This window comes from Aethalodelphis obliquidens, unplaced genomic scaffold (assembly GCF_003676395.1).
Source record: "Aethalodelphis obliquidens isolate GAN/ISIS:26980383/991018 unplaced genomic scaffold, ASM367639v1 scaffold64, whole genome shotgun sequence".
Lineage (NCBI taxonomy): Eukaryota > Metazoa > Chordata > Mammalia > Artiodactyla > Delphinidae > Aethalodelphis > Aethalodelphis obliquidens.
Genome location: NW_020838008.1, coordinates 312,591 through 382,449, shown reverse-complemented (window position 1 = coordinate 382,449; position 69,859 = coordinate 312,591). Strand labels below are relative to the sequence as shown.

General features: G+C 56.0%; 2 protein-coding genes across 5 annotated transcripts; both read right to left on the bottom strand.

Annotated features, from left to right (window-relative positions):
- Positions 1 to 11,472: 11,472 nt before the first annotated feature.
- On the bottom strand, positions 11,473 to 49,507 carry CNTFR (ciliary neurotrophic factor receptor). Of its 3 annotated transcripts, none has more exons than XM_027088917.1 (10): positions 49,339 to 49,507; positions 41,533 to 41,643; positions 29,527 to 29,611; positions 25,158 to 25,391; positions 17,773 to 17,890; positions 17,433 to 17,599; positions 16,221 to 16,384; positions 12,695 to 12,875; positions 12,202 to 12,370; positions 11,473 to 12,110 (listed from the first exon to the last, which is right to left on the bottom strand). In XM_027088917.1, coding segments are annotated over exons 3-10 (1,119 nt in total). In that variant the 5' UTR covers positions 41,533 to 41,643; positions 49,339 to 49,507; the 3' UTR covers positions 11,473 to 12,109. The 3 variants fall into 3 exon arrangements, with proteins under 3 accessions (XP_026944718.1, XP_026944719.1, XP_026944720.1); XM_027088918.1 differs by lacking the exons at positions 41,533 to 41,643; positions 49,339 to 49,507 and adding exons at positions 37,780 to 37,885; positions 38,535 to 38,643; XM_027088919.1 differs by lacking the exons at positions 41,533 to 41,643; positions 49,339 to 49,507 and adding an exon at positions 38,535 to 38,602.
- Positions 49,508 to 67,286: 17,779 nt separating this feature from the next.
- Positions 67,287 to 69,543, bottom strand: RPP25L (ribonuclease P/MRP subunit p25 like). 2 transcript variants are annotated; one of them, XM_027088900.1, is made up of 2 exons: positions 69,441 to 69,543; positions 67,287 to 68,634 (listed from the first exon to the last, which is right to left on the bottom strand). In XM_027088900.1, exon 2 carries the CDS (start codon positions 68,599 to 68,601, stop codon positions 68,110 to 68,112), a length of 492 nt encoding a protein of 163 aa, XP_026944701.1. In that variant the 5' UTR covers positions 68,602 to 68,634; positions 69,441 to 69,543; the 3' UTR covers positions 67,287 to 68,109. The 2 variants fall into 2 exon arrangements, with proteins under 2 accessions (XP_026944701.1, XP_026944702.1); XM_027088901.1 differs by lacking the exon at positions 69,441 to 69,543 and adding an exon at positions 69,013 to 69,391.
- Between the last annotated feature and the right edge of the window lie 316 nt (positions 69,544 to 69,859).

Sequence of the window (69,859 nt, the reverse complement as noted above, 5' to 3'; positions counted from 1 at the left end):
TGCTCTCAGCATCCCTGAAGCTGGCTCACCAAGGTCACTTTCATCTCCTTGTCACAGCCAATGAATACTTTTCTGCCTTTATCTTTGTTGACTTCTTGGCAGCAGTGAGGCTGTTGAGCAGTGAGGCCCTTCTTGAAACCCTACCTTTCCTTGACTTCCACGAAGCCACTCTCTCTGGGAACGTTTATTCCTCCTCCTAAAATGACAACTATTGTTTATGAAGCACCCAGAGCTGTACATGCATCACAGATATCCCTCACCTTCATACAGACCAGGTCCATGGAGCAGATGAGGGAACCGGGGCTCAAGGCAATCAGGGGGCTTTCCTAAGGCTCTACAGCAGCAGTGATAGCCTGGATTATAACCCGAATTTGCTGCATTGCCCCCAGCTCCGGCATGCTGCTTGGCTGCCTCACCTCTCCGGTCCCTCCTCAGCCTCCTTGGTGGGCTGTGCTCTCTGCACCCACTCCCCCCCCCTCCCCTCCCCTCCCCTCCCCTCCCCTCCCCTCCCCTGCTGCTGCTGTTGTTACAATATTAAGAGCTAAGATTTATGGAGTGTTTACAACATAGTAGGCACTGTGCTAAGTTCTTTATACACATCATCTCATAAAATCCTTACAGCCCTATGAGGTAGGTGCTGTTTTCCCATTTTCCACTTAAGAAAACTGAGCCTTAGAGAGATTAATCACCAGGTCAAAAGGAGCCCGGGATTGTCTGACCCCAGAGCGCATTCTTGTAACAACTGGCCAGATGGTTTCGTGCCTTACACTTGACATGTCTACATCTGACCTCGGCTACCCCTTACAACCGCAGGCAAGTGATTGAATGTCTGAGCCATGGTTATTATCAACTTCCCCAGAGTCTGTACTCCTTCTGTGCTCACCAGTTCAATAAACAGTCCTACCATCTTCCAAATCAACAGGGGTTGCAAGTGACTCTTCCCTCTCCACCCCACATTCATCAAGACGTGGGGTGGAGAGGGAAGGGAGAGGGCAGACTGTGTGCTCTTCAAAGCACAGTTCTCCAAACTGGTGGTTACCAGTGGGGAAAGGGAAGTGGGGAGGGAAAACAGAGAGGTAGGGGAGTAAGAGGTACAAACTATAAGGTATAAAATAAGCTACAAGGATATACTGTACAACACATAGAATATAGCCAATATTTTATAAAAATTATAAATGGAGCACAACCTTTAAAAATTGGGCTTCCCTGGTGGCGCAGTGGTTGAGAGTCCGCCTGCCGATGCAGGGGACGCAGGTTCGTGCCCCGGTCCGGGAAGATCCCACATGCCGCGGAGTGGCTGGGCCCGTGAGCCGTGGCCACTGAGCCTGCGCGTCCGGAGCCTGTGCTCCACAATGGGAGAGGCCACAACAGTGAGAGGCCCGCGTACCGCCATAAAAAAAAAAAAAAAAAAATTGTGAATCACTATATTGTATGCCTATAACATATAATATTGTACAGCAACTATACTTCAATTTTTTTAAGAATGAAAAAAAGGCCAGGAAAAGCTCAGTAGTCACTGCCCCAGCCCTAGTCCTTCGACCTGCTCTCAGGCCTCACACATCATTCACTCAAAGCGCCTCACTCAGGCCTGCTGCTGTTCTCATCACCATGGGTTCCACATTCTCTTCCTCCTTCCCATCCTCTGCATGGCCCCCAGAGCAATCTTTCCCAAACACAAACCTGGCCAGGCCTCCCCAGCCCCCAGGGCCCCCTGACTCTCAGCAGAAGCCCCTGAACCTCAGCCTGGCTTTCAAAGCCCAGCCTGCCCAGCCCCACCTCCTCTGCTACCCCAGCTCCCGCAGGAGGGGCCTCACATTCCTGCCCTTACCACCCCCCCCCCCGGGGCCATGTCCCCTCCCTCTCCACAGTCCTCCCCACAACTGGTATGTGTTCCTTCTGGTGACACTGAGCCCAGAGGTGGGTGTGCTCAGGTGTGCAAAACTGGTGATGTTTCTCTATTTTAGAAACTAAATAATTATATACACGAAATATATATTTATATATAAATTATATACATTTACATAAATATATAACTATATTTTATAAACTAAATATATGGTTGCACAACAATGCGAATATACTTAATAGCACAGAACTATACACTAAAATGGTTAAAGTGGTAAAACCAAACCAAACCAAACTAAATGTAACTCCTCTCCAAGGTCCCAGTCCCTGGAGCAGTAGGAAGGTCATTTTGGGGGCCCCTCCTCACCCCATCCTCTCTAACTGTGCAGAGGTCCTGGGTATTTGATGCTGTGATTCACATGGTCTCTGCTGAGATTCCCAGGCTGGAGCTCAATGTCCAGGAGCCTCCCTTCCCAAGCCCACCCTGACCCCTCTCCTAGGGCATCTTTAGGGAGTGTTTATGGGTCCCATCTGCCCATGCAAACGCAGACCCCCTCTTCATTTGGAGGGACTCTCTGGATGGCTTTGCCCCCTCTCCCCTCTCCTTAGCAAAATCCCCGCAAGAAGCTTAGGCCTTCAGAAGGCAGAGTCAGGAAGATGTCTGTGGCTGGCTCAGCCTCGGGCCTGAGATCCTCACCCCACGAGACAGGGAGAAAAAAAGGCCCAGCCTTCTGCCTGAGACAGGAAATAGAAGACAGGCGGCAACTCAGCGAGCTAAGCCGGCACACCAACACCTGCCTCAGGCGGTCAGATCTCTAGGGGGCAGCAATCAAAAGGTATCTTTTCCTGCTTGTACAGACACACCCTAACACACAGACACATAACCCATAATCAGAGACACACAGCATACAAGCAGAGACCTATATGCAGAAACAAGCTTAGCCACAGACACGGGCATGTGCATGAAAACACACATCCACATGGGACACATGTGTCTAACACTCACTACACACATATTACATATCCAGGAAAACACACTTAAAGAGGTTCACAGGTCTCCATAATGCACACACACACACACACACACACACACACACACACACAGACGTGCCCGCCCAAAGGTAAACCTACCAACAGACTCAACAGTTGTCAGCAAATGTGTTTTGGACCAATGACCGAGGAAAGAAGTCAGAGAGAAAGACCCAGATCAGTTTTCTAGAGATTGGAAGAGTGTGTGTTATGTGGAGGAGAGGCTGGTGGGAGAGAGCCAGGTAGAAACAGGGAAGGAAGAGATCCTGACACCAAGGAACGAGTGTAATGATTACTTATATGGTTCCACCTACTCACCTAGCCCTCATTTACCCATCTGTTCATTTAATAGTTACTGAGCTGGGTTCTCTGCTGGGCTTGGTAGGCAGAGAGCCTGGTCCCCAGCCCTGTCCTCGCAGGCATGAGCTGTGAGGGAGAGAGGCCTATCCGTGAGCAGCTGTAACAGAGATGGCAAGTGCTGTGATGGGGGATACACACTCTGGGCAGCAGTGGAAGGTAGGCAATGTCAGGGAAACTTGAATTGAATAGTGAACAAGTAGGAGTTGGGGGGATGAAAGAGATGGGTGAGGAGGTCAACTTAGGCTAAAGGAACAGCATATAGGAATGTCTGACATTAGTTTTCTGTTGCTGTTTTAATAAATTATCATACATTTAGTGGCTTCAAACAACACAGATTATTCTCTTACAGTCTGAAGGTCAGAGGTCTGAAATCAGTTTCACTGGGCTAACGTCAAGGTGTGGGCAGACTGGGTTCCTTTTGGAGGCTCTGAGAGGACAAGCAATTTCCTTGCCCTTTCAGCTTCTAGTGGCTGCATGTGTTCTTTGGCTTGCGGACCCTTCCTACACCTTCCAGCCTCTGCTTCCATCATCCCATCACCTTCCCCTCTGACTCCCACGACTCCTGCCTCGTTTCTATTTGGATGGCTGTGATTACATCCACAGCACCTGATAATCCAGGATAATCTTCCCATTTTAAGAGCCTTAACTTAATCACAGTGGTAAAATCCTTTTACCATGTAAATTAACATTCCCAGGTTTGGGGAATTAGGATGTGACTTTATTTGGGGGCCGTTATTCAGCCTACCACGGGGTGGGGCTGGGGTATATGATCTCACAATTTTCAAAACATCCTCTAATGTAAATCTTGTTATCTGCAGATTGAAGAGGAATCTGAGGCTCGAGATTAGGTGATTTGCCTTAAACCAAAAGAGATAGATAGATTGATAGATAGAGGATAGTCTTTTAAAACTGAAACAAGTTACATGCTTATTATTTTTAAATGATTTATAAGCCATATAAAAGAATACAGAGAAAAATGCAAGAAGTCACTCAAAAATCTCACCACCCAGAAATGGTCAGTATTAACATTTGTGTGCAAAAAGCATTGACAGATTGAGAGAGAGAGGTAGAAGTAGAGCCAGACAGATAGAAAAATGAATGAGACATACTACAGAAGCTATTTTCTTAACCAAAGTACAAAGTGTACTGTTACTTGAATTTAATAGAGGTGAAAGGAACTAAAGTGAAAATGAAGGAATAGCTGAACTTCAGCTAATATTCCTTCACCTCAAAAAAATATTCATTCTTAAAAGACCCCTCTCAAGAAAAACGATTTCAGTTAAGAGATTGGAGTAGGATTTTTACAATTATGTTTCAGTTTTATACGCATATGAGTCGCTCTGAACTGTGAAAGAAAATGTGATTAGTACTTCTGCCCTCCTTCGCACTCCTTTTCTCCATTCCAGATTATATTGCCAGTGTTGTTTCTACTTTATCAGGCTTTATAATATTTACATTCTGTTCTGCAACTAAAATTCCTAAGGTTGAATCTTAATCTAAATGGAGTTAAGTCCTTTTCCCATGAATTGCCCTTTCTCGGCCCCTTGTTTTGATTCATCTCTTGGCCGATTGGATTTTGTCATTGAGTAGTTTTTCCAGAAGGGCTCACGAGTTCTGTATCCCCAAATTCATGATTGAGATCAACCCCTTGGTTGGTTAGGTTTTGGGGTGATACTTTCTACCCTCAGAACTTTGTAGATTTTGATTCATTATCTTCCTTTGATGAATGTTATCTTGGAGAAATCTGAGATCAGACTGAATTTTCCCCCTGAGATGACTTGCCTTTTCTGCCTAGATTCCTAAAGTATTCTTATTTTATCCTCTAAGTTTGGTTACTAAATCAGTGTGTCTTAATGTCAGTGCTATTCCGTATCAATTCTTCTAGCATATGGTGTGCACTTCCAATCTGAATATTCAGTTCTTCCTTCATTTCAGGGAAAGCTTTCCTGTGTTTCATACCTTAATAACTTTTTCTGTTCCATTTTTGGAACCTCAACTTTAGGGCTGCTAACAGTTATGCTTATGGTAGCTCGTCTTCGTCCTATCTATTAACTTCACTCTAATTGCTTTAATATCTTTACCTTTTCCCATCACATTTACTCGATCTCTCAAGCCTTTCCTACACATTACTTTGGTGTCCAGTCGTATCCATTCTGTGTTTTGCTGTTCCTGGTTTATCTATTACATCTGTAATGGTATTGTTTTGGTCCTTTATTATTTTCCCTTAGTTCCGTGATCTCCCTTTTCATCTCGTTCTGTTGTTTTTATCTTGTCTTTGAGTTCTTGTTCTATTGATTTCATGCTATTATTAAGGCCTTTTATAACAGGAAGAACTTGCCAGGAATCTGCTTTTATTCCTTTGGTTGTGTTTTCTTCTAGATTGGGCTCTTTATCTATTTTTGCATTCTGTCCTCCCTGTTCCTTTCCTTCCCTCCCTCCCTCCCTTCCTTCTTTCCTTCCTTCCCACCTGCATCGTGGCTGCGGTCTCTGTGCCTAGAGGCCATGCCCTTTCCTTCCCTCTTACATCTGCCACGGCTCACATTTAGCACACCTCTCCTTGCTCCGGAGTTGAGCCCCTTCCCATCTTGTCTGGACCAGTTTATCTTCCCCTGGGAGCTACGGTTTAAAAGTGGACTGTTGCTTTCACACCCACCCGCCCCGTTTCTGCAGCCTGAGGGTGGCTTGGCTGGGGCTGCCTGCTGACCTTGATGGGGCCTGAGCGCTGCCTCTCCTCTGAGGCCCTGTTAGACATGCTGCTCCAGCTGGCGGGTGGGGCACATCCCATCCTGTGGGCTTTGGCTTGCCGCCCTAACCTCAGCCCAGCACCCTGGAAGATGCAGAGCCAAGGCAGCTCTTCCTGCCTCTCCCGAGGTCTCGTGGAGGAACATAGGGGCTTCAATTTACAAAGGGTTTTTTCCCCCAGATTTTTCCTAAGGCTACCTACTTACTCAACAGTCCACATCTCTCAGATTACAGTATATTAGTGAGAATTCTTGGTGTTCTGTTGACTTGCCTGTTCTCAATGCTACTTTGGGGCATGGGGTTAGGAGACACGCCACTCACTCATTGCACCAGAATCTTCTGTTATTTTCCTTGGCTATCACATTTTAAGGTTTATAAAAGGAATTTCCAGGCTTCCCTGGTGGCGCAGTGGTTGGGAGTCCGCTGCCAATGCAGGCAGCACAGGTTTGAATCCTGGTCCGGGAAGATCCCACGCGCCGTGGAGAAACTAAGCCCGTGCGCCACAACTACTGAGCCCGTGCACCACAACTACTGAAGCCCGCGCGCCTAGAGCCCGTGTTCCGCGGCGGGAGAAGCCACCGCAGTGAGGGGCAGGCGCACCGCAGCGAAGAGTGGCCCCCGCTCGCTGCAACTAGAGAAGGCCTGCGTGCAGCAACGAAGACCTAACGCAGTCAAAAATAAATAAATGAAATAAATACATTAAAAAAAAGAAGAATTATTTCCTTGTTTGGTTGGACTTGAGCTGGTAACAGCATTTTTGTTTTGGTTTGTTTTGGCTTTTGTTCAGTTGTTAGTGGGTGGGTAGGATGGAGTGGAGTGATTCTGTGACTGTGGCGTCACTTTGCCGTCCTGTCTCCGAGATTCCCAGACTTGCTCTGTCCATACCTCCCCCCTCAGAGCCCTCCTCTGGGCAAGATCCTAGCAGCACCGCCCCCATCACTTTCAGGTCCCAGAGGTGAGACAGGGGCCCGCCGGACTAGGCCTCAGCACACAGTGGGTGCCCAGCCCACGGTAAAGCGGAATGAGCAGGGAGTGTCTCATGCGGGCAGCATCAGAGGGACCTCAAATGCTTCACAGGAGCGCATCGGGCAGGGAACAGCATGAACCAGGGCATGGTGATAGGAGACGTAGAAACAATGATCGGGGATTGGGGTAGGGTGGGGTGAGGGTGAGGTGTCCAGCTGAAGGAGTGCCAGCTGAAGGGAGCAGGAGGAGAGAAGCTGGAGAGGAGGGCAGGCAGGGCCTAGGCGTGCAGACCGGCCTGGGGGCTGCCGCTGTGTGTGACCAAAGCCCTTAGTGTCTGGACTCTCGGGGATACTCTAGTGGGCAGGGGCGGGCACAGGTAGGGGAAGCCTGGTCCTACCTCTTCTCCCCATCTCAGCCCCTGCCCGGGAAACTTCTCTGACTGAGCCACTCCCATGGCCTCCCTGTCCTGGTGTCCCAAGAGGCTCCTGCTCTCTCCACCACAGCCACAGGCAAGGCCTCCGCCCAGCCACACTGGGCACACACTGACACATCACAGACATGCCCCCTGCTCACCCAGTCACACAAAAGCGTAACTGCACAGCCGTGCACCATCACACAAACTTGCCCGTGATGGCGCAGTGACACACGCTATTGCCAGCACACTTTGCACACAGCCCCGCACTGTCTGGCTCCCTCTGGGGCCTTTGGCTCTGATTCTCCTGAGAGCTTGCCCTGCCCCCTGGTGGCCACTCCCCAAGCCACTGACCTTCTGGAAGGACCCAAACGGTCCACCCCCTCCAGGGCCTGGTTCCTGTGCAGAGAAGCTTCTAGCCTTAACAACCTCTCCCCTCAGACTGGTGCCGTCTGACAAGCCGTCTCGGACCCACTTGCTCCCAGGTAGGCCTCTCCTATCAGGCCAGCGCTGTTAGGTGAGGCCTTCTCAAACAGGCTGACCAACTCTCTCAGTCTCCTGGGGCTGAGGGGTATTCGGTGCTGAAACTGGGCAAGTCCCAGGCAAACTACGACGAGTTGGTGAGCCTATTCTGGGACCTGTCTGCCTCCAGAGTAGCTTCTCCTGAGACTGGACCCTTCAGATGCTCTCTGGATCAGCCTATCCCCTCAGACTGGCCCTCCCAAACACGATCTCTTCAGCAGTGTGTCCCGCACCAGTCTCCCCTAAAACTAACCCTGTCACGCAGGCCCTCTCAGACCCGCTCAACTTCAGGTTAGCCTTCCCCATCATAGTGGCTGTGTCAGATAAAGCCCCTTCCAGCCTCTCTCCTCAGACTGGCTCCATCCGACTCCTCTCCTCAGACCTCCTTCCCCTCCACCCTCCTCTGAGGAGAGGAGAGGGATGTGAGGACTACACTCCAGCCCTTCTTGCCCCCAGGTCTTTAGCCTTACATCCACAGGCAGGTGCTACCACCTGAAGGTCCTTTCTCTACCTGTCCACATCCAGTAGCTCTGGCCTGTGGAAACAGTGAACACGTGGGCCCCAAGACACACAGGTGCAGGACACGGGGCTGGGTTTGCAGCCAAGCATTCCGTTCTCACCATGTGACAATGAACTTTCTCAGAGTCCCAGCCTAGGGAGTTGAGTGAGCTCACCGGCTCTGGGGGGTTCTCAAAGCCAGAGGCTGCACGGAGGTATTCCTGCCTGCTGTCTCCCGACCACCTTCCCTCTCCTGGCTGGCTGCTGGGAGGCAGACGTGGGATGCATGTGCTGACAGCTGCCTGCCCGGGAGACTGAAGGGCAGGCAGGCGGCCGAGAGGGGGCAGCAGAAGCCAGGACAGCCCCCGGCTCAGGCCAGAGAGGCACAGCAGTCACAGGCTGGGGTCTGGACCAGGGCAGGAACACACAGAGGGAGGCAGAGAGGGAAGCACTGCCAGACTCAGGGAAGAGGAACAGAGACACAGAGCTGGTGATGGAGATAGACACACAGAGAGAGACAGAGAGACTCTGAGATGGAGATAGACCCGGAGAGACCGAGGGAGGAAGGCAGAAAAAGAGAAGACTGAGAAATAGGAAGGAGGGACAGAGGCAAAGACAGGGATGGCGACAGAGAAAGAGACGGCTAGAGAGACAAAGAGGGCAGCAGAGACAGGAGACGTAGAGAGAGAGAGATGGGAGAGGGACATGCAGAGAGAAACACAAGGACAGGGACCAGGACAAAGACATGTTCAGCGATAGGCATGGGACAGAGACAGAGACAGGAATGGGTTCAGAGAGGAGAGGATGGGGCAGAGACAAGTTAGTGTTATAGGAATGGGGCACAGAGGAGGGTTCCCATCCCCAGTGCCCCTTGAAGGAGGAAGGAGAACTGTAGTGAGCTGAAAGGCTGGGCTGCTGTGCACCTTGGGCCTGGGATCCAAGTCTCCCCCTGCAGTGCCCCCAACCCCCAACAGCAGTGTTTTCATTCTCCACGTTCTGATCTAGCTCCAAGAACTGATGCCTATAGTTGTCCCCAGCTCCCCAGCACCGCGATGAGCTACAACGGATGTGGAAGGGACAGCAGGCAGAGGCGGCAGCAGACAGACGGCAGCCAAGACCCTCCAAGGCGAGCAGCCCCTGTGAGCTCGAGGGCCAGGACCCCCAAGGAGGGATGACCACCTCCGGGCTGAGGTCCAGTCTGGTCAGAGGCAATGACACTGCCCCTCCGGCCACCTCAGGGCTTAGGATGGGGCTGGGTCTCTCCCTTGGGGTTGGGGGCAGGGAGACGGCCCAGTCCTCCTCTCCATCGGCCTCTGAGGCTCCAGCAGTCCCCCTCCCCTCCATCTCCTCCCCAGGCCCCACGTAATTGCTTTCCCATGTTGCTAATGATGCCCAAGCCCTGGGTGGGCGGCGGGTGGGTCAGGGCTGACCAGGGCTCTCAAGGCAGGAAGGCAGCACAGGCCAGAGACTCCTTAATTCAGCCCTCCTACCGCAAGGACGGGGAAGGGGGAGGTTCAGACCCACCCCGGGAATACAATGTCCTTCGTGAGAGTTGGGGACCCGCTACTCCCTCCACCCCTGCTGGACCTGGAGTGCAGGTTTCAGGCCCGAGCCACACCTCAGAGACCAGACAGACAGAACTGGGGGTCCAGGACACAGAGACAGGTCCACAGCCACTGCTCAGGATGTCCTTCCTGGGAGCCTCTTCCTGTGGATGAGCCGTGTGCTCCCACAGCTGGGGCTAAGCTATTCGGCTTGAAACGCCACAGGCCTCTCTCCCCTGACACCGGCCTTCGCTTTCCATGCCATCTCCCGCCCGGAACACCCGTCTCGTCCTCCAGTGCCCAGCCTGGAGGAGAGCCAGCCACCTTCGCTCTCAGCCCCTCACCCGCCCGGAGTCCTGTCCAGGCCTGACTCATCAGTACTCCTGGAACTGTGAACCCCTCCTCCCAGGGCATCATCCCAGGCTGGCAGCGAGACCAGCAAAGGAATGCTCATTTCCTGACCCTGGTCTGAGGAGGAGGGTTTGAACTGGGGTGCACGTGTGACTCGGGGGCAGCAGCTCAGTGGCGGTGCGCGGCTCCGTGCCTGCCTGGGCGGTGGGGGCTTGGCTGTGCGTGGACCAGCGTGTTCTGGCTTCGACTCCACTTCTCTTTTTGCTCCAGCCGCCTGGAGCGTGGCCAAGCCCGGCTCCCGGGTTGGGGCTGTGGCCTAACCCTTTGCCCCCACCCCCAGGCCAGAGGTGCCGACCAACTTGGCCCCAGCCCCGGGGATTCTCAGCCAAGGAGCTGCAGGGAGGCGGCTCCGACGAGGGGGGCTGGACCTGAGGCAGCCGGGGGCCTCTCCTCCTGAGGGGAAATCAAAGGGATCTTGGAGTCCCGGTTTGGGGACCGGAAGGGCGTGGCGCTGGCCCAGAGCCTGAGTACCCTGTAAAGCCGAAGCCCGCTCCCCTCCCACTCACACTGAGTCCTCACTGCAGTCTAACCCTGGGGTAAACCTCGCACTCCACGTTTCCCGTCCTGAAGCACCAGGCCAATGCCTGGTCACGTGCCAAGTGGCCTCCTTCGGGCAACCTCCCTGCCTGCCCAGGCTACTCTGCGCTCTGTACGCTCAGCCCTGGTTGAGCTCCAGGCCTGACCTGCTGGAACCCCGGCCTGTGTCTCCTGAATGGCAGGGATGACAACCCCTCCACCCCGAGGATGAAACCCGGCCTCCTCCCCTTCTTGCACCTCTGCCCCGTGGGTAAAGCCAGGCCTGGGCACCCGTGGAAGGCAGCTCCGGAGATGACCCCTGACAGACCTTGGCCCTGCCAGGATTCAGTAGCCCCCGGCGATGACTGGATGCCCCCGGCGTGGGACCTGCCTCACTGGGGCCCCTTGTTCCCCAAAACTCTGCCCATGGCCTCCAAGGAGCTCTACCCTCCAAAGAGGCGGGAAGCCCTGTCCACGGACACACCTGCCTGAGAGCTGAGCTGCCTCTCCCCACCTGTCTGGAGAGGGCTGTCTCTCTCCAACTCTAACTGCTTCCCTCCTCCAGGCCTGGAAGGGGAGAGGTCCTTGGACAAGGGCTACCCTCCCAAAGTGGGTCCGGTCCAAGGACTCATGAAATGGTGACGTTTAATGAGAACCCCCCACCCCCGTATATACATCTGTAAAAAATTCAAATACAGCAAGTTACCACTGAGTCAGACTACAGGGGACTGACAGGGCATTAAATACTGCGGGGCAGGAGCAGGAAAAGGGGAGGGTCGTACAAAACAGGGGCGGAGGCGGGGCACTGAAAAGTGTGGGTGCCGGGGGAAGGGGATGGCCGGGCCCCCCCAGCGCCAGGAGCTTATAATCTGATGGTGGCAACAGAGACCCTGGAACAGACAGGAGGCTGGGACAGGAGGCGAGACTGTGATGTGAGGGGCTCCCCTCAGGCCCCCCAAGGGCTCCTGGGAGTCGCTGGCGTTGGAGGGCCCAGCCCCAGGGCTTAGGACGGAGGTGTGGGTGCTCTTTGGTGGGTGGGTTAGCTGCATGGCCCCCTGCCCTGAGCAGGGAGGGGGGCCGGCGTGGTGTGGCGGGGCTGGGGGGCGGCAGGCCCGGGCCTGCCGGGGTCTCTACAAATTGTGTCTCGAGAGAATGCCGAAGGTCCTCCTGCCCGTGTGCAAAATAGAAACCAGGGTGTTCAGGCTCAGCTCCGGCCTCCTGCTCCTCTGCAGGTGCGCTGGCATGTCCTCACGGGATGCCGGGCTCTGGGGGGACAGGGCAGGAGGATGTGAGGGAAGAGGGTGGGGTCGGGGTCCCCTCGGGCTCCCCTCCACCACCCAGCCTCATTCCACTTACCAGATCAGGAGACTGCCGGCAGCGGCGGCAGCGGCAGCCAGGGTCAGGGTGACAAGGACACTGATGAAGAAGGGCGCCGAGGGTCCTCCGCCGCTGCCCAGCTCCCCGGGGTCACAGATCTTCGTGGTAGGCGGGGGTGCCAGGGAGCTGGTGGTGCTGGCCGTGGTCTCTGGGGAACACGGGGGAAACTCAGAGCCGGGCCGGGCCGGGGCTGGAGTCCCACCTCCATCTGGGGTCCACAGGCACATTGCTCCTGCTTCTCCTGTCAGACAGCCCCTGCCTCACCCATCAGGCAGGTCTTTGCTTCCCCAAGGCACCCAGAGGCCCCCTCCATCAGAGGCCCCTACCGAGAATGTGCAGACAGCAAGGACGAGTGACAGCGGGGGCTGGACAGACCGACGGGAGTGTGCCAGCCGCACAGACTGTGGAGACCCCTGGGGCAGATGCTCCAAGTCCCGGGAGGAGGAGGAAGGAGGCCAGGGGGCGGGCTCACCGGGGGCCTGGGCCTCGGTGGTGAGGGGTCGCGGCTCCTCAGTCCAGGGTGTGGCGTGGGCGGCCACACTCCAGTCGCTCCACGTCCCAATCTCATTGTCCTTGGCGGCCACCTGGATGATGTACTCCTTTCCAGCGTAGGCGTCCGTGATGGTGTGCGCCGTGCCATCCGACAGCTCCACCTGCAGCCAAATCACGGGGTGGGAGTGTATAGGGACGGCGGACCCTGGGGGGAGGACACTGAGCATATCCCTGGGAGAGTGAAGACTTCTCCGGGAGGAGACCGCACCCCCCCCACCCCGCCCACCAACAGGGAGCAAAGACAGTCCTGGGGGAGGAGATCTTTAAGGAGATGAGAAATGCCCCGAGGGGAGAGTGAGGAGGACTTTAATCAGTGTCTTCACTCTGCTGTCACCCCAGCTCTCTCACTAGCCCCAGCCCAGCCCCGACTTCAGTTCCAGCTGGAGGCGACAAGAGGAATGGGGTGAGACAGGCGTAATGTTGTGCTGCCCTCTCCCACTCCATCAAGGAGCTGTTTAAAGGAAAGGTTACAAACGCAGGCATGGAGCTAGGCTGCCCGAGTCCAAATTTTAGCTCCATCCCCTACTAACTAGGTGACTAAGTTACCTAACTTCCACATGCCCTGCGGTCCTCATCTGTAAAATGGCGTTAATGATCGCTCTCACAGGGTTGTAACGAGGACTCAGGCACATGGTGAGCACCGGAGAGACTTCAGCCAGCTCTGTCGTTACCACGGGTTCCAGCTCAGAGCCTGGGCTCCCAGATGCCCGGTGCACCCACCAGCCTGGCCCCGGCGGGGTTTCCCCCTCAGGGTGGCCTCACTTACAGTCATCACCCTGCCTGAGGTGGAAAAGGGGTGGGGGGGGGGCAGCTCCTGGCGCGGCAGGACAGCAGGACAGCTGCTCCATTTCCTCCTGGAGGCATGGCCACCCCACCCCTGCCCTGGCCGGCCCCATCCTGAGGGTCTCCCCGCACCCTCCAGGCTGGCCTGCCTGTCCGGCGCCCCTCCCAGGCCCAGGCTGGGCTCTGGTTCATCTCAGCGGCACCCGCCGCCTCATTAAGGCGCCTCGTAAACGGGGGCAGCCGGCAGGGGCGGAGGAGGGCCCCCCCCCGCCCCTGCTCTGGGCCACGTCTGGCTTCAGGGCATTTTTGGTCCCTGTTACACTCTTCCCCCAAGAAAACCAGGGTCTGGGCTACCTGACCTGACAGTCTGTGAGCCCATGTGCGTGTGTGTATGTGGATTCGTGCGTGGGCAGCTGGGTCCAAGTGGGGCAGGAAAGCCTCCCAGTTCCTCCAGGGGTTGTGAGCCTGAGATAGGAGGTACTGGTAAAGGCCAGAGTCGGTATGAGAGCCATTTTGGGCCCAGATCTGGGCTCAGTTAAGTTCTACTCCCAGCCCTGGAAGATCGGTGGGCCCCAGAGACCCCCCTCTCCTGGAGTTGGGGCCCAGTTCCACCTCTGGTCCCCCAGGCCCCTTCTGCTCTGCAAAAACCCCCTCTGGCTAAGTAGCCCTAGCTCATTCCGCTCCTTCTCCCTCTTCCCAGGATTTGACCCTCGGGCCTCCTCCTTTGATTCTGTCCCCCGGATCTCCACATCTGTCTTTCCCCAAAGGGAGAGGGCCATGGGGAGCAGATCAAATTACCACCTCATTGGTGGGCTTACGGTGGGCAACCAACCATACCTCTAGGAATGTAGCCTAGAAGCACAGTGCCCTCCTGGAAGCCACATCTCCTAGGCCTGGGCCCTTCTTGTTAGGTTGTCACTGATCCCTTAATCCACCCCCTTAAGAGAATGGCTCCACAACTGTCAGGAATTCCCTAGTTGCTGGCATCCGCCTTTCCTAGGAGTCCTCCATCCAGTCTGTGGCAGCAGACATCAAACATGCCCTCCCAGCCTTCCTGCTGAGTTAGGCCCAGAGCAGAAGATGCAGGGAACCCATGCTGGGTCCCAGTACTCACCTCCCCCTTGTCCATGCTGAGACAGCCCCTGCCAGACCTCACGGTGCCCATTCTTGTGTAATTCCTGACCTGTATCTCTCACATCCTCCTGAAAATCCAAGTGATGTTTTTCTCTGCTCTCCCCTCCACTGCCCCTCCCAATCATACACCTGCCTCTCTCCAAGCTTAAGGACTGGGGAGAGTCCATTCTGTTCAGAGCAAAACTCAAGTTCAAAAGAGCCATAAATCCAGCCAACCACAATACCAATGTGACATGGAGCAGGGATACCTTGTGCCACAGGCCACTCATGTTCTTGCCACAGAGCCCACATATTTTGCTCTGCCCGCCTCAGCGTTGGGGTCAGCTCTGCCCACGGTGCAGGCCAGTGGGTGGCCTTGGCATGTTAGTCACACGCACGTAGGGAGCATGGTTCCTGCTGGGGGCCACGTGTGTGCGTGCATGTTCCCGTGTGTGTGTGGTAGGCAGTGTGCCAGGTCCACTGCAAGGCGTGTGCACTGCAACGCGCAGGGCTGCTGCCTGTAGCTAGTTAGCAGGAGGGGGGGGGGGGCTTGTGAAACTAGACCCTGGTTATTAGCGATGCATTAGTCGCGGGCAGCTGGCCAGGCGGGAGGGACTCCGGACTCTGTCAGGGAACATATGAGCATGTAAGCAGCCTTTGTGGGAGCCAGGCCTGCAACCAGGACAGGCGCCCTGGAATCGAATTACGCGCTTTAAAGGCCAGCTGGGAGAGGCGCAGGAGATGAGGTTGGAACCAGGTGGATGCAGTGGGGGCACAGGTTGACCCTGGGTGCCAGCCTGGGTTGCCCCAGGGCGCACCTTCCCAGCCCCAGACCTAGCCCACAGACCTCATGGGCCACATAGCGCCCAGGGCCCTCAAGGAGAGAGAAACTCAAGGCTGCCCCAAACCCCTGGCTGCTCCCCAGAGCTCGCTCTCGTAGCTTGATCAACATCCCAGACCACAGCCCCCCGTCCGCTGCTTCGTTCCCGGTCCAGACCACCTTCTGACCCATAACTTTAAGCTGACCTCTAAGGTGGACTTGACTTTGGGGAGCCATGACACTAATCACGGCCTGAGCTCACACCCTGGATTGAGCTTGACTCTATTGCCTGATTCTGACCCCTTGAGCCCATCTGTGAGTCCTTGAGGACAGGGACTACCGTGCCCCTTGGGTCCAGCACAGGCTCAGAGCCTGGCCCAGAGTGTAAGAGGGAGATGTCTGATCAGGGCTGAAGCCAGAGGTAAGAAAAGGGAAACACTGCCTGCCATCTGCCTCCCGGCATTTCTCTCCACTACCATGCGGAGCCACAACGACAGATGCGTTCCTGTTGCCCTAATGGGGGTCACCAGGAACCCCTAAGGACCTTAGATCAGGACACCTCCCTCAGCTCCATCCATCCTTCCAGGCCCACCTGGTCCCTTCTTTCCCCCAGAAAGCCTCTCTGACTGCCCTCAGGCTTCACACTGGAACAGCCGGCAGCAGGGATACAGGGGCCTCCCACACCGTGCGGCTCTGATTCAGGCTCTCGGGATCTGGGCAGGGTACTCACATGCTGCCACTGGTCCAGGATGAGGGGTCGATAGCGCAGAAAGAACTTGAGAGGAAAGGACTCGGGGTCAGGCCAGGTCGAGGGGGTCTGCCATGTCACCTCTAGCCGGCGAGGGTTGCTGGGCACTGGCCGGGCTACCACGTTTTCTGGAGGGTCAGGCTTCACTGTTGAGGAAACACAGCTTCAGTACCACACTGATCTTTTGGAACAACCCCATTTCGTCAACCCCAGCCGCCATGTCAACCAATGCACATCAGTAATCATCGCTCTTCTCTGTTGTCCATTTTGGCAACCACCGTTAACAACCATCTCATTACTTCCACCTTTCACATCCCTGTCATCGCCAATGACGGTCACTACAGTCACTGTCACCAGCTCATGATATCAACATCCTAAATTTCATCCCATCATCGACCCCATCCTCATGATGACCAGCACCCCAATTACTAAGCCTATGTCATGCCCTACCACGACCCTCGTCATCACCTGGATCACCCCAGCCTGTACCAGCATCACACACTGCCCCAAGCCTGGCTTTTCACCTCAACTTTTCCAGCTCCAAACCGAGACACGGCCTAGCTTGGAAGAGGCTGGGTTTGAAGCTGCTTTGTGGGTCAAAGGTAAAAGACAGTCCACAGGTGTTGCAGATCTGGGTTGGAAGTGGGCTGAGAATCTGATGAGAGCATCTAAGGGCCCAGCTCACATAGCAAGAGACTGGCTGGGGATCCAGCCATGCTGGGGTGGGGGCAGGCGGAGGCACAGGGTCTGGCTGGGATGGGGCAGGGGTGGGCAGAGGGTCTGGCTGGGATGGGGGTGGGGGGAGGGCGGTATCTGTCCCAGTCCTGTCTCCTGTTCTGACACCTCGTTCATCACAGGCCGTAAGGAAGCCATTAGCGGGGGGGGGGGGGCGTGGAGGCTGCAGCTGCACAGGGGTCTGGCCCAGCCTGCCCCCCTCCCCCTCCTGCATGCTCTGGGAGCCAGAGAGACGATGGGAAGAGCCGCTGGAGAGGTCTCTTGGTCCCGGCAGGTGAAGGACATCCACTCAGATGTTCACGGGTATATGCATGCCACGCACATGTGTACACATTATACGTTCCACATATACCTGGGCACACAATGTGGACACCCCCACCAATGCTCATATACACGTTGGCAAACATCCACTTACTCCCACTGGAGTATGCAGCGGGGACCCGCCCCCTCCCCACGCACCAATGGTGAACTCATCGAAGGTGATAGCTGTGGTGTTGTGGCCCAGAGCGTTGCTGACACTTATCGAGACCTTGTACTTGACGGTGGAGAACAGGTGCATGTAGCGGATGTGGCAGCGGTTCTTGAGGGCCGGGTCCTTCTCACAGACCATAATCTTGGAGCCATGCCTGGGGAGGGATGAAGCCCAGGCACCGTTACCAACGTCAAGGTCGGGTAGGGCAGAGGCTGGGGGAAGGTCAAGCCCAAGGCTGGGCTAGGGTCTGGACTGAGGGCATGGTGGGGGGCCGGGGGAGAGGTCAGAGGTCAGGGTTGGAACCAGGTCACAGGTGCATCTACTCACAGCACAGTCACATTGAAGGTGTTGGGGATGTAGGTGGGAGTGGGCAGATGCCAGCTGCAGTAGAAGCCCTTGGGATAAGTGTTGGAGCGGCAGCTGAGTACGGGCTCCCGCGGCGGCACTGGGGGTGAGGACAGCACAGTCAGGACATTCTTGGAGCCCCCAGTCCCCTGCGCTAGTGTGGGGACAGGTGGGCCCCAGAACCCCAGCTCTCCCCCTTCAACCCATCAGCAATGCCAGAGATGGCGGGGGGAGGGTGCTGTCAGCGAGGGTCTGAGGCTTCCCAGGCCACAGAGAGCCAGATGTTTAATTAAAGGAAAACAAGGGCTGTATGGAGAGAGCCCCCCCACCTGCTCAATGGAGGCGGGAACGTGGGGAGCAGGGGGCTGCAGGCCTCAGCTCATCGATCACAGGATGGAGGTGATGTCTGGGGGAATCGACCCCAGCCCCAAATCTCCTGCCACACTGCGTCCATTTCCAGAGGAAGATTGTGCAACAGAGGCCAAGGGGGGTTCTTGACCGGGTCCTCTGGTTGGTGGGGTGATCAGGGTGCACTCCCTGGAGAAGAGACATCCCAGGCTTCCCCTCGGGAGAGAATGAGAAACACGAGGACAGGCCTGGTGGCTCCACATGAACGACAGCACTGGGCGGCTGTTCATATGCATACATGTCACATATGTGTCTGTGTGTGACGTGAATGAGTGACGTGTGATGGAATGTGGGTACGTATGTAGGAATGTCTATGTGTATGGCTCTCAGAGCACATGTCTATGTGTGACTGCGTGTGTGTGCAGAGAGGAAGCTGCTGTTCCCTTGGTGTGTGCCTCACCCCAGCCCCAGCCCCCAGCTTCTCCATCACAGACCCCTAAGGAAGCCCTTTAGGAAACTTCTTTGGTGATGCAGTGGTTAAGAATCCACCTGCCAATGCAGGGGACATGGGTTTGAGCCCTGGTCCGGGAAGATCGCACATGCAGCGGAGCAACTAAGCCCGTGCGCCACAACTGAGCCTGCACTCTAGAACCTGCGAGCCACAACTACTGAGCCCACGTGCCACAAATACTGAAGCCCATGACCCTAGAGCCGGCGCTCCACAACAAGAGCAGCCACTGCAGTGAGAAGCCCGTGCACTGCAACAAAGAGTAGCCCCCACTCGCCACAACTAGAGAAAGCCCGAGCGCATCAACGAAGACCCAACGCAGCCAAATATAAATAAATAAATAAATTTATTTTAAAAAAGAAAAAAGCAGCCCTTTATGTGGTCAGCACCTGCCTTTACTCTGGGGAACGCGGAGGGCCAGAGAGGGATGGGAACCTACCTGTGGTCACACAGCAAGCCAGAGCTGGTACTAAACACCAGGACGGGGATACCCACCAACACGACCACACACACATACTTGGGAAGTCCTCTCTGCTGTCTAACCACTCTTTTTGCTGCTGTGAGCACTTAGACCAGCTGTCCCACCCTCGGGCATTCGGTAAGGCATGAGGACAGCCGGCTCAGGTTCCTGGAAGGAGGCAGCTTCTGTGATCTGACCCAGGCAAGGCATGTCCGTCCACGGCTCCAGGGACACTGACACCTCCCTCCTGTGCCCCCCCACCCCGCCCTCTGCCTGACAGGTGGACAGGAAATGGGAGGGGGGCAGCTCAATAAGCCAGGGACGGTGAGGGGGAGTGCATGTCCACGCTTGCTGAGTGGCCGTGGTGATACTTGTGGAGCCGTGGGCTTCCATCCACAGTGTGCACGGGATTGTGAATGGCTGTGTGTGACTGCATGTACACGTCCAGTATATGTGAAGTATGTATGTATTGGGGCCGAACCCCCAGGGCCCAATCTGGCTTTGCAGCAGGAGAGATGAAGGCGTCAGAGAGGCATGAGGGGAGCTTGTATGTGGCAGGTGGCGTGGGCTACGCTGTGGGCAGAGGTGGCTCCAGCCCCTGGCCTGCAAGGGAGAGCTGGAGGCCAGCTGAGCCTGCACGAGGGGCAGCCTGCTTTCTGCCCGCTGCCGCCTGCCTCCCCCGGGAAGCCTTCCTGGCCCCACGTCCATCTTGTGTCTCTTCCATGTTCATTCTGCGCGCCTCACGTACGCCGTGCCTATCTGCCCAGGGACACAGAGGCATGGTGGGGGGGTGGTGGCCAAGGACACAGGAAGCGCCTCGTGGGGGCCTGTGGGCCAGGCCGGAGTTGGCAGCCACCCCAGGAGGAAAGGACATTCCGAGGTTGGCTGAGAAGCCTCCACTGCCCCCTCCTACCACCACCCTCCCTTACCCCCAGCTTCAAAGGAGAAGGGCACTGGGCGGGGGGCGGGGGGGGGGGGGGACTGAAGCCTGCAGAGTCAGCTCCCTGCCACCTGGGACTCTTCGGAGGGCAGAGCGGGCCATGGCACTGGACTCGCAGGCCCCCGCCCCCGCCCAGCCTCCCCACTGGCTGGTTTCCTCCATTTCCCTCTGACCGTCCTCTCTCCCCTCGGACCCGTCTCCCCTCAGACATCCCCCCCAAAACCAGTTCCCCTCTCTGACTGGGCAGGTCATGGGGGGCGGGGGGGAGGGCAGGCAGGGCTTTGTCTGTCATCTGGCTACTCTTGCCTGGCCCTGGGCCCTGAGTAGGGAAGGGCTTGGGTTTCCTGACAGGGACCAGGTTTCTCAGTGGGAAAAGGAGGAAAGAAAAACAAAGAAAAGGAAGAAAAGGAGTGACTTGCTGCAGCTGGAGCCCAGCTGAGCGGCCGGGTGGGCGGAGGTGGGGGTGCTGAGAGAGACCAAGTGTGAGGCTGTGGGACAGTATGCAGTGAGGAGGCCTGCTGGGAGCACGCTGCAAGTCAGGGGAGAAGCTGTTTGTAAGAGACGGCCATTGTGAGGCTGTGTGCGTAACTCCGAGAGCCTTCCTGTGTGTAACTGGGACTCCGCAGCAGCGTCACTGCGATTGGCTGTGCGTGGCTGGGTGACTGCATTTGTGTGGGGCTCGGGGTGAGGCTGTGTGACTTAGGGATTGTCTACACGTGTGAGGCTGTATGGCTGAGGTCCTCCGTGCAAATGCGTGTAAATGCGCTGCTGTGTGTGAAACGGTGACAGCAGGACTACAAACCTGAGACACTGCGTATGAGACGGAACTTAAGTCTGAATGCATTTTTCGAATGGTGGGTGTGGGAAGGTGCCCAGAATCCCAAGTGTGTGCACACGTATGAGCTGAACACCGTGTGAGAGCGTGTTAGAGGCTGTGTGTGAGCAAAAGCCCATACGCATACGTGTCATGATATCACATACAGGCATGCTCCTGGATGCCCAGACTTCCTGAGTTGCCCCCATGGGGGCTCCTGAGATGCCCAAGTGACAGCATCAGCCCGTGGCAGGGCGTCCCTGAGTCCCACACGGGGGCTGTGTGTGCGTGTGCATGCGTGCGTGTACCCCCGCTGGCCCAGGATTTGTTTGTTTTCCTAACTGGCTTGTTTTTCCATGTCCAGCCCACCAAACCGCATGTTTTTCCTCTCATCTCGCCAGCCCGCCTGGGCTGGAGCCCCCGGCATGCACGAGACCTGCCCGCCGGCTCAGAGAGGAGGAGGGGCAGGCTGCCCACACCCCTGGCCAGGCCAGATCAGGCCAGGCGGGGCGGGGTGACCCTTCCAGCTCCAGCCCTGCCCGGGCCGCACCCACACTCCTCCTCCTGCCTGGCATTCAAGGCCCACAGCCTGTGCTAACCTTATCTCGTGACATCCCTCAAGGCACCCCAACTTCTGGACTCCTAAATTCCCGCCTTCTACCCGTCTTTTCTCCCCAATTTCTTCTTCAACCACAGGCTGCTCTCTCCTTCCCCACCAAACAGAGCTGAGGAGGAAGCGATGCTGAACCAGGGGTTCGGGAGTTCCTGTCCTGACCCATCAAATACAAATATTTTAAAACTGGACAAAGAACTGTCTATTTAAAATTAGTCACTTAATCTCTGATTTATTTCAGCTTAAAATCAGAATGACATGGAATTAGCAGTGTCTAAGGAAACAAAAGGATGCTACTAAAAGGAACCTTGTGATCCTGTTTCCTAATGTGGGGGATCCTTTCATCACCCCGGGTAGGGGCCTCCTTGCTGGTTGTGACCATCTGCCTGAGGGCAGGAAGGTGGGTCAGGAAGAAGCGGTTCAGGGATCAGCCTGGTTAAGGGGACTTCCAACGGAATATTTTTATGATCAGGTTCCCTTGGAAATAGAGACATGAAAATCTTACGTGTTTAGGATAAATACTGAATAATTTTTAGTTTGAATGGCCCACAAATCAGGGGTAGCTCTGTCCTGTTCTCTGAGCACTGGCGAGAAGGATAATTTGATATTGAGTGTTGCCAAACCCAGTCTCTTGTTACTAATATAAAGTGACTGAAACAATCATGGTTAATGTCCCCTGTTCCTCTGACCAACTCTTTAGAAGGAAACAAGGCAATGAGAGATGAGTATCTGTAACTAATGCTACAGCCAACTCATGGCCAGCTCTCCTCTGACAGGCAGGGCCTGGGGAGTGGTCAGCACTATATATAAAAGGTCTGGGGCTTCCCTGGTGGCGCAGTGGTTGAGAATCTGCCTGCCAATGCAAAGGACATGGGTTCGAGCCCTGGTCTGGGAAGATCTCACATGCCGCGGAGCAGTTAGGCCCGTGAGCCTCAACTACTGAGCCTGTGCGTCTGGAGCCTGTGCTCCGCAACTAAGAGAGGCCGTGGTAGTAAGAGGCCCGTGCACCACGATGAAGAGTGGCCCCTGCTTGCTGCGAAGACCCAACACAGCCAAAAATAAATAAATAAATTAATTAATTAATTAATTTGAAAACTTACAAAAAAAAAGGTCTGGGCTCTGGTCACAAAGGGCAGCTGTGGGTATGGCTGCAGGCGTTACATCTAGACCCAATCCCCTTCCAATGACCTCTCAAAGAAAATCGAGTCATCAGGAATGGGGGCCCAGAGCCACCAAGGCCCAGCCATCACATCCAGCCTTGTCCATCCTGAGGACTTCTGGGACTCGAACTGAGAAGACAAGGGTATGGGTGACTTGTACCAAGTTGGTCTCATACTCCTTGCATGCCACTCAATATATGGCCTTTTCCCCATGTAAGGGCCCAGGGCTAGGCTGCGTGGTCCACTTCTAACGCACCCTGTGGTGGGCCAGGGAGGACTCTGGTGGGCTGATCCTGCATATCTCAAGCTGGCCGACAGGGGTCACTCCACCCTCCGTTTGCAACTAAGGCGTTTCGTGATGACTGCCATCTCTCCAGTTTAAACACATAAAAAAGCTTTTCGGTGGGGAAAGGAACATCCCTACCAAAACATACCTGTACCTCTCCTCTAGCCCCACTGACGGGTCAGTGTTGTGGCAGACCCCGAGCAACACTTCAGCCTAACATTTCCCACGGTTGTCCACACCAGTCTCCTGATAGTGGGGAAAGGGCCTGCTCCCAGGTCCCTCAAGCATCTCCTCCCCTCAATAGCTCCCAGGAGTAAAGAAACCATCTTCAGACAGTGGGGTGCATCACCCAAGTGGGATGAGGCCGGAGAAGCTTGAATCCTTGGCTCAAGAAGAAAAGAAACTATTTTCAGAGTATTTACTCTGTCAGTTGGTGCCTCTGGCTGAGCTCCAGAGGCCTGCCCAGACGACCACCAGCAACACTGATAACCTCACCATCCCGATTCTGCAAATGCCTCTTCGGAATCACACTCACCTGCTCTTCCTTCTACCTTCCTGCCGGCTCCTTGGGATCTTTCATCTCTTTTTGTGGCTCGTTTCTTCCATCAACCCCTTTTACAGTGATGGTCTTCAGGGCTGGGTTCTGGGTCCTCTTCTCTCCTTACCCCACAATCTCACCCTTGGCCATCTCACCCCCTCCCAAAGAGTTAATGCTGACAACCCCCCCAAATTGCCATCTCCAGCACAGGCCTCTCCCCGAGTCCCAGACCCTTAGATTCACTGGCTACCAGCCATCAACTCCCGGCTGTCTCCCGGGGACCACAGCCCAACATGTCTATAGCAGATGGTGGTGCCGCAGATCCCTCACCCGTACCCGCTGACCGCTTCTGCAGTTATTTGCCTCAGAGCTTTCTTTGGCCACCAAAACCTGCATTGCCTGTCAGGGCATCAGGCCAAAAGTGCTGGGGAATTAAAGCAGCCCCACCCCGACCCCTTAGTGTATAAGCATCTGAGGCCCCGCACTCCCCAGGCAGGAGAACTCTGAGGCACACATTCTGCCTCGGCTCCCAGGGCTCCCCCAGCGGGTTAAGCGCCAGTTGCCCAGAAGCAGTGGCTAGATAACTCCCCCTTTACTGGCTAGCTTAACTTCCTTTTCTATCACTTTCCCATTCCCTTGTGATGTTTCTGTCACCTGCCAAACAGACCACCTGTATGCAAACTCTCACCTGATTCTAGGGAAACCAAAACTGAGACACCGTGTAAACGGAACACGCCATCTCCTCCTCCAGCTGACCCTTCCACCTTGTCTCTGTTGCAGCGACTGGTACCACCAGCCGTCTTGACTCCTCCCCCTTTCTATTCTCCTGTCCTCCCTACCTCCAATCCATCATCAACTCCTGGAGGTCCAATCACCCCCTCTCAACTTCCCCAACTCTATGCCCCGGTCCTAGGTCCCCCTCATCTCTCCCGCATCCCAGCAACAGCCTCCTTCCTGGCCCTGCCTTTGCCCATCCACCTGCCTCCCCTCAGCACAGAGAGAGGGACCTTTTAACATGACTCTGATCGTGTCACTCCCCAGCTTCTAGGATCATGATCTGCCCCGTCCCCTCCTTCAGCAACCTTCTGCCATTTATACCAACCCAAGTGGCCTTTTCATGCCCTCCCAGCCTCTGAAACCTATGGTCACACTCAGCTCTCTGCCAGAAAGAACTTTTTCAGTGTTTCTTCCAAATCTTCCAAGTCTCCATGTGCTTCACACTCCAGGAAGCCCTCCTTCTTCCCTGGAGCTTCCCAGAGTGCCACACCTCTACCTGCATAACCGTATACCCCATTTTCTTCCCTAAGGTCCTCAGGGCCAGACCCTGTGAGAGGACACAGTGGAGTGAGGCCACTCCAGCTCGGAGCTGTGACTCTAGGATTCTTCCCCACCAGGCCCCAGGTGGGCCATGCCTGCCAGCCCTCCTGTGCCCATCTTGTCATAGGGAACAGGATTTTAGGATCTCAAAGATCTCCAGTGGGGGTGGATACAAGTGCAAAATGCCAGGGGTCCGCACTCGGGGTGAGACTGGGCTCAGAGGTCAGAAGAGCAGGCTCAAATAGGATCAGAGGGCAAGGGTCAGGGCCTCCACCACTACCACCAGGAAGGGGCTTTGAACCGGGCCAAGAGTCTGGGCCTCGTGGACAACGCCCTTGAGTGAAGTGGGAGGTCAAATGAGGGGTGCTGGGAGTAACACTTACAGCCCACATTTAGGAGGACTTGGTGGCGCAGGTGCCAGGAGTCGCGGTGGAAGCAGGCGTAGAGGCCGCTGTGGCCCAGTTCCAGGCCACGGAGCACGAGCTGAGAGCCGTTGAGCAGGTCAGGGGCCAGGTCAGTCCCATTCACCCGCCACGTCACAGCTGCATCCCAGTTCGCTGTCCCACACGGCAGAGTCACGTCTGAGCCCAGGCGTTCGTACTGCACGTGGGGTGTCTCTGTGGGGGCCGGGGAGGGCACAAGGCAAAAGCCACAGGTCACAGCCCCGCCCAGCACCCCCAGGCAAACGTGCACGGATGAGAGCCCGTGAATGTGCGAAAGTGAGGAGTCCAGGCCGAGACGCTATGAGTCTCACGGTGTGAGTGTCCTGGGGAGATGAGGGGTACGCAAAATTCCTGTGCGGCGGCCGTACAAGGGTACAGGCATGTGAGTGCCTCCAAATTCATACGTGTGTGTGCACGTCTGGGGACTGTGTGTGTGTGTGTATGTGTAGAGAGTTTGTGTAGCATGCTGCGAGAGAAGACCCAGTTCACCTCCAGTCCCCAGGTCCTTTTAAAAGTTTTCCTGACCCCCATGACCCCAACGTCTTGCCACCAACAGGCCCAGCTCCAGTCACTGACATCTGCTACCCAGGCAAGCTGGGGCTGAGGGGCCCCTCTCCTGAACTCCTCCCTCTGTCTCTTCCCATCTCTTCACCTTCCCCATCCTCGTCTTTCTGTCCTGCCTCTCTCCCTCTCCCTGACTCTGAGTCCCTGACAAGTCCCCCGCTCCCAACCACACAGGGCTGGGGCAGCAGCAGGAGAAGGGAGAATGGGCAGGGTCCTGGACAGGAGCCCTAGGGAACTCCTAGCAGCTGTCAACATCATCATGAGGCAGGAACTGCTCAGGGTGTGGGTCGGGGAGTGCTGGGACTGAGGGAGCTCTCTGACCATTCCTCTCTTGCCCCCAGGAGGGGCCTGTCAGAGGCAAAAGCAAACCCCAGCCCCGGCCTCGGCAACCCAGGCGTGATGGACAGAGCCCAGGAGACTGGAGTGGAAGGGCCGGAGGGAGCACCTGTCGAGAGGCAGCGCTAGGTGGGGGGGGGCGAGTGGGACAGAGGAAGTCTAAGGCACCGGTTCTACAGACAGCCCCAGAGAAGCGGGCACCAGGAGATGCGAACCTACCCTCCTCATCCTGCCCCCCAAGCCTGGAAGGACAGATGCTTCCCTGGTCCCAGCCAGATCTGTGGAGTGAGGGTGGGGGGGGCAGAGCGAGGGGGAGGGGGGCGGGGTGGTGGTGGCAGCGGTATGCCTTGTTAACACTCCTTCACATTTCCCCTCCAGAGAGCCACCCTGCCTAGCTGGGGGATTTTCAGAGGCAATTCCTGTTAACGAGCCAATTAAGTTGGGCCAGTGGCCTCTTAATTAGACTTGTTAACACCACCAGGACTGCAGGGGGTAGGGATACCCCACCCCACCCCACCCCACCCCACCCCGCCCCCGGCCCCATGCCGCTGCCCCCTTCCCTCCTTTATAGACCCCTCCCCAGTTCTGCTTTTCTCTGTGCTGAAACATCTGTCCCTGTTTGCTGCCTCGGTCACCCTCCCTGGGCCGGGGATCTCTCTGTATCTCCAGCTCTCTCCCCCGCTGCCTGTCTCTGTCTCACCCCTCTCTGAGCCTCTCTGTCCCTGTCAAAGGAGAGGGAAGCAGGAAACCCAGCCAGCCCTGACCACTCGTCTGTGGGGCCTGGGACCAGCCGAACAGAGGATGAACAGGCGGAAGGGTGGTGGCCGGGGGGCCTTGGAGGCCACAGCTGTGAGGCTGGACCAGAGACTGACTGGGGGCCTCCCTCTGACCAGAGGCCCAGTGTCCACGGCTCAAGCCATAGAGCCCCCCCAGTCCACCAGCCCTAGCCACGGAGCCCCCCTCCAGCCTCCCTTCCAAAAACCTGGAGCTTCCAGGAAACACGCCAAGACCCTCTCTCTGCACACACACCGCCCGCCCCCCCAACCCCCGCCCCAGCAGAGAGACTGCATTCAGCGGCCTGAGGAGGAGGCTGAAAACTGACCGTCGTGGAGGGGGCGTGGCCAACACGGTCCCAGCAGCAACACATCGACACTGACCAACAGCAGCTCAGAACTAACACGGCCTCAGTATGGGCCTTTAATACTGGGGGGCAGGTACAAGCCGCAAGATGAGGAAACCAACCCTACAGCACAACGAATGCAATGGCAGTGGGGTAACACGTGGGGAACCCTGTCTGCCTCACAAAGGAAACGGAAACACAACCTGACAACAGTGACAAACCAACCATGTAAGGGCAGGGCAGGAATGAAAAAATGACAACACAATGACAGATGACAACTACAGGCCACAACGCAGAGGCAGAGGGGGTAATGTGACATGACAATCACACAGTGCCACAACTGCTACAATACACACAGCCATGCAACAGCTCCAAAGATGGCAGTGATTTAATCCTTTGTCTCTGGACAGCTTTCCTCCCACCCCGTGGGTGCCCCTACTGATGTGCTGTCCATTTCAGAAATTAAATCAAGCAGCAGGGGGAGGATGGGGTTCTTGGCCCTGACGCGGTGACAAATGCTCCAAAGGAATCAGCTGTGAAAAGGTTGTTAGAAGCCAGGATAAGAGACAGAGACAGGATGAGGTCATGGACATCGAAAACACACAGGGATAGAGCTGACAGCTCCCTCACACCTGTGCACATGGGCTCACATGGGGACCACACGCCGGAAACAGTCCCCCCAGGCATCCTAAGCAACTTCACATCACCACACACAGGATGAAGACAGTCACCACAAAGAAGAAAAAGCACACCCAAGACAACCATCCACAAGGTCACAGCTACGCAGGGACACTGTCCCACTTCAGGGACGGTAACACCTGATAAAAGGTCACATGCATGCACAGGAAGGGCACTGTCACATGGGGACATGGTCTCACACACAGAGAGACAGTTTAACAGGGACACGAACACACGAAGAGACAGAAACAAAGAGAAACTAACAAACTATCACACATGGGGTACAGTCTAAACCACAAGGACACAACCCCACAAAGGCCACGGTCACACATCAACTATGTCACACCCAGGGCACAGCCCACAAGGATATAACTACACAGAGAAACACACCCAAACAGGGACACAGTCTCGTTCACACAAGAACACAGTCTAACGCACAAGGACAGTCTCACACTCTCAGAGATGCAGCCTATGCCCACACACAGGGCAGGGGCGAGGCCAACGGGAAAGACCGCTGGCGGGCCTAGGCTGGTCTGGTCAGCACAGGAGCCCCAGGCAGGCCGACTGCAGGTGGGGGTCGATGGGCTGGCCTGGTGGTCCCTTCAGTCCCTGCCCACTGCGGAGCAGCCCTGGGGCAGGCCAGGCTCTCTCTGGGCCTCGGTGCTGGGCTCATGAGGAAGAGGCCACAGGAGCCTCGACCTACTGCCCCCCTTGAACCCACAGCCTTGAGGGTCATGGAGCTCAGCCATTAGGGTCTGCTCTGCGCCTGGGCCCCAGAGATGCCCCCACCTTCTCTGCCTCTATCTGAGCCAACTGAGGTGGGGGGCAGGACACAACCAAGGGGGGAGCTCCCTACACTTGGAGCCTCCCTCGTTCAAGGAGTTTCGAGGTCAGACCTCATACTGACGTGGCTGTCTGAGGTGCTGCCTCAGATGCAGAAGGGCCAGTGGTAAAGTTTCCCAGCAGGGGTGCAGCTCCTTGCCCCGTGGAGTGTGAGGACTCAGCACTCACTGGACAGGTGGTAGGGGAAGGGCAGGAGGCTGCCAGTGGCGCAGCCTGAGCGATCCCTGCCCCCTCCAGCCAACCCAGCTCACTGACTGGGCCCCTTCCTCCATGTGCCAGCCCTCTCCCACTCGTCACCCTGCCCATCCCCACACCTTGTTCTCAGTCTACCATCTCTGTCCCTGTATTCCTTCTGGGATAAGGAGAAATATTCTTACCCACTGTCTCAGTGCCTCCCACTGCACCCCCATAAATCCGAGGGGACCCCATTTCACCAGATACCGTACAGGGCCCTACCCCTAGCTGCCCCCAACTCCCATCCCACCCGCCTGTACCTTGTATCAGTGCTAGTGGGCAGAGGGACAGATCATCTCAAGCCAGAGATACCATCAGCATGAGACCGCCCAGGAGTGACTGGGGGACTGTGTTTATGGGACGACATCAGTGGGTCACCCCGTATATCAGTGTCATATGACTCATGTTCACGTGTGACGATGCCAGCCTACGGCAGTACGTGGCTCTTGGGTGGGTGAGTACAGCTATGCCGGGGAGGGTTCACGCTCAGTTCCCAGAGGGGGTCAGCAGGGAGCTCCCCCACCCAGCACTCACCCTGTGGACTGTGTCTCTGGGCGTAGACCACGGCAGCGGCAGCAGCAAGCACGGCACAACAGGCCCACGGGACAGGAACAGCCATCTGTTGGGAAAGAGTGGGCGGCGGGGAAAGGGGCAGCATCAGCCTAGGCAGGAGCCTCCTGGGGAGCCCTCACTCCTCTCAGGCAAGACTGGGAAACCCCAGCCCTAGGGCCAGGGCACCTTGACCCCAAATGCCCTTCTTTTTTTTTTTTTTGCCGTACACGGGCCTCTCACTGCTGTGGCGTCTCCCGTTGCGGAGCACAGGCTCCCGACGCTCAGGCTCAGCGGCCATAGCTCACGGGCCCAGCCGCTCCGCGGCATGTGGGATCTTCCCGGACCGGGACACGAATCCGTGTCCCCTGCATCGGCAGGCGGACTCTCAACCGCTGCGCCACCAGGGAAGCCCCCAAATGCCCTTCTTAATGGGGCTCAGGATCCTCTTCAAGCAACAGAAAACATTATTGGCCTCTGTAGGCAGAGGTCTGCTAAGATGGTAGAAGGCAACCTACAATGGTTTGTTGTTCATTACAGCCGCTGGAGGCAGGATGGGTTACAGATCACTGGTAATGCTAGGGCCATTTTTCTAGGAAAAAAATAACTTCACTGGTAAGGTTAGCTAATTAGCTATAAACATCACAAACTGAAAGGGTGATGTTCTAACTTGATTGGAGGTCTACACTTCTCCAAATTGTCTTGAAGAAAAGGCCGCCTGCCACGCTCCTGGGGAGAGAGCCCCTCGGATCTGCCCCTGCCATGTTCCCCCTACCCACCCCCACCCCCGGGTGAGTCTTGCCCCACTGGGCTCTGGGAAGTTCACAGAGCAGCAGGGTACCAGGGCAGTGGTACATTGTGACCAGGTCAGATGTGGCTTTTGCTGTAGTGGACACTAAGGATCATGAGAAGGATGAGGGGTTTTCCCTGTCAGGGACCACAGCCCGTCCTTCAGCCCAGGAGCCTGGGAGCCCCAGCCCAGCAGATATGCATCAGTGTCTACACGCTCCCATGTGGGAACACAAAGCACACTCAGGACATGTTCCCAGAAGCCAGGATGGACCCAGTGGCCCCCCTACCTGCTGTCCTGCTTCCTGGGATGGGTCCAGCTGCCCTCACCCCACTCCACCCCAGCACATGCCCATACCTGAGGGCAGGGAAATAACTATTTCCTGCAGGAAAGGTTCCAAACCTGATTCTCCTGCCCCAGTCTGAGGAGAGAGGGGGACTGTCAGCAAGACAGAAGCAGAGATCCAGAGAGGGACACTGCCAGACACTCAACCACGGCCACTACCAGAGGTACAGCCAGACACACAGCAAAGACACTAGCCAGAGACACTGCCCAAAACAAGAGACAGAGCCCCAGGAAAAGAGCCCACACACAGACTGGAGAGACTGCGTCGGGCACGATCAGACAAAGCCAGAGAAGCAGGTAGACAAACCAGATAACCAGCCAGAAACACACAACCAAAGGGCCCGCAAGAAACCCTGTGAAAGGCTCGGCCAGACGCAGGCAGACATATCAGAGAAAGAGTAAGCAGCACAGGCAGAGAAACCATCAGCAACAGAGCCAGAGAGCCAGAGACACTGTCAGAAACCATGCCAGAGAAACTGCCTGACACACAGGCAGAGAAATACCAGAGGAACTGATAGACACAAACAGGCGTACACCCAGGAAAACTGCCACTGAGAGAGCCACAGACACAGTCAGATGCTCAGTCAGGAAGTAGCCATACTACTCAAAACACTGCCAGGGGCATGCAGACACACAGTCGGACACACTGCCAGACAAACAGCCAGAGACACTGCAGACAGAGCTACAGCAGGGGAGACGAGTGTGGCCGTCAGCCTGGAGCGGCGGGTGGGGGAGCCGGAGAGAAGCTGACTTCCAGGGCCTCCTTTATGGGAAGGGCTCCTGCCTACCCACTGCTACACTCGCCCCTCACCAGGCGAGCCCTCCCCTCTGCACCTGGTGCTCCTCCAGCTACAGCCGCAGGAGCTCCGGCTGCCCCTCCCTGGCACAGCTCATCTCTCTAGGCCCCAACTGGCCTCGGCTACCCCTCCCACATCTGTGACCCCTGAGGCCTTTGCTACCACCTGGCCTAGCTCCTGACCCTCTGCCACTCCCCCATCTTTAGCTACTCCTCAGGCCTAGGAGGGTAAGACAATGGCCAAAGTCACAGTCAGCAAGTGGTGGGGTGAAGAAAGCAACCCAGGATGAACCAGTGCTAAACTCAGAGCAAACGAACCCAGGATGAACCAGTGCCAAACTCAGAGCAACCAAACCCAGGATGAACCAGTGCTAAACTCAGAGCAAACGAACCCAGGATGAACCAGTGCCAAACTCAGAGCTGGGGCTGGAGAAAGGGAGATAGGAGGCTGGAGGCCTACGTGGCTCCCCAGTTCAACCCCTGCAGGGCGCCCTCAGACCCTCCCCAACCCTCTCTGCCATCCACCCATGCCGTCTCCTCAGAGCCAGCCTACTGCCCACCACATGGGAGAGGAACCAGGCAGAGTGGACAGAGGTTAGATCACAGAATGGGAGTAGAGGGACAGGGTGGTCCTCTGCTCCCTGCTCCTTCCTGGTCCCAGTTGGGAGGGCCATGTGGGTGAGGAGATGGCCTGGCATGAGTGTAAGGCATACAAGCAAACACACACACACACACACACACACACACACACACACACACACACACACACACACCCGGGTCCTCACAGGGGGAGGGGAGGCTTCTTCATCAAAGTCGCCTCCATCAGCCCGATGAGTTACTGTAAGGGCCGGGCCCTGGGCCAACGGGGCTGCAGCCATGGGAGACGGGCGCTGCTGAGAGCAAGCGCTGCAGAGAGGGGGGATGGGGTACCACGACAGATGCTGCACGGCTGGGGACACCCAGAAAAGGGAGAGACCCAGGGAGGGGGGAACAGAGAGGCAAGGAGAGAGGGAAAGCAGTGAGCAGAGACCCTGAGGGACAAGAAAAGAACAAGACAGGGAGAAATGGAAGAAGAGGCACAGGAAGAGAGACAGGGAGCATAGGAGATGGGCAGAGATTCAAGGACAGAGGGAGAGACAGACCCAGAGAGAGTGACAGAGACCCCAACAGCGTCTCTGTGCCCACCAAGAGCATCTCTCCAAGCCCACCCACCTCCTGTAGTGTGAGGAGAGGATGCCATCAGTGCAGCAGTGCTGGCTGATCTGCGACAAGAGCAGGGCTTCCTGGGGGCGGGAGGGCTTCTGCCTATGAATCCAGGAGCCCAGCCCCCAGGGCATAAGGGTGGACAAAACCCCCATCCCACCCCACCTGCAGGTCCAGGGGGCCCCAGGCCAATTTCACTTCCCTCTTCCCTCCCAGTCCCCGCTGGACCCATTCCCAGGTAGGGAAGCTGAGGCCAGAGGCATCCAAGCTACACCTCTGCCCTACCCTAGCTCACCTCAGGCCACCCATCCCAGGGCAAAGAGCATCTTTCCCAGGAACTTTCCAAGTCCACACCCCATGGCTCTGGGATAGATCTGGAGCCTAAATCCCATAAAGCCCCAGATGAGGGCTATGCAAACTGGCCCAGGCTCCCTGCAGACCCTTCCAGAGGCCCAGCCTGGCCGCCAGCCCCAGCCCCAGAAATGAGGAGGGAACAGAGGGCACCCCACTAGCAAGTGCCCAGCAGCCCAAATCCCTTGTAAACAGAAGCCCAACACCTCTCCTGACACAGAACCCCACAGTGTTGCCACACACATACACACACACACAGGTGACACATCAAGAGACAACCCTGGGCCCCCAACTTACTGTCACTGTTCCACCAGGACACAAAGACATTACACACTGACAACAACACCCAGTGAAAATTACACAGTTGCACAGTTGACAATGACACACAGGGATACTGACAGTCACCACAGTGACAATGATGCAGTGAGTGACAGCCACACACAATGACATCAACAAACAAGGCAATGACACCTGTTGACACTGACACAGTCACAATGACAGTAGCCTCAGAATCAAAGATGCAATGAGACTGACAGTCACATAGGCTAACAGTGACAGTGACATCCACAGTGACACAGGGATGTTGGCAGACTCAGTAAGATGGACAGTCACGCAGAGTAACACCAGCCCTCAGTAACGCTGACACCACGGAGGCTGAGAGTCGCCAGCAGGGACACTGACACAGTGATGTGTTCCAGATCAAGGACCTCAACTACCCAGTTTCTGGCTTAGGATCCAGGGCCCAAGACCCCTTTTGCCAGCCCCAGCAGGAGCTCAGGTGCCCTGCACCTCAACCCTCAGCCCCTGCCCAGCTGAAGGCAAAACCGAAGAAAGGGAAGTGTGAGTCTGCGAAAGCCTCTATTCACCCCTGCATTAAGTTACTCAGCCCAACCCTGGGGAACCCCTGCCACATCCAGGATGGGACTGGGGGTTCTGGGCGCCACTGCCTGGGGCCCAGCTCTGACTGTGTGTGTGTCGACGTGCAATAGCGTGTTCTGAGCTTCGGGCTTCAGGGTGCTGGTTGGTGTGGGTGTGTTGAGGGTCAGGTAGGTTCAATCTGGCCTGGACAATGAATGAATGGGGAGGCCCCACGTGGTACCTCCGAGAAACTGAGATCCGATGAAGGTCACTGGCCTGGACCCCACCCCCCTCGGCCTGGGGCTGGGGTGAGGTCAGAAGCATCCCTCTGAGGGAGGGCATCTGGCCCACAGCAGGGGCCAAGGTGACATCTCCATAGCTTCCAGTCTCCCTTGGCAACCCCAGACTCCAGGATCCCCCAGGGTAAGGGAAAAGGCACTCTGTGTTTGGGGCCTCATCCCCTTCTTCTCTCCCTACCACAGCCCTAGAAGATGCATCCTGGGAATGAGGCAAGAACCCAGGGCAGGACGACCCGCTGATTCAAAGGCCTAGGAAACTCTAGGGGCCTCAGACCTGCAGAGGAATTAGGGTGGGGGAAGACAGACACCTACACTTGGAGACAGAGAGGGAAAATGAAAGACAGGGCAGGGGCAGAGACAGGGACAAGGACATGGTGGACAGGGAGGAACAGTGCTGGCTGAGGGGGCGGCTGGGAGAGACAGTCTGGGCGGGCGGGAAGCTCCAGGATGGGGAGGAGGGGCTGAGGCCAGGAGGCCCCCAGATCCCACCAGGCCTAGGCAGCCTGGACAGCGTGGGCGGTGGGGGGGGCAGAGGCCTGAGCGGTCCAGAGGCTGGAGGTGGGGCGGAGGCCAAGGATGGAGGCCTGGCCCCTGGCAGCTGGCCCAGCAGGCCCCCCATGGGGGAGGGGGCGGGCCTGGGTCAGGGGCCAGCTCCTGGGCTGGGGCCGGCTGGCCATGGGGCAGCCTCCTACTCCCCACGGTGTCTCCCCCTGTCTCTTCCTCCTTTCTCTCTGAATCCAGACCTGGCCCTCCTCTCAGCTCTCAGTGCCCCCACCCTAAGTGGCACAGGACACAGAAGCCATGCCTGGGTTTAGGACTCAAGCCGTATCTCCTCCTGGGCTACCCATCCCCACCCGCTCCGGGAGCAAGCCCCCATGCTCAGGGGAAAGGACCCCACCCAAACATATGCCCCCCCTCCCCCACAGAAGGGGGCAGGAGAAGCTGAGCACCAGCGGGAGGGGGGCCAGGAGGGAGGCAGGGGGAGCGGTCCCCCAGCTCCAGCCTCTGGCTGAGGCTGTGGAAAAGGAGGCGGCCCAATGTGAGTGAGTTGGGGGGGGTATCCGCACCTGCTGTTGTGACCTCCACAGCCGGAGATGGGGGCCTGGGGGGGGGCGGACAAGATTCCGATGGATTTTGGCAGCAGCCCGGACTCTGAGCGCTCAAACCCCCCACCCCCCAGCCTCTTGCACCGTGGGGACCCTGAGAGCAGCATGTGCGTGCCCTGCTGCACGTGTGTGCGGGCGTGTTGCGGGCCTCCCATATGACGGGCCTGGCTGGGCAGCTGGGAGGTGTCCTGGGGAGATGGGTGTCTGAATCCCACCAGCCGTGCGCACATGTGGAGCCCCACTCGGGGCCCTGCATGCTGCCTGGTGACCTGGGCACCGGCTTGTATATGCTCACATATGCAGGCCTGGACTTAAGCAGCCCTCTCGGTGCAAAAGGTCTGGGCTTTCCCCCTCAAAAGTCATCTGATCCAGCCCCTGCCTCTCAAATGGGAAGCAGGAAGGGGCAGGTAAGTTCATATCCTCCCTTTGGGCACATGGGCTCTGGATAGCTTCACAGCACCTGAGGTGCAAGCTCCAAATCCCTCATCCCCTAACCCCAGTCCAGAATCCCGTTTGGCTTCTAGAAGAATCAGGAGGATCCCTCTATCCAGAAAAGGCCCACACACCAGTCGGGTTAAGTCTAGGGGGAGTGGGGGCTTGGGGGCTGGCCTTCTTGGAGGGACAGATGCTGCAGCAGGAGGTTAGACAGCTGGAAGAACTCCATGAAAGGCGGGGGATGGGCAGAGCAACAGGGTTAACTGAGACCTCCCTCCGCCAACAGGGGAGTGGGCTCGCAGCAGATGAGGCAGGGGCAGGAAGGAGGCTGCTGAGCCCTCCATGGAGACAGAAGGATGGACAGAATAGCTTTCCAGACTTGGGGGCTGGGACAAAGACCTATTTGCCTCAGCATCTCCCACTACACCCCACCCCTGGCCCCATCACTGCTATGGTGCAGACACACCCTCGAGTATATACACAGAGGTTGATGCTTTGCAAGCTTGTGTGTACACGTGCGCACGTGCACACGTGCGCACACGAACACAAACACACACACAAAGGGGGGGTGGGGTGGGCAGTGCATGTGAAGCATTGATGTGTAACGAAAAGAACTGAAGATGGTCTTTCCGACAGAGCCAGAGGTGAGCAGGGGAACAGAAATGTCAACTGTCTTCACGTGCGCTGCTCTCCCTGCCCCCCCAACACGCACGCACACTGCACACACTACTTCTGAGGAAGCTTCTGGTCTGCTGGGTAAAAGCAAGCCGTCCTTCCTCCCCCTTCCTCCCCTCCGCACAGTGGGGAAGCCAGAGCAATCTGTTCCTGATGGGTAAACACAGGCATGAGTATGCGCGCACACATGCTCACACACACACCCGCGATTCAGGGGTGCGTGACACCCAGTGCTCACTTCACCCCAAGATGGGACGCACACTCGGGCTCTCACTACCACTGGCAGAGCCTCCCAAAGTCCCCCACCTCCACCACACACAGCCAGAGCTTCACAGACACACCCAGGCAGCCTCTCGCTGACACAGGCACTTGGAGTCTCCCATCACAGCCACTCATCACGGCCTCCCACGTGGACACCCGCTGCCACAGCCTCGCACATGCTGGTATGCGCGCACACACGAATCACAGTCACAGTCACACACAACAGACTCTCTCACACGCACTCAATCAAAACAGTCCTGGTCTCACATATGAATACCAGCACACACTCAGAACACTCACCCTTCCACACAGATAACAGAGCACCTCCAGAAACGCAGAGCGCCCCCCCCACCCCCCGGCACCCTCAGCCCTCACACCCCTACACTCGGCAGTGGGAAATAGATACACACTCCATGCTGGGACCTCGGGTTGCCTGGCCTGTGCCTGGGGGAAGACAGGATAAAGCTCAGGGTGGCCTAAAGCAGGAAGGGAAAGTTCCTGAAAATCGAGGAAACAGACTATTCCCTACTCGGCTCCTTCCTCCCCTAACCCTGCTTTTGCCAGTATTTGGGAATGAGGGGAGATCCTGGCCAGAGCAGGGAGCCCCCGGGTGAAGAGATGATGGCACTGGTGGCAGCAGGAGCCAGCAAACCCCAGAAACCAGCCTGCCCCCAGGGCCCTCCTGCCTCACCTCCTCACCCCCTCTTCTCCAGGATGAGGAGAAGCAGCAGCTCTCAGCCTAGCCACCTGCTGAGTGACCCCAGGCCTCTTCAAAACCTCTCTGTGCCTACAACTGTCTATAGGGCACCTGAATGTCAGGCCTGGCTGCAGGAAGGGAGGCAAGGGGAAGGAGATGAGGCCTCGACCTCAACCCCCAGCCCCTGCCAAAGCCCTGTCATCACTGTCAGACCCCAAAGAGAGATGGGGACAGCACTGGCCAAGCCAGTGCTCCTCTGACAAACCACTGAGGACAAGAATCCTAAAGTGTCCTTGGACCCTGCAGCCCCACCTCCCATCACAAGAGAGGACGCTGTGTCGCTGTCCAGGCAGAAAGGAATCCAGGCTGTGCTGGCAGGGCCCCAACTGGAGAACAATTGGCAATGCTGTTGACATCCTCACCACTTGCCACTCCAGGTGTAGCTTGAGCCCTGATGCCCCATCCAAAAGTGAGTCTGAGAGGGCTCCATGGAAGCCAGGCGGGGGAGCAAACACCGGGCAGCAGAACCTAAGGGAACCAGGCAGGGCGACCCCATAAGGCCAGGTGATGGGGACTTAGGAAGAGCAGGCCGTGGGGACAAAAGAAATCAGGCAGCAAGGTCTGCGGAAACCAGGCGACAGGGCCCAGAAGAACATAGGCTGTGGGGGCCAAATGAAGCCAGGCCGCGGGGACTGAAGTTAGCTAGGAGGTGGGGACAAATGAAGCCAGGCGAGAGGCCCACAGGATGGGAGAAAAGAAAGCTATCAGGAGCTCATGCCCTCTGTCTAGATGTCCCCCACACCCTGGGCCTCTCTCTCAGTAGCCCCCTTCCCACCCAGGTGCTGGTCCCCTCCCCCAGGCCAATGCACACAGCCAGAGCCCCCTCCTCGCTCAGAGGCCTGGTCCAGTTGCAGCCACTGGGCCCCGGCCCCATCCCTGGGACCTCAGGAAGTCCCAGCCCCTCCCACCGGCTGCAGAGGAGGGGGGTGGGGGGGGGAGAAAGAGAAGAGAAGAGAGACAGCTTGGCAGAGGGAGGGCCGAGCAGCCGCGGGGGGCGGGGGCCGAGAAAGGAGCGGGAAGCGGCGAGGCGGGCTGGCGGGCGGCGCGGGCGGGGGCGTCTCTGCCGCGGGAGCGGGGGTGACAAGTTCTCCGGCCCTGCGGCTGCGCGGCCACTGACCTGGGTCACCGTGCAGGCGCCCAGTCGGTGCCTCCGGCGCTCCGCGGGTGCGCCCGGCCGCCCGCGGTCATCGGGCCCCTGGGGTTCGGGGCTGGGGCCCGGGCGGCCCGGGGAGCAGGCGTGTCCCCCCCCCCCCCCCCCCTCCCCCCCCCCCCGAGAGTCCCGGCGGGCGGGCGGGCGGGCGAGGCGGCGAGCGGGCCGGGAGGAGGGGAGGAAGGAGCGCGCGGCGAGCGAGCGAGCCGAGCTAGCGGAGGGAGCGAGTGAGGGACGGCAGGCAGTGAGGTCATCCTTTGAATCTAATTGTCTGAGTCAGGAGGAGATGTGGCACTCGATGCAGGGGGAGGGGAGGGGGAAGGGACCCTCCCGGCTCCGGGCCGGGGCCCCTCCTCACACCCAGGGCCGGCCGCGGCCTCCCTTCCCCCGCCCAGGGCCAAGTTGTCTCGGGCCAACTGGGACAAACCCCTGCCCGTCTCACTCAAGGCTGACCTCTGCTGCCATGGGGGCTCCAACCCACATCACCCCCAGAGAGCGGCCACCTTTCTATTCTCTGGGGGTGATGGGGACCCCCTCCCGGCCCAGGTTGCCCTCCCGCATGTCTGAGGGTAATGGGAAGCCCCCATCCAACCCCCAGGTCGTATTTCTGCCCTGTGAGGATAAATGGGGAACCTCCACCAGCCTTGCAAGGGACCTTCGTGCACTCTAGAAACGGGGAGTCCCCAACTCTACTCCCCAGGTGACTTCTTGCACTGGGAATTTGGGGGAATCTGGACATTGAACCGAAGCTCCCCTTCCTGCCTCCTGAGAATGACAGTGCAATGCCTCCCAGTCCTGCACTTTGGGGGGCATGAGGACCCCCAACGGAGCCCAGGGTCTCTACTCTGCATGCCCAACTCTTCAGGAGGGGCAGGAGCCAGGCCAGAACCCCAAGGTCGCCAGAGGCTGCTCAGGGGAGCAGGTCACTCAAGTGGTGGGAGGGCAAGACAACAGTTGGGCCCTGGGCCCGTCAGGTGTGCACGCACAAGCACATGCACACATGTGTACACGCACATGGGGGGAGACCAGGCGGCTGGGGACACTCACGCCGAGGGCCACACACCCCTCCCCTCGCCCCCATGGGGGAGGGGTGATAAATATTTAAGCGGCTTTTAGCTCTGAAGGGGCTGAAGCTGGGGGAGGGAGGGGGATCCACAATGCCTGATTAATGGGGTTACCGGCTTGGATCAATCCATCTGCCCGCCGCTCCCTCTTCCCTCCTCCCTCCTCCTCCCTCCCTCCGCCTAATGCGCTTTATCAGGAGACGCTTTTCTGACTTGGCAGCGTCGGGTGTTTTAAATAGACCCATTTAGAGCAGGGGTTGGGGGAGAAAGGAGGGGGGGGAAGGGAGACAGAGATTGAGACAGGCTGGGAGACAGAGATGAATCAGGAGAGAGAGACAAGCCCCGGAAGAGAGAGACTGGGAGCGGAGAGACAGAAGGAGATACTGAGACACGGAAATAAGAGGCTGCGGATGACACTCCCACGGAGGCTGAATGGGGCCGGGGGGTGGGGGGGTGATGGTGAGGCCGAGGGGAAGCTGGGGGGCTGAAGAGTAGAAACAAACAAACTAACAAAAGAGACAGACAGAGAGAGAGGAAAGGAGTCACCGACAGCAGGAAGAAACCCAGAGACAGGTTCTCTGCAAGGGCTGAGTGCTAGCCTGGGAGACAGCAGATATCTTTTATTTCCAAAAACAGTTTTTCATCCACTTTGTTAAATTAAAAAGCTGTCTTTAAAGTGGTGCTGGAGGTGCTGCTGCGGGAGGGTGGACGGAACTGCCAAGTCCTCCCTCTCAGCCTCCTCGTCTACCCCCACAGAAGCTGCCTCAGCCCTAGCCCCCAGGGGTATTCTCCAGCTCCCCTGCTCTCTGTGATCCTCTGGGATCCCCAGGGACAGGGTCAGGGCATCTGAGCTACTGTTCATTGGCAGAAAGTCCTTCCTGCTGTCTGGCCTCAGTCCCTCCTGCTGCAGGGAGCCCATTCTCTTGCCTGACCACTAGCCTTCTCTTCTCTGGTCCCAGTTCCAACTCCCTAAGATGTCCCCAATCGGAGGGAGGATGATGGCCCTCACAGCTGAGCAGCTCACTTTCCCAACCGGCCATCACACTCCTTCCAGGTGTGCTCCCTAATACTGGGTAAATCTGAACTTCTGTCAGATACCCCACTCCAAGTCCCTAGGTCTTCTGGGAACAGTGAGACAGAAGCTTAACTCTCTTCCAGCCTTCTGGAGCCTCCCTTCCTCCTCTTCAGAACCCCAGCTCCATTTTGTCCCTTTTATGGCCATGTTGTCAGCCTGGATACCCCCCCGCACCCTCAACAACACCCCATTCCTAGTTCTGAAGGGTCAGCAACCCCCCCCCCCCCCCCAACTCCCAGGCCAGGAAAATGGCCAGTCTGTTTGGGAGCTGAGATGAAAAGCCTGGCCGGCCTTTGTGGGCCTCTGGCGGGTTTCGGACAATAGGCCCTTCCGTTCCGCTCCAGCGCGCCTCGATCCCATGGACACCCCCACCCTGGGGGATGCCAATCCGGGGGCCTTGCCTGGCCGGAATGAAAGGCGGGGAGAGTCAGGCCCAGCCTCCGAGGCTGGCCTCAGAAGATTCTGGGCTTTCTGACCCTCTATCCTGCCTCCTCCAAGCCCAGCTGCTCCCTGTTGTCAAGCCAGAGAGATGCTTTGGGGGCAGAGAGGGAGCCTGACAATGAGACGAAACATACTCCCACATCCAGATTCAGCTCCCTCAGTGCAGAACCCAATTTTCTGACCTGGCTTTGCCCTTGCCTGTGTGACTGTGGGTAAGTCTCTTCCCCTTTACTGGCCTGTCATGAAAAGCCTCAGGAGGAAGGAGGAGGGGAGAGCAGGAAGAGATCTCAGGCCCTCCTTCACTCACATCCCCAGACCTACAGCCCCAATGCACCTGCCAGATGCCCTGAAACTGACCCGCCTCCCCTGGGTCCCCAGCACATACCTCTTCACCGCTGGCCGCACACGGAGCACATCAACGTCCTCCTCCTCCAGACCAAACTCTTCCTGAGACTTCCAAAACCAAGGGGGCGGGATGATGTGACAAGGCTGGATTCTAGAAGGGCAAAGGGCACAAATCAGAGGCTACAGAGGAGACCTTAGTCCAACTCAGAGCTCACTTCACACTCACAACCCCACTGTGAGAAGGAGAGACTGGAGCAGGCAGCAGGTAAGTGTCTAGAAGAGAAAAAGTTGGGAATGGTCCAGACTCCCTGCAGCACCCTTTGCAGACCTTAGGTTCTGAACCACAGGGACAAAAGTAGGCCAGAAGCCAGTGGCCTGACACCACACATAGATACACACCCAAAGACAATCCAAAATCCCCACACAACCAGTTCACAGGGACAAGCACCTCCATGTCACACACATTCTCCCATGCATACTCATACAGAGACCCATGGCCCCCAGGAGGGCATAAACACCCACCATCATACTGTTTTCTCCTCATCACCACTACGATTTATTGAGCATCTGTTACGTGTCAGGAACTGTTAGGCACTTTATATGCATGACCTCATTTAATCTTCATGACTTCTCCGTGAGGTAGGTTCTACTATTATTCCCATTTGACAGCGGAAAAAACTGAGATTCGGGGAGGTTGACTTGCCCAAGACCACACAGCTGATCCGTTCCAGAGCATAGATATGAGTGCAGATCTAGCTCCAAAGCCCTTCTGCTATACCAGTTTGCCTCTGCAGATCTCTCTCCCACCAGCACAGTGCCTTTCCCAATAATAATAGGAACGGCTAACACTTGCTCGGGGTCCTTGATGAGCCAGATACCATGCTGAGGACTTAACACACAGTTTTGGCAGATGAGAAAACTGAGGCTCGGAGAACAAAAGCACCTTGCCCAAAGTCACATGACTGGTAGCTGGTAAGAAAGCTGGCTGTTCTGAAAGTCACTGTTGCTTCTAGGACTCCACTTACTTAACAGAGCCCTCGGCTTCTACAAGACCCCGGGAGACTCTCAGGGTTCAACTGCTCCTCTCCCCGCCAAAACAGGTCCCAGATGTGTCTGCCAAAGGCATGATCAAGTGCCTAAACACAGACCCATGAGAAAGGGACTCCATGTCATCCAACCCTGCCCAGAGAGGCAGAGGTACCACCAAACAGGGAGAGATGGCCAGAAACGAAAACAAGGTGTTAGAGACAGGCTGGCTGGTGGTAACAGATACAGACACACCAAGAGATAGGTAGGCCCAAAGAGAGGAAGACAGAGACAGACACACGGGACCAAGGAATGACAGAGACAGTGGGAAAAGGAGACAATAGAGGGAGAGGAGGATACAGGCCGACGTGAAAAAAACACAGAAGGATAGACACAGACATACAGACACGTATGGAACCATCCCACCTTCACAAGAAGAAAACTGTGAAAACAAACAAGACTCAGGCAGTGTGTGGTACGTGTGTAAGTGTGCATTCGAGTGTGCCTGTGTTGGGGGCATGCAGAGTCTGTATCGCTACACACATTACACCAGCTGCTTCCAGCAATTTCATCTGATTAATAATAAATGCCCCGTAATTACAGCCACTCCCCCAGCCCTTCTTCCTGTTTTTTGTCAGCTGCCACCAGGCCAGCCCCCTGTGGACCCCATGGCCCCCTCCATCCTCACCTGCTGTCTTCTACAGGGCTGAGAGGACATGGGCTAGGGAAGGAGACCAGACTCCCAACCTGAGGGAGAATACCCATTTCTCTATCTTGGATTAATGCCCAGTGCTCCCAAGCAAAAGGTCATTTCCCTTAGGTCTCACTCAGAACTCTCCCCCCTTCCCTGGGTATAACCTGTAACCCCTAATGTGGCCTAGAGGCCCAGGTCTGGGGACACAGAGAGAAATGAACTCTGGACTCCCCTTGCCCACTCTTCATCACTCACTGGCTGAAAGAAGTCTCCATTCACAAAGCTTCCCCAGCCTTGGAACCCCACAGGCTCAAAGAAGGAAGGGACCAGGACAGCCCCCCTTTTCCCACCCCATCATTCCAACCCAGGCAGCCCCGAAGTCTCTGCCCACTTGTGTACTCTCACGCTTTGGACACGCCATGGCTCCGCCTCCATTCCTGAGCCCCCCCAGGTCCACCTCCTTCCAGGCCTCCCACCCTAGCTCTCCAAGGCAGCTCTATCAGAATCAGCTGCGGGTTTGTGCTGATCTGTTTCTAATCGCTGGGGCCTGGTTCTCGCTGGCCCCCACCCCCCAATATTGATTCCATTATTTGGAGAGTCATTGACGTCAAGGACCTGGATGGGTGCCAAAACCGCCTTCTCTCAGGGCCTGGGCCAGGGCCCAGCCCCTCATCTCGCGATTTCACGGAGGGGCCCAGAAAGGTCAGCTCACGGGCCAGGGTCACGTGACATCTGCCCTCAGAGGCTGGGGCTCTTCTTACCTTTTGGGGCCCACTGTGCAGTTCCTTTCTCCTGGGGGAGAGGGGCTACACAGAGGCATGGGGGTCAGAAGTGAGGTGGGGACCTATAGAATAGGGTGTGGAAGAACCTCATTGGGTCTTGGGCTGCAAGGAAGAGCTCTAGGAGGTAGGGATGGAGGCAGTGGCTCAGAAAAGGCTACTTGGGGAAGATTTTGTTCTTTGCCACACACTATTTTGGAACATCCTGAAGCTGGACTTGAAATGACTATTAGAGTACTATTGACTACTCGATTTTTATGTCTGATATCAGATGTACCTCCAGGCTCTCTGAGAAAGAAATTCTCTGCAGTGCAGGGTAACAGTTTACCCTAAATGTTGCCATCATTTGACTAAGTGGCACCACTATTTTATAAACCTTTGTTCCAGATAAAACAAAGGCTCTGTCTCCTGTGCAACTCTCGCCCATGCTGCCTCAGTTTCCCCACACTCTCCCAGTCTCTCGTGCCTCTGTGCCTATCCCATCGAGATGCAGCCACTGCTACACTGACCCACACCAGCAACTCCCTGGCTCTGGCTGGACAGGGTATTTTTAGGATCCGAACCCTGTGTTCTCAGACAGACATTAATAACCAATACAGACAGTCCGTGGTGCCCACAGCAGCTAAACAAACTCGGAACCCAGCCTCAAAGGCTCAGACATGGGGTCCACTGCCTTAGCTACAGTCCAAGAAACCCAGACCTAGAGAGAGCAAGGGACATGACATGCTCACAACCACGTGGGGAGAAAAGGACTTTCCCATCTTCTGAAAAATCCTGAAGCTGGGGAGAGGACAGAGGTGACCTCTGACCTCTGCCACAGAAGCAGGGTCATTGCCCTGCCCCAGTCTCACCTAGTCCAGACCTTTTCAAGGAAGAAGCTGCCTATCCTTTGCACTCCTTCCCTGAAGGCAGGGAAGTCCTTCCTTTAGTCTAGCTGCAAATCACTCAGGGGTCCTTTGAGCCAAACAGGGTTATACAACAGAGGCTGTTGGGTCTCAAGACACAAACCCCAGAAAGTCCCCTCTCCCCATGGTCTGTCCCACTCAATGTTCATTCCTCAACATTTCCTGAGTACCTAATCCCTGCCAGGTCCTGTGCCAGGAGTTAGGGACATGGTCCTGCCCACCAACAACACTCAGTCTGGCAGGAGAGAAAAAGATGTATTATTTACTCAGCAGTGCCCTCCCACTGTGCCCCTGGTCTGTGACAGGGGCAGGGTGGGTGGGTGGTAAGCAAAGCAGACCCCAGTCCCTAGGTCCCAGAGTTCACAGGCAATTACTATGCAGCCTTGGTGAGTATTGTGAAGAGGAAGTACAGGTAGCGTATGGTGGGGCATGCTGACTTCTTCCAGGACTGAGGATGCTTCAGTCCATTCCTAAACCCCAGGACGGGCCCTTGGACTGCCCAGAAGTCACCACCGTAGTCTAACTTCAGTTCCTTCCACTGTAGCTCCAGCCCCAGCTTCTGGGAGCTGGTTCCCCGCAGCAGCAGGGTCTAACTCTTCCCCACATCTGCCCCAGCTCTTCCTCCCACTCCTTGGCTCTGGTGACCCCAAACCCAGCATGCCCTACGCTTTGGGGGTTCTCTTTGCCCTCTGCAGAGGTAAAGGGGGGTGACGACCTCAGGGCTCTCAGCTCACAGGGACCACTAGGCTCCCCAGCCCCTCCCCACAGGAAGCCAGGAGCCGGGGTGGGTGTGGTCACCCTGGGCCACGGGAGTTTACACAGCTGAGGTCTCCACCACTCCCCCCAACCCCACAGCGGGTCTGGAGGAGGGGTCAGCTCTCTCTTCTTAGCCTCCTTGTTCTCTGGGACGCCCCCCCTCCCAACCAGGCACACAGGGTTCCCCCCCACAATCATCTGCATTTCAAAGAAAATACGCTCCATCTGTTTCCGATTCATTTACACTTCAGCTCGCCATGGGGGGGCAGAGCAGGGTGCTTTGCCTTCGAGAGCACCACCCCCATAGGGGGGCTGGAGAGCACGTGTCCCCCTCTGGGACAAGGAGCAGTTAACAGCCTAGCCATCTGAGCCTGAGGGCCAGGTCCCTACTTCGCGGGCTCCCAAGGGGTGCTCCTGTACTTCAGCAGCCCCGCCCACTGGCCTCCACAGCGGGAAGGTATATAAAGCCCCCAGCAGTGTCTCCAAGGCAGGTGGAGGCCTAAGGTTGGTTGCAACCTGACTCAATTGCCCCCCCCCCCCAGGGCTATTGCTCTTTTGGGAAGAAGCAGAGTGGAGAACGCTGGGCATACCCTGGAGACAGGATAAGGACTCAGGCATTCCAGGAGACACTGTGAGATATAACATAACTTGGTCCAACCCCTTTCCAGCCAGGGCAGAGGAGAGAGAGGCGGGTGGGTTCCAGTCCAGTCTCCTCCTCCAGCCACCTTCTCACCACAGATCTGGGGCTACCATCTCCCTTAGAATCAGAGATTCACCAACCTGGAAAGGTCAAAGGAGCCAGAGGTCTACCCCTCACCAAGTCAATCTTCACACCTCTCCCAACCTAAGGATGATTGGGATGGGGGAGATGTCTTGGGAGGACATGAATCTCATTTCCCCATACCTGACCCTCTCTATCACAGGAAGGGTACCCAAAACTATTTAAGGGGGATGTGCATGTACATGGGGAACTCTAAGGGTACATGTCACCCCTGTACCAAAAAAGCCACTCAACCTTCCTGCTGTGAGAGCCTAGTCTCCTCTGGAAGAAAAGGCAGAAAAATTTAACCGGGTCAGTGTTTCCCACCGCCCCCTCCATCAGCCCACAACCCAAGTAAGAGATGTGACCAAACATGTATCTCCTCCCCTCCCCACCTTTGGAGAGGACAGATCTTGTTCCTGTCCCCAACTTCCCTGAGACACACCTTAGCATGGGTGTATTTAACTGTGAGTTCTAAGTTACACTGGGAGTGTGAACACAATCCTAATGTGGGTTTGAATGTGAGCCCCAGATGGAAGGGTAACTGTGTGTGATTCTAAGTGTGAACCCCAGGGCTCCCATGTGAATATGAAAGCCTCAAGGTGCAAGCATGAGTCTGAGTGTGAGCCCTAGGTCCCTAGTGTGGGTCTGAGCACAAGCCCCAAGATGGAAGCAAGTTTAATGTAATTGACAGGGATGTCAATCTGAGTGTGAACTCCAAGAGGCAAGTATACGTTTGACTGTGAATGTAGGTCCCAGTGTGCATGTGACTGTAAGCCCCAGGACGGAAGTAGGAGTCTGTGAACCCCAGGATTCCCAAACAAGTCAGTATAGGCATTAGAGACTTAGTGTTCGTGTGAATGTGAGCCCCTGGTCTTCACGGCTTTCTGAATGTGAGCTACGTTTCCCCATGTGAGTCTGAGTGTGAGCGCTGGGGTCCCTTTATAAGTCTGGGTCCCTAAGTGATCCCAGGATGGAAGTGAGAATCTTGCATGTCCTAGTGTGAATCTGAGGGTGAACTGATGTGAGCATGAGTGTATCATCCCCAGTGTCCTACGTGAGTCCTTGAGTTCAAATGTGGGCCCCAGGTTCTCCATGTGAGTCTGAGTGTGAGCCTCAGAATGCGTGAATCTGAGAAAGCTCCAGGGTCCTAGTGTGAGTCCCACTGTGAGCCCTAGGACTCCAGTGTGTTCTGAGCCTGGGCTCTAGGTCTCAATGTTAGCCTATGAGCCTCAGGACAGAAATGTGAATCTAAAGTGTGAGCCTAGAGTCCCAATGTGAGTCTGAGTGTAAACTACAGGACTGAAGTGTATCACTGGATATGACAAGAACATAAGTGTGAATCTGAGTGCAAGTCCATTGTCCTGGTGTAATTCTTGGTGCGCGTCCATATGAGTTTAAGTGTCCCAGAGGAAAGCTGAGGATGAATTCCAGAGCCCCTAGAAGTCTTGAGTGTTAACTTTAAATTCCTACTTTTCACATAAGGCTCAGGGTCCCAGTTGGAGTATTAACTGTGATGGAGTGTGAACTTTGGCTGCATGTCACTGATCCTGACCAGGAGCCCTAAGAACCAGTCCAGAAGATTTGTGTGGGTTTTGGCAGTGGAGCAGGGATGCGCAGTTTATTGAGACACAGCCCCCTCCACCCGCCAAGCCCCGGCTAGCCCTACAGCCGTAGGAATATCCAATTGTTCAAGTCCCACCACCCCCATACATACATTGGTACACCATCACACCCAGAGTTAGACACACAAAAATGCACTCAGTGTTTCAGACCCCCTGGACAAACAGCAGTTACAGATGCACAAACACACCCAGCATTTCATACTCCCACCACTTCAGTGATTACAGCCACACGAATACCCTACCGACACAGACACAAATATACCAAGTATTACAGGCAACACAACTAGTGTTGTAGACACACTCCTACAGCGGCATGCAGACACACACCCAGTGTTGCAGACAAGCTGCCAGACACACAGACACACACAGAGGCTTCTCAAAGAGAGAGACTAGACGGAAAGAGAAAGAAAATCCTGAATTTTCAACAAGGCGTGAAATAGTCCTACCCGCCTGAAGCTACTGAAGGGGGGGAGGGGGTCTAGGGAGCGCTAGAGGAGAGGCTCGGGAGAGGAGAGAAGAGGAGGCGAGGAGGAGAGCTGTCCGTCTGGTGACCTCCCCGCGGCCCAGCCCCCACGCACGGGGAGATACACTCCTCCGAGCAATACAGGGATACCCAGGCCGGCTCATGTAGAGCCGCACTGTGGGAGACACACACCGGCGGACTCACAAAGAGACGGGGATACACCACAGGCGGACCCACACGGACACACAACACAGGAACACTTACAAAGAGATACTGGAGGAGACCCACTAAATGGAGATACATCCAGGCGGACTCACGAGAAAACCACAGGCGGGCTCACGCTGACACACACACACACACACAAGCGGATTCACACGGACATACATACACGGGCAGACGCGCAACCGTCCATTCACACCCCTGGGCGCTTTGAAGTCCAGATTTCTGCTGGAGAAAGAAGCCGCCTCTGGGCGCGCGGGGGTCACTGCGACCCCCCAGCTCCGTAATTTTCCCAGACCCTGCGCGCGGTGCTGAGCGGTGAGGGAGAACAGGGAGGCTAGGGCAGTTGGCCCCTGCCACCTCCCGCCAGCCGATTGTCCGCCCCCCCCCCCCACCACGCCCAACCCCCGGCGCGCCCGGACGTGGGGGGCAGCTTCTCCTGCGCCCCCGCCCCCGAGTTTACGGGCAAAGTTTCCCGTGAACTTTCCTGTCCCCTCCCCCCCGGTCTCGGGCCCATGCACGTCCCCTCCCTCTTCCCGCGCGCACGAGGGCCGCGGGTCTGTAGGTCAGCCGGAGGGTTTGAGGGTCCGGCCGCGCGCGCTCCGCGCTGGGTACTCACCGCGCCCTCGGGCCGCCGGGGCTCCGCGCCTCGACCTTCGACCGCTCCCGGCAGGGAGCGACGCAGGGAGCGCGGAGCTAGCACCGCTGCCAGATCCTGCCGCCGAGCCCCGCGCCGCGCCGGCTGGAGCCGCCGCGTCCGCTGCCGCCGCCGCCGCCCGCTCTGCACCGGCTCCCCGGCGCTCGGCGGCTTTAACCCCCCCATCCTCCTCCCTCCCTCGCGCGCTCCCTCCCTCCTTCCCTCGCCCATGTGACCGCGGGCGCCCGCTCGGCCGCGCGCGCCCTCGCTCCCCTCCCCCTCCCGCCTGGTCTCCCCGCGCCTCGGCGGCCGCGCGCCACGACCCCCTCCCGGCCACGGCCCCCGCCTTGGCACGCTCCCGCGCCTGGCACGCGCGGCCCGCTCGAGCGGGCACACTCATCCTGCGTAGGCCTGTGAGCCCCCGCTCCCATTCGCCTCGTGCTGGCACGCACCCTCCCCACCGCGGGCACACTCGCCCGCACTGGCACGCTTGGCCCCCTCGCATTCGCCCTCTCTCGGAAACGCCTTCCAGACTGCTGTAGTCCCCGCGCTTCATGTGCAGCCCCGACCGCGGGTCTCAAAAACGCGCACGCACACACACCCACACCCACTCCGCTGGCTCCCCCGGGGCCGCTGGGCGCACACCCAGTCCCCCCGGGTCGCTCATTCACACTCACTCGCTCACTCAGCCTTGGCCAGGTCTCCGCTGCGCACACTCCCGCACGTTCAGGCCCTGACTGCCTCGCACCGACACCCTGGCACACCCCGGGCCAACTCTCGGGGTCCTCTGGCCGGCATCTCCGTGAGAAGAGCGCGAGCCAGGGCCCCCAGGCCCCACTTTGGTCAGGGTAGGCCATAGGTCTCCGCGCCTCCCCTCTTCCTATCGCCCCCCAACAACGACCCCACCTCACACCCCGCCCAGGCACAGACACTTACACCCCTCGCGCTGAAGGGAGGAGGCTATTTGCTCGCATGACCCAGCATGGACCAGGCTGGGAACCTAGGCCCTTGCCTCCCACCAAGTCTCCGGTGACACGCCACAATTACCCTCTCCTTTTTCACCCCACCCCCCACCCCTGGACACACGGCCTGAGGAGTGACCGCCAATGGGATGCGGGTCTTAGGGAGGGTGCGCCCTTTATGCCTGGACCTGCAGTGCCGGAGCGCGAGTGCCAGAGTTTGGCGCTGGAGGTTCACCCCTCGAGTTTCCCTTCGCAGCCTGGGCCTCTGAGGGGCGGGTGTGCTCACTGCACTGGCCCCCGCGCCTCCGGTCTGGCTATTACATGGGGGATTAAGGTTAGACAACCTGACTCCTTCTGAGGCCACAGGAGAGCGCAACAGAAAGGGTGAATGCCAGCGGCGGAGAACGAGTGACCCGCCCCCATTCCCACCCCACGGATTTTTCACCTGACCTTTGACCCATAATCCCTGCTCCTAGCCCCTCCCAGGAGCTGCGCAAGGCCTGGGGGCGGGGAGCGGGGAAGGAAGTATCTCGCTGCTTCCTCACACCCTTCCCTAGTAGGCTGCCCAGAGCGCCCGGGCCCTTTCCCAACAAATGCCTCAGGGACTCCCATTGCAGAGGAAAAACCTTCTTCCCGCCACTGCCCGGGCTTTTCACTTTCACTTCCGTGGCCGCAGAATCCCCTCAGTGCAACCGGCAGGGGTCAGTCGGGGCTGTGGCTCAGAGAGAGCCGGCTGGGGCTTAGGGACACACAGAGAAATAGTGGCGCCCAGCTGAGATCCAGCTCACCCCCACCCACAGTAGGTGTCCTTTATCTGGTCTCCCCGGGCCCGGAGCTTCCAAGTACCCAGGCCGCGGGCGGGGACGAGGTGGTGGGCACCAGGAAGGAATAGAGACGGTGCGACAGAATCTGTGTTGGGGGGGGCGGAATTACCCCTCCCCCGGCGCCGAAACTAGGCCTGGGAGAGGTTGGGTTCTGGGGCGGGGGGGCCCCTCCCCTCGAGGCGCCGACGGGCGTCGAGATCTGCGGGTGGGGTGACTTGACCTCCGGATACCCCCGTGTCCTGGACTCAGCCTCTTTCTGCCAGGTTGAGAGCAGTGGGGAGTTCCGCCCCGGACCAACGTCACCTCTCCACCTGGGGACGCCTGGGCTGCCGACGGCAGTGCCCAAGTCCGCGGGTGCTGGGGCAGGGTCCATGCGGGGCAACCGGGGTCTGGCAGCCGGATAAATCGGTGTGTCAGAGGATTAGCCAGGACCAGAGGCGTACGTCGGACCGGATCCCGGCGTCGGTCGATCTCTAGCTTCTCCCGGCTCAGTACCCGGCGGCCGCGCCCGCTTCCCCAGGGCCGCAGCGACACCTGGCGGGCGGTGCGAGACGCGCGTTCTCTCTCAAGCTGCGGCTCCAACAGAGAGGCAGCGCCCACCTACTGAGCAACCGGGGTGCGGCCCCCCTCTCCCTCCCTCCGCTACCGCCTGGTCCAAAAGCGATTCTCCTTGCATCTCAGCTGGGGCAACAGATTACTCGTGGGTTTCTGCTCCTGCTGGCTCCAATGCTTTATCTGCACATGAGCTTCTGAGCTTTCTAAGCTTCCGTGTTGAACCCTCCTGGACCCCATTTCCCTGGGGCAAAGCCAAGCCTTGTTGGCGGCTCTTCAAAGCCTTGCAAGAACTGGCCCTGTCTCCTCTCCAGCTTTATTAGGCGCCCCTATCCCCAGTATCCCCAGCTCTGCACCAGCCCCCCTCTGTCTCAGGGCACCGCTATCCTTAAGCCAAACCCCAATTCGCTGACACCCTCTCCCAGCCCTACCCCATCTTCACCATCTGCCTCTCCTATGAGGGGCAGTGGGAAATAACGCCCCCAGTTCAGAGCCCTAGTGTCCTGCAAGTGATGGTTATCCCAGATTTGATAATTCTGGAAGGCCTTGGGAAATTGGGGAGGGGAGAGGTTCCCTGGAACGTTGACTTTGTAAAACTCCCTGGAATTTTACACCCACAATGAAAGACTTTTGGCTCCACCCTGGCAAGTGACCTTAACTTGAACCACCTCCCATCCCCCTTCCCCAGAAGATAACTGTGCCATCCCAAGCCTTTGGGTAGCAAGGACCCTTCCGCATTCCTGCTGTCCTCAAGGAAAGAGAGCCCCCACCCCACCTACCTTTTCCAGTACTCCTTCGGGAAATGGTGTTTATTTCTAACCTGCTATGCCATCAAAAAGGTCCACCGTGAGGCACATACCTGGCTACCCAGCATCACAAACACTCACACGAGCCTCTATCTCACCTACAAATGCCAGACATAGGCTTCCCTTGTGGCGCAGTGGTTAAGAATCCACCTGCGAACGCAGGAGACACAGATTCGAGCCCTGCCTGGTCCGGGAAGATCCCACATGCCGCGGAGCAACTAAGCCAGAGCGCCACAACCACTGAGCCTGCGCTCTAGAGTCCGCGAGCTACAACTACTGCACCTGCGTGCCACAACTACTGAAGCCCGCGCACCTAGAGCCTGTGCTCCGCAACAAGAGAAGCCACCGCAGTGAGAAGCCCGTGCACTGCGATGAAGAGTAGCCCCCACTCGCCGCAACTAGAGCAAAGCCCACGGGCAGCAACAAAGACCCAACGCAGCCAAAAATAAAATAAATTTTTAAAAAATGCCGGACACACATTATGTAAAGTCACACACCTGGCCTCAAAGAGTCAAACCTGTATATTGAACCTCACTATGGCACACTGGGAGTCAGGGACCCCAGCTTGGGGCTGGGGGTTAGAGGTCTCAGAAGGGCGGGACTCCCCGAATCACGCACTTATACACCATACCACACATAGACACAGTCACCCACACAATCATGTACTCAGTCACACCACGTGTCACACAGGCACACACGCAGAGTCACACACGCTCTCAATCACACGGAGTCCCACACTGGGGTTTGGCGGGTCCGGGCGGGCTCCAGGAGGCGGTTACGTAAACGCCCTCACAGCCCCCCTCCTCGCTCCCCCTCACCCCCCTCCTGCTTCCTCATGCAGTGCCAGCGCCCGGGGCTGCTTGGCTGGGGCCCGGGAACAGCTCGGCCTCGCAGAGGCTCCAGGCGCCGAGAAACCTGATCCGACACAGCCCCAGGCTGAGCCAGGGAGGGGGACCCAGAGCACGCCCCCCCAACACACTCAGGGTCCAGCTCAGCCCCCCCAGAGACGACTCACACACATCCTGGGACAGCATCTAGGCCCCACTGACAACACTCCCTGCAGACCCCCTTCTGGAATCCTGTCATCTGTATCGCCACCTGAGTGTGCCCCGAACCCTCTAATCTCTGGCACCAGAAAAGGGCAAAGATCCCCTAAAGGTAGAGAATGGGTGAGAGCTGAAGCCATAATGTTGGTGCCTAAGTAGTCAGCCTGGAATTGCTGAATACTCCAGGAGTTCTCTGGAGCCATCTCCTCTTCCTCCCTGGGGTTCTCTAAAGCCACTGAGAGATAGAGATGCTTTCACTCCTGCTCCAGGCCCCCTCAGATTTGTTGCCTACCAATCCCAACATATTCTATCAGAATTCTAAATTATCTGGATAGGTCCAAGGCCCCCCTCCCTCTCTTTGATATCCTTCCTTCCTCCTTAGTTGGAAGTTCTAACTCCAGTCTAACCCCAGTTCCTCCTGTTTTGCTAAGAAGGAAGTTTGAGGGCAACCTGAGACATTGGGAATGAAATCCCTGAAAGGAGGAAGGATTAAGGCTCAGGAAGCTCCTGAAAGTCAGGAGTCTAAGAGAAGGGGAGAGACTGTCTGTGACCCCCCACCCCCACCCCAGCATAACCCTCACCCCACTCTGCAGCCCAGATTCAATTTTTCACAATAGTTTTTATCTGCCTGGGCTGCCCAGGCCCAGGCAGAAAGGGAATTTCCCCCTATGTTCTCTGTTAATGAACAAAACATTTCATGTTGAAATTCCTCCTCTGCTCCCAGCCCAGTGTCTCCAGGGCCCCCCAGCCTGACCAAGCAGGGGTACCACTAAGAGGCGAGTAACAGAGTAGGGGGCAGCTCCCAGGGGAAGTGTAATTTACATTGAGGGGGCATCTTTTTCATAAATAATTAGGGTGGCTTTTTTTCACTTTTGGCTAAAATCAACCACTCCTGTGGCAGCTTCCCAGAAAGGGCGGCGGGAGGGCAGCCGGAGCTGTCCCAAAGCCCAGGACATGGCCCCCCTCCCCTGGGCGAGGAGCCTTCCCCAAGTTGTTTTCCTGGTCTCTTCCTCTTGGATGTTTTTTTTGATTATTAATCACATTTTCCATCTGCAGGCTCAGTCCAGAGCCCCTCCCCCTGGGGTCAGGGCTGGACAGAGAGAGGAGGAGCGGTCTCCAGGAGGATGAGCTGGGGATAAGATGGGCACTGACCCCTGGTCCTGGCTGACTGACTCGAAAGAGGTTGTCCGTGGCACGTCACAGATCACACCTTCACCACCCTGGTATATAAAAGGATGTTCGTCAGTACAAGTGGAGTGAATGAATGAACAGGTGTCCAGCTTTCACAGCACCCAGCTGGTGCTGGAAGGCAAAGCCCCCAGGGTCCTTCCCCTTATGCTACAGACAGGCAAACAGCTCAGAAGGCGGAGTCACCTTCCCAGAGTCATACAGCAAGTTAGTGCCAGAGCCAGAACAGGACCCCAGGAATGCTGATGGCTCCTCCATTCATAAGGCAGTCAATAAATATGTATTGAGCACTTAGCATACGCCAGGCATTGATCTAAGAGATGGTATATAGTAATGAACCGAACAGACAAAAATCCCTCCCCTCTCAAGGATGTGGAGCAACTAAAACTCCACACACTGCTGGTGGGTGTATAAGTCGTTACAACCACTTTGGAACACTGTTCGGCAGGATCTACTAAGCTAAACATATGTATAGCCTATGACCCAGCAATTCCTCTCCTAGATATATACCCAAAAGAAATTATTGTGTATGTTCACCAAGAGTGTTCTTAGTAGCTTTATTCATTATAACCTCAAACCGGAAACAACCAAATGAATGAATAGATTGTGATATAGATACAGCAAGGGAAAAGGACCAGCTATAGCTACACACAACAAAAATGGATAAAGCTCCCAGCCGAATGTTGAGCAAGGAAAAAAAAAAAAGAGAACCAAACACAAAAGAGTATGCATTGAATGATTTCATTTATATGAAGCTGAAGAACAGGCAAAACTCATTTATGGTGATAGAAGCTGGAATTGCAGTTACCTTTGCTGGGGGAGTGGGAGGTTTCCAAGAGTGTACATACATATGTCAAAATTTAAGTTGTGCCCTTAAGATTTGTGTGCTTTACTGTTTACTTTTTGCCTAAAAAAAAAAAAGTTTAAAAATCTCCTGCCCTCATGAGACTCACATTCTAGTCAGGTAAGATGGATACTAAAAAAAATAGGTAAGTATTTAGTTTGTCCATGTGACAGTGCCGTGTCTGACTCCACAGGCCCATCAGGGAAGAGATGACAGCCTAAATGTCACCTAAGAGAAGCCTAGACTAAGCCCCTCTGCCCTCCCCCAGAGTGCCATACTTTTTCCTTAGAACAGTTTGTGTGATGTTCACCTACCTAGTTACTTGCGTGGCACCTGTGAGCTCCATGAGGGCAGCCCTGTGGCCTCCACCTCCAGGCACCTAGAGCTGGGTCTGGCACAGAACAGGCGTTCCTACCATGTGAAATAGGTCTAAATAAATGTTGAATGAGTGAATGAATGAATGATGCAAGCAGAACCTGGGGGAGTAGAGTCCCAGGATACAGGAGAGGGAGCCTATCTGAATGGGTCACAGCCTCGAGGGATAGGAAACAGGGTTTGGTATCCAGTAAGGGTTTAAGCAGAAACCTAGAAGGCAGAAGGATGAGGCATCCTGAGTGGCTCAGAGACCACATCCTGAAGTGCCTTTGGTGCCAAGGTCACACAGGCCTGGAAAGGCATAAAGTAGGTGAGGAACAGAACCAGATTTGCCTTCTAGCGAGAAAGTTGAGTCTGCTGGTAGAGGGTGGTGAGAAGGGCTAAGGCTAGAGGTGGGACAGCTGGGGAGGAGGTGTTTGCAGTGACCCGTGGGAGAGAGACCTCCAGCCTGATTGGGGCAGGGCCATGGGGCTGAAGAGATGGTGCAGGGCTTTGGGGGACAGAGGGTGAGCACTCAGATTCATCTTCTTCATCTGCTCCCATGGCCCCTGGAGGCACCCCCATGTTGCCCTATACACAGGGAACAGGACCCCTGGACACTCAGTCCGGGGTCGGCTCTCCCAAGGCCCCTCACCCCAGGTGATGCCAGGTTCCGGGCTGTCTGGAAAGAGAAGCAGATGGTCAGGGAGGGGGTAGAGGATCCAGAGGTGTTGGGGAGAGAGGGACAGGGGAGGACAGGGAAACTAGGGATTAGCAGCTCTGTGTGTCGGAAGCTGGGAGCAAGAACACAAACTTACACAATCACAGATGAAGTTTTTCATCTTGTGTTGCAAAAATTTGCATGAAACTAATTCCCTGCTCAGAAACACAAAGTCCCTCCCTCCCTCCCTCTCTCTCCCTATTCCTGTGAGCCCTGCTCTCCCTCACCTCCCATTCTTCATGGGGGAAGCACATGTCTTTAAAGGATTGTCCCTGTCCAGTGCCAGCACACCTTGATCCCTGCTGCTGTAGAGCTGCCTCCCTGATCAGAAGTCTGGGATTTCCAAACCAGACTGAGGGCCATGTGGCCCCAAGACTTCATCTCCCACAGCTCCATTCCTGGATACCCTGTGCTTCCCTGGGGCAGAGGGAGAATGGAGAAACTTCCCCCCAGAAACTCAGCCGTGGTGATTCAGAAGACAAAGATTAGAGATTTGGAGACTGAATGCCAGAGACACCAAGCCCCAGGGAAACAGACAGAGGCAGCGGAGGAGTTCAAGAGGGAAAATTGAGTTAAATTCAGCTCAACAGCCATTTATTAGCACCTACTGTGTGCCAGGCCCAGAGGGAACACTGTGTACAAAAGCACAGAGGACTCCCAGGTTTTTGGCATGAGTGGCACAGAGCTGGAGAGGGGATTGGGGCTTGACATGGCCAGCTGAAGCGTCTGTGGGATGACAGCCAGCAGGGGCGAGGATGGAGAGGGCAGAGAAGTTGAGAGAGGGCGGGCGGCTGGAGGCGTAGAGTCTCTCTTCCACAGCTCCCAGGGCCCTCTACTCTGGCTCGTGCTGGTTGCACGGACATTCATCAGCATCTCAGACTGACCTGAGCACTATGAGGGTGCTGGAAGATGACAAGATAGATCAGGCAGCAGGGAAAGGGAGTGACGAGGGGGAGGGGAGGAGAAAATTGAGGCTGAAACCCTGGGAAGCATGATTAAAAGACAGAGAGGGCAGGGAAAGGGTTAGCCCCAGAAGCAGAGGGAGAGCCAGGAGTCAGGGTTATCACGGGACCAAAAAGGAGTCTGGTGAGGCTGAGAAAGAGCCCTGGGCTTTAGCAGCCAGGAGTGGGATGCGGCCAGCGGGGCCAAGCTGGTGCTCTGGAGCTGGCTGAGGTAGCCCCTCCACAGGGGCCTGCGAGTAGAGGGTGGGCCCCCCTCCCCCAGCCTCCCTGCTGTCCCGGAGCCCTACTTGGTCTGGCACCTCTCAGCCAAGCTCAGGGGAAGAAGAGAACGGAAAAGCTCCCCTGCCTCCACACTTCCATACTGGAGTCCCTGGTTTCTGGTCTTCTCAGAAGGGTCCTGAGCCTTCTTGAGCTCGGAAGCCCACAGAAGTCAGGGAGCCCTGGAGACCCTGGGGGTAATTGAAACCAGGGCTAAGACATTAGAAACCATAACGCTGACTCCCCAGCTCCCCCGGGATAGCTCCTGATTTCTTTCTTGCCAGATCCTCCCTGCCGCTGACAGCTCAGCCCTCTAGGTCCCCACGGACTGGGCCGATGATCCTCTTCCCCATACCAACCAGAAAGGGCATCCAACCAGAAGGCAACCAAGGCCAGCCCTCGGGGACCTCCCCTGTGTGCTCAGGCAACCTCAGTGTATACTAGGCTGACCCCCCATATCAGAGCATCCCCAAATTCTAATCTTGATCTCTTATTGCAAAAGCTATCATAGGGGGCTGAAGTAAGACAATGGGAAGGATTTCTCAATAGTGAAAGAAAAGAGAGAGGTAGAGATGTGGGGCAGAAGTGCATCTCAACTAGCATGCTCCATGAGGACATGAGAAAGAAAGAAGGAGTCTTCAAGCCTGGGCCCCACCAGAACCAGGTGTTGGCTGGGCTGGATGTGAAGCAGGAGCAGGGCAGGCTGCACCCCAGGGTGGCAGGGAGAAGGAAGGTCCCATAAGTTCTGTGGCCCGGAGTTCCCCTTCCATCTCTCTCCCTGCTCTGATGTCTCTCTCTGCCGCAGTCCTTATCTCCGACAACAAGGACAGGAAGCCGCCCGCATGTTTGCTGGCCTGATGGGAAGGCCCTCGGCCTGCACAGCTGCCTGATGATTCCAGGATTCCCAAATTCCCTGGGAGTGCTGCTGTGGGAATCAGTCTCCACCTGTCACTAGGTCTGCCTCTCTCCTTGGCTCTTCAGAGGGACTGAAGGGATCAAATACTTACTCCACCACTTAATGGCTTTGGGGCCTCAGGCAAGTGACTTAATGTCTCTGTGCCTCAATTACCCCAGGAGTGAAATGGGATCATAATCTTTTTTTTTTTTTTTTTCATAATCATGCCTAATGCCTAAGACTGTTGTGAAGATTCAGTGAAATGAGATAATCCAGTCAAGTGATAAGCACCAGCTGGTGGGTACTAGAGCTGCCTCCGGCTCTGGCTTCACCCCATCCCTTCTCTGTGTCTCCTCTGTCAGTCTTTCTCTCCATCTAGCTAGCTACCTCATTCTCTGTCTCTCAGTCTTTGTCTCTCCACCTTTCTCCTGACCCCTTGTCCTCTCCCCGCGTCCAGCTCTGCCTGCAGCCCCCCAGACAACTCTGTTTGACCCTGCTCCAAGCCGGGTTGGCACAACTGGCCCAGGTCAAGTGGGGTGGGGTGTCCGGGGAGGTTTTTAATTCACACATGGAATTCCTGGCAGCGGGATCACACCCGGGCCTGAACGTGGGTGAATCACAGTTAGTGGGAAGAGTGATTGTGTCTGTGTCTTTTCTGGAGGGGCAGGATTGCTGGGGGCTCAGCCTGGCAGCCTCTTGGAGGAGGGGGGACTTGCCCTGACTGCTCTGGCCACCCCTGTACTTGGGCCTAAGCCAGATCCGCCATATATAGAGCCTGCTTGGAGGTAAGGCAAGCTGCCCAGAGCCCAGGACCAAAAGGGGAAGCCCTCCACCTCTACATAGGGTGGTCTACCTGCCCTCAAAACACTCTGGCCCTCCCTCACCCCAAGTCCTGTTCTGAGCTTCCCATACCCCATTCCAAACCCTGTATGGAGGCGTGTCTCTGTCTCTCTTAACCTTGATCCATGACTCTTGCACCCCCAAACTGAGGCCACCAGGGATAGGAAACTGGGGGTTGAAGAGTCTAGGCTCCTCACTTGGACCAAAGAGCCCCTTCTTGGGAAGGCAGGGATACAAAAAGTCCAGATGTCACTTCTATATCACTGTTTATCTGTGAAGGCAGAAGGCACCTGTGAAATAGGTATTCTATAAACATAAACCAAATGAAGGAGAGGCAAACAAAAGACCCCAAACAGGGAACTGGATGGCTGAGGCTGCAGCAGGCAGGAGCATGGATAGGCTGTGGCAAGGCTGCTGTTTGACTCTGTGGCTCAGCAAGGAGTCTTCTCTGGGGGCCAGGATTGGTCTCAACTAGCCCCAGACGCCCCCATACCTGGGGCCCCACCAGGTCCCTCAAGTCAGCCCTTGGGCAGAGGGCCAGATGGGTGAACCACTAAGACTTGTCTCTCAATTCCCTATTCCCAGCACATCATTGCCTCAAGGTGCCCACCAGCTTCAAGGAGAGAGAGCTGTGGCTACAGATCCAGAGAGGGAGAAACACAAGTAAGGGTCACACAGCAGGCAGAGGCTGGGAGCCCTGGTGTCCTGGCAGTCAGCCTGGGTCTGTCACGGGGATCCTGTGGCAACACTGTGACAGGGCCAGACCAAAAACAGGATTTTATGTGGGGAGAGCGCCTAGGAATCCTTGAACATGTGGGCAGCTGGGCCAGGGGTGGAGCATCCCATCAGGCAAGGGCAGATGTGCAGCTTCCTGTCCTTCCCATCAGATGGAGACAAGCATTGGGATAAGAGGTTCAGAGAGACAGAGCAAAAGAGAAGAGAGAGAGAACCTGGGAGAGAGACCAAGAAATAGACAGAGTCAGACACAAAAATAGAGCTGCAGAGAAATACAGATGTGAGTCAGAGACACAGAGAGAGAGAGATGCAGAAGGAGGGAGAGTCAGAGACACAGAGAGAGGGAGACGCAGAAGGAGGGAGAGTCAGAGACACAGAGAGAGGGAGACGCAGGAGGGAGAGCTATGGAATTAAAGATACAGAGACAAAGATAGGGAGAGACATGGAGTCAGAGAGAAACAGTGTCTGAGTCATAGAGCAACTGTGACATGGAGTCAACAATATACAGACACAGACACTCAGAGACTAGGAGACAGAAAGGAAAAACAGTTAGGAGGGAGAAGTAGAGATGGAGAAGACAGAGAGAAATATCGAGAGAGGCAGAGAGATGGAGAGAGAGCAAGGCAAAGGGAGACAGACTGAGACAGAAAATGAGATCAAAACAGCAGGAATGGGGAAAGCAGGCGACAGAGTAGAGTCTCCAGGTCTCCAGTCTCTCCAGCCTGGTCTCCCTAGGGTTTGGACCCCCCACTTGCTATTCTTTGGTTTCCATAGCAACGGGGGGGCAGCACCAAATTTGCACATACATTTACATCCTTTCTATCTGCATAATTCAACAGGTCCGTGCATATTCATGAGACTGAATGAAGGTGACTCTCAATCCCTGCTCAAAACCTGGCTGTGGCGCCCCCTTCTGGCAGTATGCAGTCATGGCTCCAGGCCCAACCTCGCAGGCCCTGACCCGTCCCTGCCAGACCCTGCTAACAACATCCCCCCTGCTCCCCAAACACCCCCCCTGTACTTCCTACCTCCAGACCTTTCCTCAGGTGATGCCCCTCTGCTTTCTAGGGATGCCCTTCCCTCGGCATCAGTCCTGCCGACAGTACACATGCATGCACTTGCATACACACTCACATGTGCGCACATGAACTCCGGTGGAGGGGGCATGGCAGCGAGTGACCAGTGCTCACCCTGGCTCCCTGGTGGAGGAGGCCCCTCAGTCACACTCCCATCTGGAGTCAAAGAAGAAGGTGCATGAAGGGATAACACTCAGAGGGACTGGCGTGTATGCTGAGCTGACGGCTACAGATCTACCAACTGAGAGGGACCTAGGACATTGCGGCCTCCACGTGGACACTGACAGAGACCTGGTTCCAGCCAGAATAACCAGAGGAGCTAGGATAGAGCCCAAAGGAGTCTCAGGAACAGAAGGGCTGAGGTGGCTCAAATGGCAGGGGAGAGGCTGCCTAGGGCCAAGAACCCTTTCAAAGTGCCAAGCCTTGAAAGCTTTTGTGGGCTGGGAGGGGCTTCTCCAGGGCCGTCTCCAGCCATAATTTTGGCTTCACCATCTCCCCCGGATCCCTGCAGCAGCCTCCTCACTGCTCTCCCTGCCCTGTGTCCCCAATCCACTTTCCACACTGTAGCAGCCAGAGCTCCCTCTGAAACATCAATCTGATATCCCACATCACTCCCTCCTTATCGCCTTCAGAGACCTCCATCACTCTCAAGAAAAAGTGCAAGCTCCTTGGCCGGGCACTCAGGCCTTTCCAGTCCAGCACCCCACCCTCCTCTGAGCCTCATTCCTCATACTCCCCGCTTTGAACTTCATGCTCCAGTGATCATCTCTAAGCTCTTCTCACCTCTGTGCCTTAGCTCATGCCTGCCCTTCACCCCGAATGTCCCTTCCACTTTTCTTCCAGCTTTTTTTTTTTTTTGTCCGTGCCGGCATGCAGGATCTCAGTTCCCCCAACAGGGTATGGAACCGGTGCCCCCTGCGTTGGAAGCACGGAGTCTTAACCAAGGTACCGCCAGGGAAGTCAAAGCTCTTATTCAAGATTCAACACAGGCATTACCTCCTTCTCTTTGAAGATTTGCCTGTCCCTAAGGACTGGACGAGGGATTCTGAACTCCTGAAATCTAATGAGCTTCCCTAATTTCTATACTTACCGCACCAATAATGAAATCACCTATATACATGGCTTATAGCCCTCATGGGGCTGGAGCTTCCGAGCCCAGTGACTATATTTGTCACATTATGGGTGATAATTAGCTATTTGTTGAATAACTGAGAGGTCACTAAGTCTACTGAAGGCCAAATATCAAGCCACTACTACCCTGTGTCCCGACTCTGCACAGACCCTACAAAGGGAAGGGATGGGCCATTTCTTCACAAATGCTGTCATCTTGTGGACAGACTCAGAAGTGCAGCCAGACATCACCTGGGAGTGGTGATGCCTTATAGCATCAGGCCTGATCCCAGAGTTCCAGGCAAACAAGAGGAGAGTGAGGAGGTAGGCCTTGAAGACGGAGTGCCACTGGCATCCTCTGAACAATCTTGATGAGTTCTAAGCAGACAGAAGGCAGAAAAATCTCACGGCAAGTGGGAAGAGTGAGGAGTTAGTGTGGCCAGAGCCCAGAGTCCAAGGGGACCAAGCTGAAGATGGACTGTGGCATGTAAGTGACCAATAAAGGGGATCCTTTAAGGCCATCCAATGAATGAACTTGGATCTTGTCTTCTAATCTGGGCATGGAGAGACTAAGGGAACAAAAGAATGACAGATGTGGGTATGGCCCAGAGGCTTAGCCTCACACTTGGAGACTCAATATTCATTCACTTATTAAATACTTATGGGGCACCTACTATGTGCTAAGCAATGTTCAACATCCATAGGTTATGTCACTGAACAGAACAAAGATTCCTGCCCATCTGGAATTTACATTCTCATCAGGAGGAGACAGACAGTAAACAAAAACATTAAAGAAGTAAATTATATTTGAAAGAAAGAAAGAGAAAGAAGGAAAGAAAGGAAGAAAGAAAGAAGGAAAGGAAGAAAGAAAGAAAGAAAGAAAGAAAGAAAGAAAAGAAAAGAAAAGAAAAGAAAAAAGAAAAGAAAGCAAGCAGGGTAAGGGATATCAGAAGTACTTGACTGCAGTTTTAAATGGAGTGGTCAAAGTTGGCCTCATTGAGGTGACATTTGAGCAAAGACTTAAAGGAGGGAGGGAGACAGCCATGCAGGTATCTGGCAGAAGGGCATTCTAAACAAAGGCAACAGCCACTGGCTTGGTTTGGACAGCTCAGAGGGGAGTGAAGCAGGGAGACCAACAAGGAGACTGTTTTAAGACAATGATGGGCACAAATCAGCAGAGGCTGTGGGAATGGAGAGAGACCTAGGAAGCAAAATTGTCAGGACTTGGTGCCTGTTTGCATATGGGAGGTATATAACTCCTTGTCATATTGTTCTGAAGGCCCCACTTCAAGGGGACTCGCTGTACGTGCCACCTCCAAGGCAGGTAGTGAGAATGCTCAGCACATTCTATCCTGGCTGCTCCCTGCCTCCTCCACATACTGTCCTCCCCAGCCTCTTAATTCCTCAACCTCATCTTCAGTGACTTTCCCTCCAGGCCACCCAACTATCTACTCTCATGCCCGCTAGCAAGTCCTGTCAGCTCGTAAAACTCTCAAATTCACTGACTCCATTTCATTCTTCAGCTACTGTTGTGTTGAATTGCGTGCCTCCATAAAAGTATATTGAAGTCCTAAGCCCTAGTACCTCAGAATGTAACCTTATCTGAAAATAGGATCTTTATAGAGGTAAGCAAGTTAAAACGAGGTCATTGGGATGGGCCCTAATCCAATATGACCAGCATCCTTATAAAAAGGAGAAATTTGGACACAGAAACAGACACAAAGGGAAGACAGTGTGAAGATGGATGACTGGAGTAATGCAACCAAAAGCCAAAAAGGCCAAAGGCTGCTGGCAAACCAGAAGCTAGGAAGAGTCAAGTAAAGATTCCCCTGCAGGTTTCAGAGGGAAATGGCTCTGACACCTTGATTTTGGACTTCTAGTCTCCAAAACTGACAGTACAGTTCTGTTGTTCTAAGCCACCCAGTTGGTGGTACTTTGTTATGGGAGCCCTAGAAACTGGTACAGCTATGATACCCTATCCCAGTTCTCTCATCTACTCCACCTCACCCCACCCCACCCCACCCATTTTCATGGGGTCTAGGCCACTGACCCCTACCCCTGTCTATCTTCACTTCTTTCCTGACTCAGTTTGGATTCCTTGGGCCTTCACCACATACACTTTCTTGCTAGTCTCCTCACTATTCTTCCATCATTTCTGCCCACCTTAATCTAGTAGAAGAATGCAACAGTGCTTCCTCTGAGTCTTCACTTGTCCCGTGGGTGCTGCTGGAGCGCACACACCCTGACTGATATTACAAGTTCATGATCATCAGCCTCAACTGGGCTTTTAGCCCTGACTGGTCATCCTCCTGTACCTCCCTAGGTATCTTTCCCAATTGCAACAACTATCTCACCAGCCTCCTTGGTCTACTCTCAGCAGCAGAGCTGGACTCCTGCTTCAAGAGATTAAAAGCCTTCTGAACTCTGAATTCTCTTATGTCCCACCTTTACCTCTTCACCCATCTGCAGGCATAGCCATCCTCAACTCCTTCCCTCCTGTTCCAGGGAGTCTGCTCTCCTCTTCCCTTTGTGACAGCCATACCTCCATGCTCCAAGGCCCACTCCCTTTCATCTCCCCCAGGAGTCTCACTCTGAGTTAGCCACAATCTCCTGCACCTTTAATCCCTTTCCCTATTGGCTTCCTCCATCAGCCTACAAACAAGTCTCTGCTAATTCATTAAACAAATAAATAAAACTCTCTCTGTATCCCAGTCACCTCTCCCCTCCCATCACAATAGTTTCTTGAAAAAGCTATCTCCACTTCCTTACTTTTTGTGCCCTTACCTTTTCTAAGAGATTATGGAGGAAGAAGCCATACTACAGTGAATTAAGGAGAAAGTGGGAAGTAAAGAAATTGAATCAGCAATTATACGTAACTCTTATGCTCCCTCCCTCCTAAGCCTGGTCAGGCTTTCTGACTCTAAAGGCCTCACCTCTCTCTGGCTCCCTCCCTGCAATTCCTCCTGTAGGCCCCAACTAGGCCCTGTAGAGGTCAAACAGAGAAAAGGCCCCAGAACCTAGCCATCTCTCCCTCAGCCTGTGTCCTATCTCCTGATTCTCTGAACTGCAGATCCTGTTCTTCCCAAGGGATTCTGACCCCAGCTCAGTTTCCCTCCACACTACCCCTGCCATCACCCTGGAGACCCCAGGTGGTGCCTTAATGATGAGCTGCCCAATTGGGAGCCCATCCTAGGACTCCCAGAGCTTGTGATGCCACCCTACTGAATCATTCCCTCAACACAGGTCACTATGCTTATTCCATTGATCATTCCACCAGGCCACAGCAGGCTAGGTCAGGATGGGATGCTGAGCCACAGATCAATAGTCTGCAAGAAGCCTGGTCCCAGAGCTCTGGAGACCAATGATACTCAGAGAGTTGTTGACGGTAGAAGACACTCAAGTGGAGACGCTCAGCGAAAAGGCACTATGCAGAAGCTGGGTGGGAAGAAAAACCCTGAATTAGCCACAAAGAGAACGGGGAGAAGCCACACAGTTGCTGGCAGCAAGACACCGAAGTCATGACCACAGCCTCAAGGAGTGCGTTAAGATGCTTCATGGCCCTCTGCAGTTGAGAGGCCCAGCTGGGCAGCTGCTGAGAGGGTTTCCTGTCTCTCCTAATATCCCCTGAATCTCTAGCACCCACCCCTCCACTCTGGGCAACTGACCTCAGAAAGCAAAAGATGCAGTGTTCAAAGTTTTGACCACAGCCTGCTGGCCCTGTGGTCTCCTCATCCCTGCTCTAAGCCCCTATTGGCCCTATCCCCTCAGCCTATCACTTCAACACTCAAACTGCTGTGCCCACCCTGCCACATGGGCCCAGAAGAGCCCGAACTTTGTGCTTTCCTGGTGACTGGACACCCAGGCTACTGGACACAACAGAGAAGACCTTAAAATCCAGTGGGAGACGCAATTCACTCAACTCTTCACTGAGTCTACTACTGCCCACAATCCTGTTCTGGTTCCTGTACCCCACTGGCTACCACTGCAATCTTCACCGCTCTCCTCAGGCCCCTGACCTGACCATGGTGAACCTGAGAGTCTATGGCCAAGATGAGGCAGAAAAGGAACAGCAAGGGGTAAAAAGGAAAGGATGAGACCGGAAGGGAAAATGTGGGACTGAGGTTATGTTTTTAAGGAAAAGGCATATTTGTAAGCTGGAGTCATTAATAATGAGAGCAATTAACATTTACAGTCATCCCTCGGTATCCTCAGGGAATTGGTTCCAGGAGCCCCCATGGATTTTTTTTTTACCAAAATGTTTAAGTTTCTTATATGAAATGATGTAGTACAGTCAGCCCTCTGTATCCACGAGTTCTGCATCCACAGATATGGAGGGCTGAGTGTATACAGGCCCAGGTGGTATCTAAGAATCATATGTATATTCCTACATTTAATCCTCCTAACAAGCCTACGAGGTGAGCACTATATCTTGTTTCATGGATGAGAACACTAAGGCACAGAGCAGTAACTTGCCCAAGGTCACATAGCAGTAACTTGCTAGTGAGTGGCAGAACCAGGATTAAAATCCAGGCAGCCTGGTGCCCAAGACCATGATTTTAACCACTATACTATAATACAGGCATTCTTCAGAGATATTTTGGGTTCACTTCCAGACCACCTCAATAAAATGAAGATCTCAATAAAGCGAGTCACATGAATTTTTTGGTTTCCCAGTGCTTACAAAAGTTATGTTTACACTACACTGTAGTCTATTAAGAGTGTGATAGCATTATGTCTAAAAAAACAATGTACATACCTCAATTTAGAAATATTTTATTGCTAGAAAATGCAAACCATCATCTGAGCCTTCAGTGCGTTACAGTAGTAACATCAACAATCACTGATCATAGGTCACTATAACAAATATAATAATAATGAAAAAGTTTGAAATATTGTGAGAATTACTGAAATGTGACAGAGATACGAAATGAGCAAACGCTGCTGGAAAAACGGCACTGACAGACTTGTTCAATGCAGGCTTGCCACAAACATTCACTTTGTAAAAACTGCATTATCTGCAATGTGCAATAAAATGAGGTATATGCTGCAGATGGAGAAAAATGACCTGGCAGAGTCCTTAAACCAGCCCAAAACAGGAAGCAGCCAGCCACCCAGGGGTCTAGACACAGTCAGGTTACTGCTTGAGGCTTCTTATGGACTCTAGATCCTCCCAGCACCAACCCGAGCCTACCCTTCCTGTCTCTAGCCTGTGAGCTCCTGGGGGTCAAGAGCAGGGACTCCCACTCCCTTAATCCCACCTCCACACAGTAGGCCAAGCACAGGCTCATCAGACGAATGGGCAGAACCTTTATTTCCTAACCCACTCCTTGGACCTCTGTCAGAAGGTAGATCAGAGGCACTGTAGGTAGAAGGCAATCCAGAACCCGGCAGAGACACCACACCTGTCACTCTTCATAGCAGTCCCTTTCCACAAGCCAGAGGGAAGTGGAAGCAGGACAGGGAGGCCCACTTCTGTAGACTCAAGTCTTGTTGGGGGTGTTGAGCAGTTACAGAGGCTTCTCAAAGAAGGCCCAGCCATCCTAGACATTCAGGCCTCGAGAACAGCTTGCCAGCAGGTCTTCAAAACCGGGTGTCTCGAGCCCTTCTTCGGGGTCGGGGGCCAGAGCTGGAGGTAGGTGTGGGGCCCAAGCCAGGGGGTGCCCCCGGGGGCTGGTAGCCACACTCATTGGGGTCCAGTGGATCTCGGCTGAGCAGTACCCATACCGCAGGCACATGGCGGCGTACCGTGAGGGGATCTAGGCCTGCGTCGGGTGAGGTTGGCACCCAGCTGTCCTCGGTCTGCAGGAAGCGCAGCTTGGTAAGCTGGTGCAGGCCTGGTACCCGCCGTTTGACAATCTCAGCACAGCTGACAGCCTTGCCTGCAGCCCGGCCAGAACCTGAGAACACCACATGCCGAGCACTGCCGCCCTCCAACCGCCCCAGCGCCAGGCCCAGCAGGTTGCGGATTTTGCTGCCATCTCGGACCCGCATCTCCAGGGTATCAGGCGGTAGCTGGGGCATCGGGGAAGGTGCTGGGAGTTCCACAGAGCCAGCCTTCCGGTAGTGCTCCATCCGGCTGCTGTCGTGTCTGAATCTTGCTGCCCACTGCAGGGAAGTGTCAGAGGAATGCTAGGCAGGGTGCCCTGGGCCACCCCCCACCCCCCACCCCGGCTCTCTAGGACGTGGGCCCACTCCTCATCCCAGATTTCCCAGAAACAGGACCATATGCCCTCATCCCCAGGACGGGGGGCCACGCCTGCCTCACCCTGGGAGGGGGCTGTACCCCATTCCTCTGGACAGGGCCATAACCCTCCCCCGACCCCGGAGTCCCTGCGACAGGACCAAATTCCCCAAACGCTGGCCAAGCCCCCTCATCCCAAGCTCCTTAGCACTGGGAATGAACTTCCCTCATCTGGGGCTCCTGGGGACAGGGCCCGGGCCCTCACCCGAGACTCCCTGAGAACAAGGCTGAGTGCTCCTCACCCTGGGCTCTCCAAGCGGTGACAGGGACAAGGCCCCTCACTTCGTGCCCCCAGAGGACAGGACCAAGCCCCTACGCCACAAGCTCGCCGACACCGAGCCAAGAGCCCTCATCCAAAAGCTCCTCAAAAACAGAAGTGACCCCCTCCCCCGCTCCGGGACCCTTAGGACAGGGCCGAGCACCCCTCACCCGGAGATTCCCAGGGTCGATCCCCCCAACCCAGGTCACTCAGACACCCAGGAACAGGGGCTTGACGCCGAGGGCTGCTCGAGCTAACCCTGGCGTCGAGTTCGCCGGCGGCCGGGCTCGGCGGTCCCCACCGCCACGGGCCGCCCTCAGTGCCCGGCAGGCCGCAGCGGCCCAGCAGCCGACCTCCCCACTCCTCCCCGTACCTCCAGGAGCCCCCACCCCACCGGGCTCCTGCTCTCACCACCGCATCCGAACACTCCACAAGCTCGATCCGAAGCCAAGATGGCGTCTCCCGGGAGCGCGCCGAGGCCGCGAGGCCGCGCTCGCCGGACGGGGCGGGGCCTGAGGGGCGGGGACCCCGGCGCCTCCGCCCGCAAACCGAGAGGTGGGGGGACGCCGGAGAGTGAGCTGGGCCAGGACGCGGAGACTCCGAGCGCTCGGGCTGTCTCAGCTGTTCAGCCCCGGGCAAGGAGCACTCCTATTGAGGCGGAGAGAACCCTGCGGAGGAGAGGAGCGGCCGTCGGAGGAGTCCCGCGTCCGAAGGATGCGGAGGATTTGGCCCTTAGAAGATGACAGGGAGGGCGTTACCCGTTGAGCACACCGAAGCAGCAAAGGCGGAGCAGCGGCTTTCACTTTGGACAAGAGCAAGAGGTGCCGTTT

What these genes read in the sequence shown, in the direction of transcription:
- CNTFR (XM_027088917.1), bottom strand. Translation starts at nt 29,611, where the DNA reads ATGGCTGTTCCTGTCCCGTGGGCCTGTTGTGCCGTGCTTGCTGCTGCC. An exon ending in AGTCCTCCTAAATGTGGGCT is followed by an intron (nt 17,891 to 25,157) that starts GTAAGTGTTACT and finishes CCTCACCCCCAG; the next exon opens with TGCCGCCGCGGGAGCCCGTA. An exon ending in CACCGAGGCCCAGGCCCCCG is followed by an intron (nt 12,371 to 12,694) that starts GTGAGCCCGCCC and finishes CGTGTTCCCCAG; the next exon opens with AGACCACGGCCAGCACCACC.
- RPP25L (XM_027088900.1), bottom strand. Translation starts at nt 68,601, where the DNA reads ATGGAGCACTACCGGAAGGCTGGCTCTGTGGAACTCCCAGCACCTTCC.